General features: G+C 29.1%; 1 protein-coding gene and 1 long non-coding RNA gene across 5 annotated transcripts; one reads left to right on the plus strand and one right to left on the minus strand.

The window, feature by feature from the left end:
* Positions 1-7,533: 7,533 nt before the first annotated feature.
* LOC107456960 (suppressor of cytokine signaling 2) lies at positions 7,534-52,469 on the minus strand. 4 transcript variants are annotated; one of them, XM_043044823.3, is made up of 2 exons: positions 51,988-52,469; positions 7,534-8,827 (listed from the first exon to the last, which is right to left on the minus strand). In XM_043044823.3, the coding sequence occupies exon 2, from the start codon at positions 8,735-8,737 to the stop codon at positions 7,907-7,909; it is 831 nt and encodes a 276-aa protein (XP_042900757.1). In that variant the 5' UTR covers positions 8,738-8,827; positions 51,988-52,469; the 3' UTR covers positions 7,534-7,906. The 4 variants fall into 4 exon arrangements, with proteins under 4 accessions (XP_042900757.1, XP_015930448.1, XP_015930449.1 ...); XM_016074962.4 differs by lacking the exon at positions 51,988-52,469 and adding an exon at positions 24,663-24,802; XM_016074963.4 differs by lacking the exon at positions 51,988-52,469 and adding an exon at positions 11,599-11,756.
* Positions 11,918-59,888, plus strand: LOC147806489 (uncharacterized). The gene is made up of 3 exons (XR_015435921.1): positions 11,918-12,575; positions 27,268-27,483; positions 58,419-59,888. It is a non-coding gene; the product is annotated as an uncharacterized LOC147806489 (long non-coding RNA).
* Positions 59,889-60,948: the final 1,060 nt, after the last annotated feature.

Raw genomic sequence — 60,948 nt, forward strand, 5'->3', positions numbered from 1 at the left:
ACTGTTTCTTAGAAATCTTCCAATGATAAAGCATTATTTAATAACAGGGAAATGGTTTGAAATAAAGGGAAAAAATACGTAAGCTGCGTTCTAAGATTTAGAGAAATAGCACTTGGTGACTTTTAAGGATATCCAAGGATGTTTTTTTTTTTTACTTCTCAAAAATGAAAAGCGATTAAATTCGATATAATTATGGTATGTATAAACAGTACATTTATGTGCTTTTTGTAAAAAAAATTGTTTTTAGCATTGTTTAAACATATGATATACCAATTTAAATAGTAATAAATATTTTTTCGACGTAAATAACGGAAAGCAAAGATACTTCTCAGTGATCTAAAAACACCTAAATGTATACTAAACCAGCGTTTCCCAAGTGGCGTTTCGCTATTGAAAAGTAACGGGGGCTCCGTGAGTTAAGACATTTTTTTTTAACCAATAATGATTGTTTGAAACCTGTTACAGATTTGTATCAAACAATAATCCATTGTTTTTTTTTTAATATTTAGGTTATTTTTATGAAATTATTTATGTAAAATTGCAAGAGGAAGTTTTAAAACATATATTTTTTCTTCCAATAACAATACATTGAAGAAATTGCTAAACGATATATATACACTGGTGGACAAAATTAAGACAACATCAGAATTGGACACAGCTTCAATGGGCTAATCTTCTCTTCACCGATGAGTCCAGATTCAGTCTACAACCTGATTCTGAACTGTTATTGATATGGAGGGAACCTGGAACCCGATACCATTCCAGTAACATTATCGAAAGGGACCATTATGCTGGTGGAGGACTCATGGTTTGGGCAGGGATCATGCAAGATACCCGAACAACGCTCCATGTGTTTGACAATGGTTCCGTGAATGCCCAGAGGTACAGGCAGGAGGTCCTAGAGCCCTATGTGCTTCTTTTCAGAGGCGCTGTTAGCCCTCAGTTCGTTTTTATGGACGTCAATGCGCAACCACATAGGGCTCTCATGGTTGATGAGTATCTGGAAAGCGAGGATAGTCAGCGAATGAATCGACCAGCCAAATCCCCTGACCTGAATCCTATTGAGCATGCTTAGGATGCTCTTGGGAGAGCTATTGCGATGCGCCAACCTCCCCCAGAACCATTCTGGAGTTAAAAATTGCTCTGGTGGAAGAATGAGAGGGTCTTCCACAAGTCCTCCTTAACTCCCTTATTAACAGCATGCATACTCGTTGTGCATGCTGTCTGTCTGTCAGGGGTGACCATACTAGAGGCAACACACACTGTACAAGCCTCACTTTTATCCTTAAGTTCAGACTACATTGGTTTTATTGGCAATAGGTCTTGCCAGTGAATGGCACTTTCACTTTTGTTTTGCATACTTTATTATCATGGAATAAGCTATATCCATACCTAATTTCATTTATTTATATTCAGTATTTTTTGAGATATTTGGGAAAATGTCTTCCATCTCTTAATTTTGTCCACCAGTGTACATTTACAAATTATTGCATCAGCATTTCACATGGAAATTAATTCAAAATTCAAGAATAAAATTTTTTTTATACCCTGTCTCACATTTTAGAACAGTTCTTTTTTCAAAAATTCAATTTCTACTTAAACGGCAAAAATACTCGGCTTAATTTATTCTGCAAAAACGCAGCCTCTCAGACATGCGAATTCAACTCCTTAACATAAAACCGAATTTTTAGATTTATTGACAAAACAATAAAAACATTTGATTTACATTAAAGGTTTCTGAATTAATTCCAAGTTTTTTTTCTTTTTTTTCCGTTTTCATATTTACACTTGCTAATGAACGTTTTTTGAGTCATAGTCAAGAAATAAAATAATTTTTGAAAGTCACAAGATCCACCAAAATAAGTTCGATCGTTTAGGGTTCCGTAGCTGAAAAAAAATCTAAAATAAGGTTCGCTTTATATCTACCATTGTAATTGGGCGACTACATTATATTTTACGTGTTTTAAAAAATACTGCCATGCAAAGTAAATATCCATCATTTGTTTATTTTAAAAAAGTTAATGAAATTGATTGATAATATATTTTTATATTTTCCATCCTCCCTCAAAAACCCCAAGTTCATTTGCCAAGAGACGTAAATTTTTCGAAATTTTCTATCTACGAAACTGAAGAAAGTGATGAACAGCTGTGAAAATATTTAATATGTCTTTTATCAAGTCATCTTTATTCAAACTTCAATCAGATTAATGACATCTAAAATAAAATGGTTATTACAAAATTGTAGTATGACATTTTAATTACTTAGTAAGCAAGTCTAAGCACTTCATGCATCATTTAGACTGAGTAATTTTGTGTCGATCGTATTATAGTTTTTATTTTTGTCGTGTTGTCTTGATTTTAACGATGAAATCTTACAATCTAAATTCCGTCTACTTCGCAAACAGCCAATGCACTCAAACCTCTGTGCCTGCTTACAATCATTTCCAAGCAGAAATTACTAGCGATATTATCGCCAAAGAGAATTTATTGCCAATTAAAATAGCGACCACACTCCGATTGATTAGAATACTAAAAAATTGATTGGTGCTCTGTACTGAATGCAAATTTAAATCGTTTTCTGTCAGCGATGACGATATTATCGTCAATGGGAACGTGATCATCAATCAAAACTCCGATTGTTTTCCGCATACCAAATTAACATGATTTTTCGGAGCTCTGTCGCACAGGAAAATAAAAAAAAAATTGTTCACATAGAAGCAGAATGATGAAGAAATATCTGGGCTTTAGACCGGACGAATAACTTTAATTATTAAAAAGTCATTAAACTCTTTTAAAAATCGCTAATTTGGCGACGTTTTTCCACCTTGATGGAAATTATGAAATTATCAAAATCACTGCATTATTCTCAGTTTTCGGAAATTTTTATGAGCTCAGATAATGCAGCATTGAAAGAAGATTTTAAATATTAAAAAAAAAAAAAATACCACAAACACTTTTCATTTCCATAAAACTGTGGCTTTTCTCCATATTGATTTGCGCCATTTTTGTCCATGTTGACCATTGCAGCCATTTTCAGAACAAGCATAGACAGCATGAAGCTTCAGATAGGCTGAACTTGTCCTAACGGCCATGAGTAATTGTTGAAAACTCACAGCAATTACGAAAATTGCATATTATTCGCAAAAAAGCATCATTTCATATGACGACGAAGACTTCGAAAAACAGCCTTAACTCAAATATTAGTAATAATAAGTTATGTGCTGTATGACAATGCAAGTTTCAATAGCCTCCCGATTGCGTGTTTTTACTCAAAGTGTTATACACTGAAGATCGTGTCCACACTCCTAACTTTCGAAACGGTCCAGCTTAAGTTATAAAATTGGTGACTAGGTATAGTAAAGTTACTATCCCATGCCTAATAGGACACCCTTACAACACCTTATGGTAAACAAAATTACGGATTTAGCATTCCTACCTCAGAAACGGTTGAAATCAGAAAGAAAAAGTGAATTACACTGTTGTAGAATATCATGGATTTATTACAAATTGACAACTTTAAACATATTAATATTAAAATATTAATTGACATTGACATGCTAAAAAAATTAATGCGATAATTAAAATGAATAGAATTCAAACTACCTACATTTATGTATTATTGTTTAGTTTTAGTTCAAATAAACACACGAAAAGATAAATATAAATAATTTTATTTTGGCTATTTTGAAAGTTTGTCTTCAAAAGCCAAACAGACATTAAGGTCAACTGTACACCAACAATGAACAATTGCATGCATCTCGTTGGTCAGACTTAAAAATAAATACCACAGCTCTGTGCATAATATTGCCCAGTACACCACAATAATGCTGTAATGTGGCGCACGACTTTTTCTTTTTTTACACAACATATATTTACAACGAATCACATACTTTACATCACTTTTTAATTAAGCCAAAAAAGTAATAACATGAATTGATATAAGTTTGCATGAATCAATTTATTACAGCAAAGAATGATCATACCACCGCCTTTCATATGTATTTTTAGAATCCTTATCAAAAATGAACTGAACATTGTAAGGAATGTACACGATTAACTAACAGATAATAAATAAATTACGCTTGTTCCATTAATTACTGCTTGTTAGAAAAATAAAGGAAGCAAAAACATTAAAAATTTTGAGAACAATTTTGTTTTTGAAATTTTTTACGATGAAAATTCATTATATTCTTAAATTCGGAATATCATCGTCAAATATCTGTCTATATTATAAACATAATTCTAAAAATATACATAACAAGGGCGGTGTTTGGAGAACATCAAGTGTAGTATAGTCAAATGAAGTGTTTAAAATTTAATCATTAACATCGATAAGAATAATTGATATTTTAACGTCTTTTGTACGATGTGTTATTGATTTGCGTTAAAAAGCAAATAAGGATATTTAGAAATGGGAAGACACTTAATAGAATGTTGATGTATGAGTTAAATAAGCAAACAAAATAACAACGGTCAACCAGATTAATATTTTTACAGAATTAAATTACCTTTATTTAAAATGATAAAGAGTATTTTAACTATCTGTTTAAAATTGGCTGAGTTCAAGTTAAATAAAAGAATATTGATATGTTACACGGATGTAGCTTTTTAATTAAGTTAGCCACCTAGAGTAAATTTCGAAATCTTGCGAAGCATCAATCCGGAAACAATATTAAGGACATTTGATGAAAAAATATCATGACTTGTTACTCCATTGCTTACAACCCCTTCATATTAAAATAAATTTCCAGTATTAAAAAAATGTCTGCATTTTAAGACAACCATAAATGCTTAAATTATGACAAAATTAAGTATAAATTTAAACAGACAATATTTTCTCCTTTCATGTAAAACTAGTTTTCAATTTGAAAAAAAATTCTAATAGTTGACAAAAGTAATATATTAATTAAGATTGAGGACATTTTAGGATTTCTTAGAAATTTCATTAAAAATATTAAGAAGAAAAAAATTGTATCGTTTGTATTTTGATGTGAAATGTACGAACGATAAAATTGGTAATTTCGAAACGAAATATAATTAATATTACGTTTAATATTAAACCAGAAAAATAATCCTAAAAACACTCTACAGACAATGCACCATAAAAAATTACATTGCTATTTATTGTTATTTTTCCACTGCACATACGAATTCTAAAAGAAAAATTCTAACGAAATGACTTCTAAAATAGCATTTCTTTGGAATGGCAACACGAAACTGGGAAAAAACGTGATCTGAAGTACACACATAAAGAAGCTGAGAAAGAGAGTTCTAAGAAATCGAAGTTGACCTTATTCTATCAGAGTGCTGACCTACTCGCTCTCATTGTTAGAAACAAAAGATCGTTTTCTTAGAAGTCTTTTCAGCAAAAGAAATTCAGCAGACCATTCCAAATGCAAAAAATTGGTCGGTAGTCTCATCTCAGTTTTTATTATTCCGGTACTATAAAATTCTAGGTATGGTAGCATTGTTCGAATCAGACCAATTCTTTTTTTGATGATGCATTAAATGTGAACGTAACATATTCATAGCCGGATTTGAAACACAAAACGTTCTTTGAATATATTTTATTTATTTGGAACAGAGTTTTTTTTTTCTTTAATCTTAGGCGCAACTGGTTCTTTTACTTTTAAGGCTATACAAAAACTTGATACGGTTGTTGTCTACAAAAAAAAATTCTGCAACACAAGTTTAAAATAATAAAGATTATTCAGTTTTAGAATCATTTTAGTTTCCAAACATTGCTATTTTATATTAATTATATATGAATGCAAACGATGCTGAACTTGTAAAACAGTGTGGATAAATAATATTTGCAATTCATAAAACGTTATGATATGTTATGTAGAGCTGTTTTTTAATTTAAAGTGAAAAGAATAACATTTATAAAAGAACGATTTTAAAAAATAGCATTTTTTTAAAAAACGATTTTAAAAATATAAAGAATGGCATGTCCAGTTTTGAATTTTAGTGAAATATAGTGTTCTAAGACTCTATTAGGGTTAGTTCAGTAAGATTTAGAATATAACTTTTTATGCGTGACGCAGACAATTTTGACATTTTTTTAAAACCTGAAATTTGATAGACTTTAAGATATTTCCCAACTTTAATGTTAACTTTAATAAAATATTCTCTTTAATAACACTTCACATTGTAACAACACTGAAAGCTTTCTATAACGAGTCTGATTTAACGAAAAATTATAAATCGAGAAATAATATTTATTTCGTATTTTACAATATTTATTAATTGTGGCATAATAGATGAAAGAGCAAAAATAATTTAAGCTTTCTTAAAACTTCGTTATGCAAGGATTTCATCATTTATCCAAATAAGTTATAGTTACTATTGTATGTAAAACAAATGGTAATAATCTTTTAAAAAGAAAAATGTTTGTTAATAATTAAAGAAATTATGGCAAAATTTCTGCCGATATAAATATAATAAATACTGGTAAAAATCCAAACTACTAGCTAACTAGCGAGTGTAATAATTACTCAACCAAACTTGTGAACCATTAGAAATTAAACTGAAGTACTGTTTTAAATAGTAAGAAAAGATTCAAGATGTTAATCAATCACTTTGAAGTTATGAATTTCATATCTCCTCGACTCAAGCATATGAAGACCAAATTTAGTTGTACTGTTGGTTAATTTGGTTGCACATAGTGTTATAAAATATAATTTTAGTAATTTTACAAACAAAATTGAATACAGGTTAGGGAAAACATTTAAGCTCTGTTTTTAACAAAACAGTTTAAATTAATAGCAATACAATGGACCCAGAGTAGGGTTATTAAACAATACAAGAGGAAATTTACTGTTCAAAAGTGTGTTATAGTGTCCAAAACCTATAACAGTGAAAATAGCTAAAACACTATAACTATACTGTAAATTAAAACAATTATTTTGACTTTTTATACTAATGCTTAAATTTGAATGTTTAATAAAGAAAAAACAATTAGAGTAAAATTAAAAGTTCAATGTCATATATTAACTCACAATTAATTATATTTTTAAGATTATATAATTACAATTAAATAGCTGAATTCATCAAATCTAAATCAAATATTTATAAAACTTTGAATTTAAATTTTGATTTTCCTTTTTTTTTTGAATGACTAAAACTAGATTTGTCATGAATTTTTAAAATTATATTATATGAGATTCCATTTTAATTTAAGCTATTGATATTTTATTTTCTGTTACAGTTTTTTGAAACTATTAAGCATTGTTCGCAGCAATTATCTTGAATAGTTTAAGACAGAAGGAATAAAATCAATTAGTTTTAATTCATTCTTTAATTTAGAATAATGCAGATATGAAACAATGAACCTACCCGCATTTCATAGCAGTTTAAATAATCATATTTTAACTAATAATTTTTTGCTGACATCTCCAAAAAAAAAGATAAAAAGATATTTTTTACCAAACTTAGTTATGGATGACCAGGAAATAAGGACAATTTACGGATAGATTTTGGACAGTTAATGGCACTTTTGGAAATTTGACAGTCAATCATGAACACTTGAAGTTTTCAAACAAAAATTTTTATTTCTCAATAGGCCACTTAATGAATCATGGGAAGCAGAATATTTACGAACGATTTATAATCGAAAGTTGTACAATCATTCAGTAGTCACTGTACAAAATTACACTGTAAAATCAAATGGCATTTATTAAAATTCGTTTTTTTTTGCACTTGCGTAATAAAAAAGTGTATAAAAATTAGGAGGAAAAATTAGTATAGTTGAAAAACAAAAAATATTTTAGACTTTTTCCGATGTTATTTAACACAACTATACAGAACAGTTTCTTTGAAAATATTATCGGGATAAATTGCGTGCACATTTATTTTCTCTCATATTACATGAAAATTATTAAATTAAACTAAATTTCTTATGATGTCATTGGCTGTAAGGATATTCTTTTAAATAGTTCTTTAACATTGTGGGTAGCATATCACATGCACTATTTTTAACATTTGTCCGAAGAGATCCCTCTTTTTGCAATTTCACTAAATTGACCCTACACATATGCTGTAAGCTGCGCACGTTCTTGTACAAAGGCTTGTATATTTGTACGGGAACGTCTCTGCTGTTTTCTTCGTCCATATCTAGCCACACTGGTGACAAGTTTTTAGTGGTAGGTTTTTGTGGCAAGTTCTGCGTCAAATGAACGTAATGGTCTATAAGGTCTGTGACACTGTCAAACCGTGGCATTTTGTCGGATAGATCATCGGACGAGTCCAATCTGAAGCAACCGTTTTCATATTCTATCCGACAGCTTGTTGGTCCTCGTCTGGTCTGAACAGACAAGGCGTAAAGATAGTTGCAATGTTCGGAATCGCGCACCAGGAACGTCCCGACTTTGGTCTTTTTCAGAATATGTGAAGCGTCCACCCAGCTTAGATTGCCGTAGTAATATCCGCTAAGTCTCAGTTTGGTCTCGTTGTTGATGAGCTTCTTAAGGTCTTCTTCAGGCTCGATGGCGTGATTCATCGCAGACTTGAGGGTCTGTTTGGTCTTTTTGCAACGAGAGGAGGAGGAGCCTTTGGGAGAGACCAGATCCCAGTTGATGTCTTTGACGGAGACGAAAGGCCCACCGATCAAAGAAGACTCGATGACCGGCAGATCTACCAGAAAAAGGTTGAGGACTTCCTCTTGCTCTAGGGCTGGACAAGAAGCGGCGGGACTGCTGAAGGCGGAATCTAGAACTGACAGACTAGTAGTCAACATGGCGGTAGTTCAAGATAAATCAACTGTCGGTGACTAGGAGACAGGAGTCGATAGAAGAGGCTCCTAAGTAGTCCTTCATCCACAAACTATCTGAAATGGAAAGATGGATTTAGATAAGTTTATAAAAGAACACGCAATTGCAAAATAATATATTGTGGAGTGATAATAATAGACTCAAATAAAATCTGATATTCTAATTCGTATTTTATGTATCTTCGCATTTACAGAGTGCTCTCGCAACCACTGCTTTTAACATATATATAAATCGCTAAAACCTGTTTGATTATTTGGAGAAATAGAAGTTGAAAGGCGGTTATTAGAAATGCCGTAACCAGCTTGATGGCCCAATAAAAACAGCGGTTCATTGAGCCATGAAACTGGTTGTAGCGTTTTTATTCCAACCTTCTTTGATAGTGATTCGTCTAAAAACGCTTGTTTTTCTTACTAATATTCCGCCCTCAGTTTATAACTTATTTTTTTGACTGGTTTTAAAATGTAAATTAAGAACGGTGATTCTTAGAAGCCCCTTTTAATTCAAACCTTAAGAGTCGGTAACCGATTCCTTTTCATTTTATAGCAACTTTTTGAAAACTTGTAGCTTAGATTAAATCATACATTTTTAAATAAATTAATATTAGAAATACTCTAAGCTATAAGTTAATTCAATAATAAATATATACTGATACAACATACTAATACTACAACCTTCCGGGCCGCGAAATCATATAGTTCCGACCGACCACAACCGATTCGCCATATATATAAAAAAAAATTCTTTTCCCCAAATAACTGCGAATAGAAGGATTATAACTATTTCCTTTACAAATAAAATTTTTTGAATGAAATAAAAACTATTCATTCAACCAACTAAACTAATCATTTACTTTAAATTAAACAAATTGAAATATTCAATAATTGTGTAAACAAAAGTACTCTGTAATTCCATGTGATTTTTTTCATTATACTATATTATAGAAACGTTCTAAATTTATTAATTTAAAAATTCATCTCTACAAAATGCAATAATTCACACTAAAAAAATGTGCTATTTTTAATTATCTTTTTTGTTCCAGCAAGACATCTATATATATATTTCTCTTACACGGCTATAAAAAAAAGCCTCATTACAACTCCCCGAATGGCAACGCTAGAAAATCAACCAATGATTGCAGCTGAAAATGTCACATGCCAAATCTAGAATAGGTGGCTCAACATATAGCGCTTCTAAAAACGGAAACTGAATATTATGTGATGTGCTTATGCGCATCGTATTTTTTGTTAAATAATTTATTTATTATATATCAGTTTATAGATGGTAACGAGAAGAGTTTTGTGGTTGCTATGATGACTAATTAGAATGTAAATTGTTTTTTTGAGTGAGTGTGAGATTTGTTTTTTGGAACTTCGATGCTGAAATTTTATTGTTTAGTTAATAAATCTTCCTTTTATATTAAACGTGATAGTAGTTTCCTTAATTATTTTATTCGAAGTCCTTGGAGTTTTATTTGAGGTCAGTTTATTTTGTATTTTTTGACAAGAGAGAGCATTCTCACCAAATGAGATTTCTTCCGAAATTCAATGTTTTGTTTATGCAGGTTTTTCCATTGCAATTCACTTATTTCAATTTTAATAGACTTAATTATAGCCAAAATTTTAATCTTTTTAAAGAGATATCAGTTTTAGAAATTTTATCTTAAGATTTTATACTATAGCACATTTCTAATAGGTTTAACGAATTACATGTCATTTATTTGTATTCAAATTTATTTTAATGACTTAGTATTTACAAAAAAGATGAATTTTTTTTTAAAAAAAAAAGTTGTTATATGGATTTGAATGATTGTTTTGAATTCTTAGAATTTTGTGCATTTGCAATGTACCTCTAAGTTAGTAGCGAGCAAAGCGAGCTTGGTTTGCGAAGCAAACCATATAAGATTGCGTAGCAATTTTTGGGGGTTGGCGAGCGTTAGCGAGCAGGGGGCACAGCCCACTAGTTTTTATCTACTTTCTTATCTATATATTATAAAAATAAATCAGAATATGGTTCTGACCTCCAAAGAAAACATAGAAGAAAAATGTAATTATTAGAAATCTATTATTGCGTTTCACAGAATAAGAAAGCATATATTTATATATCTATGCAAACATATTCCTAAAAATGAATATTTTATTAATATTCTCTCTATGTAATGAAAACGATCAAAAAAAAAAAAAAAAAAAACGTAGTGTTGTGGTTCATATAAGCGAAAGTAAAGAAAAGCACATTAATAAAAACCACAACTATGATTCCCACAATTTTATTCAAAAAAAAATATTTATTAATTCCTATAAATTCAATTTAATTATGAAAATAAATGGAAAATTATTTTCAAAACACTATAAATCAAAAAATACTTCTTACAATCTAATTAGAATTTTATTTTATTATGGCGACTTTTTTTTTCCAATCAAACTTAAATCAGTTTTAAACAAAATTTCATAGTAGGCAATCTTTAAAAAAAGATTATCAATTTTATATAAAAAATTAATTGAGTTTAATTTTTTTATTATTGTGATTAAAGTTTTTTTAATGAACTACGCTTTTTACAATTACTATACTGCTAATAATTTTTTGTCATAACAACAAATCATTAATCTTCGACGAAATAGATGAGAAAAACAACTCAGGCATTTAAATACAAAAAATGACTGCTTTTAATTTATCAGTCAAAAATAAAATTCCTATGTATAACTACAAAATTTTTAAAACGGCTGCTTAGTAATTTATTTAAATTATAAATCAGAAATTAGCTCTACAGAGTTACAATATTCGATTACAAACAACAATAAATAGAGATATAAATATAGCATTTAAAACTTACATGCGAATTCAATTAGTAATGTCAAACGATTCAGAACTAGTCACTTAGGGCGCAATTGCAAGTCAATGAACAGAAGGAAATGAAACTTACTAATAAGATGTTATTATTGGTGCGCCGATATTCCTAATCGAAAGTCTCGTTTTTCCAGGGAAAAACGTAGATTATTTGGGAGGAACAATTACCAGAAACAGTAAATGCTTATCGGAGAAATTCGGGAAATAACTAAATGTTATCCCTATCAGTATATGATAACAATGGCGTTTTTATCTCAGACGTTTTTTTTCCAGAGTAATAAATATCAATAACGAGAAATGGGACAGGCTCAATTCTGTTTTGCGGTTTTGAATAAGTGACACAATATTTTCGAGTGGCGTACAGAAAACGATTGCATTAGAATGTTTTTAGTGTGAATAATTCCGTCATGTTTGCTAAAGCGATCACATGCAAAAAATAGTTCTCTAGTGGTATTCTCTCGAATTGGAATAACGCTAACATGACGTTGACTGCTTGACTTTGTATTTTTGTACATTTTTTATAAGAACTGAAGAAAAAAAAAGCTTTTGAATATACCGTCTATTCCTGTGATTTGGATTAGATTCAACAACAAATGTTTAAAATTGAAAATAAGAAAACGATTTTGAAAAGTCATAATCAAATATTTTCCTGTAATAAAGTGTGTTTTTACTGTGATTTAAAACTATTAACTTCTAATACCGAGTCTGCAAGAATTTTATTTTCGTACTTCAGTGGTCAAATTTCAATCGATTCTTCGAACAGTTTTTCGAAAGCTCTGTCGACATAGGAAAGAAAGATTTTTTGCGAATAATGTGCAACATATTTACATAACTGTTGTAAGTTCGAAACAGTTATTCATAACTGAGCTCAAGCTATGCCTTAGCCAGCGCCCTCTATGCTAATTCTGAAAATGGCGCAAAATAGGGAGAAAAGCCACACTGTTGTGCAATTGAAAAATCAATGTAAGTGACCAAAAAACTCTAAATTGAAATTTTTATAAATTTCGCATTTTTATATGGTAAGTTACATACTAGAAAAAAATATTCAAAAATAAATTTTGATGCATCAGTTTTTTGAATTTCTATTTTAGCGTTCATAGCGTTAGCAAATATCATCAGCCAATACTAAAACATAAATTTCTATCCAAGTTTGTTACGTACATTAATTACATGCTTCTTAATGTTTTAATTTCCATTTGTTTCTTAAATTTATATTCGCATTTAATTATTTGTATTACTTTTCTCTAGAGAAACAAATCAATTAATTTTTATTAAATTTGAAAAAAATTAATTGATATTAAACAACGAATGCAAATATTTCTATTATTTCTCTCTTTCTCAATTAACGTAACGGTTAACTTTTTATTTCAATGAAATTGCAAAACTACTGTATCATGTTACAGATAGTTATTTTTCGATTACATTAATAAAAAAAATTGGCTGTTTAAAAGATACTTATGCTCTGGAAAAAAAATAATCAAAATAAATATTATTAAAAGTTTTGCTCGATAATGAATTTTTTATTACACTTGGTGCCATTTCATTACCTTGATTAAGATAAGGTATATTTAAAATTCGACATGAAATAAGTACAAATTATTCTTAGAGTACTAGGGATTTTGGTATTTATTATAAATAAATTAAGGGTCTCCGACAGAATAAGGATATCAGTTCTGTTCATATGAAAGCTGTTTTTTTTTTAAAAATTTATTTATTTAATAATTAATGAAAATTAAATCTGCGTAAGTTGATCACATGAGATGTTTTGGTGATCAACTTATTTTTTGGACATATTTTTTAAATTTTTTCCTATTTCATGTTATTTTTATAAATTAGTCATTAAAATTCAAATAAATTGTGATGATTTTAACAAGACGTAAAATAATAGACCGTTCTCAACCATTGATCTGAGCTATAAAAAGTACGACACGTTAATTATGACACAGTTCTCTATTTATTGATCATTTTATTTTTAATTTTTAGAGCCTGTTTGCAAATAAATTAAATTACTTACCCCGGCGACAAAGACGAGAGAATGAATGATACACTATTTCAATCATTTACGTCAAGCCAAATAATATGGATTTTAGAAAAAAGAGAAGTAAGATGCAAGACCAGATAGTCTTCATCCAAGGAGTTTTATGTGTCAGTGGCACGGATTAGATTTATGGATTTCCAGTCTGCTAACTCAACTTTTACGAAAGCATCGTTCGTAGTTTTTCTTAGTATCCCCCAAATGATTCAAACATATGAACAATGCTGGCGGTTATTTTGTGATAGGTGAATACGACCACCCTTTATTCTTCTTCGGCAATATAAAAAGTGCCTTTCTTTTTCTACCAGGAATTCGACTACGATCAGGTTGAAAAGATCTATCAAATTTCAAAAAAAGGTTCTTGAATAAAATGCATAATTTGAGTAGAACTCGCCATATTATGTATTTAATTATACTATTTAAAATGTATAAAGCAATAAAATTGGGACATTAATATTTTTTTGGATGGATTGTATAATACCGTTCAATTATTTATTTTTGGACTTATCAAAACTAACTCCTATATTTAAAATGGAAAAAAATAGATTTAAATAATATTAATGTAATATTATCGATATTATTGTTATTGATATAGTTTCAATAAGAAGAAAGATGCTTTTCAAAAATTTAAAAACGGTCAAATGTATAATACTAAACTACCTGTCAAAAAATGTCGATTCTAGAAATGTATTGGTATTATTTTGTTAAAATAGTAATAAAGCCTGGGCGCTTCAATACTCAAATTCTGATAGTGTTAGAGCTTTGTATTTTACATGTTTCGAATGCTATTGCGGCAGTTTTATTGTCAGAACGATTATAGTTTTAAATCTTATCCCGGTTAGCCAATACTTTCTAGAATCAGCACGGGTTACCATAAACCAGAAATATGATCATTTAGTAGTCCAAACGTAATGACATCTTTCGCATTTACCACTTCCGCGCAGCCTAGTAGCCCGAAAGTAGTGACAACTTTCTTATAATTCATCCACCGCGCAGTTTATGTCCGTTACGTCGGACTGCTAGATTGATCTGAGGCCTTCTTTCTTCTGGGAGGTGTTGGGTTGGTGTCGTAGTTGTTTCATCCTCGGGTCCAGGTTTTCATTTTCCCTCCCCATCGACTCAAACCCTCTTATGATTCTACTGCTTAGCTCGTAAACTAGCTTGGCGCGATTATCGCCTCTTTTACACCAAATGTTTATTGTCGATGAAGCTTATAGAGTAAAATATATAGCGAGGAATAGCGTGGCGCTCTTCCTCACATTTGGGAGGTGCGCTTGTAACCTTTTCAGTAATTTCTTGGGGGGGGGGGGGGGGGGGAAGATTACAAGATCATGTACTTTGTTTGAGACTGAAAGGGGAACTAACAGTATTATGCTTTCAACAATCAAGAAGTTAGAGACATGCTTCTTTAAATTTTATTTTTAAAAATAATACTCTTTAAAAATAAAAGTTCGTTTTTTAATAGGAATTTCTTGTTTTTAATAACATAAGCATTCTTATTGATGGAATTTTTAATTTTAATAACATTATTTTTAAGTTTCAGAAAATTCTTATTTTCAAAAATCTAAATTTTTTAAAACTATTATTTATTTTATTATTGGTTGAAGGAAATTATTATTATAATTTTTTTAAATATTTCTTTTTTATTTAAAGAAGATCAAATTTTTATTATTATTTATAAAAAAATTCTTATTTTGTTGAATATTATTTATTTTTAAAAAACATTCTTTGTTTTAAAAATATTTAATTGTTTTTTAAAAACGTTATTTCTATTTAAAAACATTATTTTCTATATTTAAATTTTTCTTAAAAGAATTTTTTTATTTTAAAATATAATTTATTTTTTAAAACTATTACTTGCTTGGAAATTATAATTACATGGTACATTTATCAGTAAAAAATTTTATTTTTCAAATCTTATTTTACTCTTCCTGTTAGCGATTTTTCAAGTAAATTTTATTCAAACATTTATTATAGATTACCTCTTCTAATATTAATTAATATTTTATATTAATATTTTTGAAATATTAATATATATATCTTAATATTTTTAAAAACTAATATCTTTTTTTATATCGAAACATAGCTAAATTAAGTTAATAAATTTAAAAAAAATTGTGGTTAAATATTTAAACTTTTAATCAAATTAGACTTCGAGTTTTCTACACATGGTATGTCAAAAACTGTGCCGTGAATACCTCTTGATCTAAGGGTTATAGAAACATGGTTAAAATTGAAAATATTTTTCAAATTAAGTTAGTATCGTATAATAGTTATGATTGCGTGACTTGTTTTAGTAAGTTTTTAAAAAGTAACTTTTTCAAACCTAGTTTTAATGCTTAAACCTAAAATTAGAAAAATGCTCTTCACTTTTAAAATGCTTTTACTCTGTAAAAAAAGAGGGAAAAAAAACTTATAAATTTACCCCCCAAAAAAAATTAAAAAAATCTTTCTCTACTTTCTCACATAGAAATAGGAGAAAGAAGTCGTCTGCATAACATCTTAGAAACCACAATGAAAACTTTCTTACTAACATGGTCGCAAACTTAACTGAACTGCAAATTAATGAAAATTAAATTGAACTTCACTAAACTGAATATTTCAATCTTATGATAAGAGCCATGATGGCTCGTGAAAAGAGCGTTCGCCTTCAAATTAGATGAACAGGTTTCAAATCCCAGGGATGGCTGGTTGATATGGATTCCGCATCCGGTTTGCACCAACCACTGTGCAATATCCTCAGCGGAATAAATATCCTAAGCGGTAGACGGATCAAGGGTTAGTGTCCCTTTGCCGTCAGGCTAACCATGATATGTTTTTGTGGTTTTCCTCTCCATGTAACACAAATACGGGTTAGTTCCATCAAAAAGTCCTCCACGAAGACACATTTCTCCCAACACTTGGTTCAGGAGTTCCCATTTCTTCTGGATTGAGTTCAAAATGACAAGGATACAGAGTTGAAGTGGGACTAAACATATAAAAAGTTTAAAATTGAAATACCTTAGAATGAAAGATTTTTCAAATGCAAGCTCCTCTTAAATGGATTGCATTATAAAATTTATTCTTATTCGGTTGAAATTATCCAAAAAACTATTTGCATTGAAAAATGTATAAATGAAATGCATGCATAGAAATAAAATAGTCGAAATTAATATTTAATTATTTTTACAAAGTTTATCTCGAAGTTGATGGTTGACAGTTAGCAATTTTTCATAGATTTGAAAGAAATAATGAAAATTTTACTTATTTTACACTCTTTTTTTTACTTATTTTACTTTCTTTTTTTGTTGAAATATTTAAATAAAACTTTCACTTAATAATATGAAGCATAATTATGAAAATTGCTCAAGGAAAATAAGAAAAAATTGAAACACTGAAATCTCAATTAAGTAATATGTAATTTTTGTAAAGTGTATTTTACAGATACTTTGAAATGTGAAAATATTTAAGTTATTTCAGTTAAAATTCTAGTTCGGTTAAATTAAATATTACTTTAAAAAAAATATCGAACAATTTAATATTATATTCTAAATTTTTAATCTTATTTAATAATCACTTAATCCTTTTTTCTTAACTATAAACGAATGGATTTTTAGTAGTAAATAAAAATAAATATTATTTCTTCATTTTGACATTTTTTTTTATAATTGATCCCCTAATTAGTCGAATTTGACATCTAAAAAATACTATTTATTAATATACTGAAAGAAAAAACTATTTAAAAAACTGCTCAAAAAAAAATAAAAATCTATTTACATATTTATTTCGCCAATCTTCCTTTTTCTAAACTAAAAAAATTTTACTACTCATGAAGTGAAATTATGAAAGTTGCACCTACTAATTTTATTAGAAATTGCGAAGTTTATTAAGAATTAATTGACATATTACGACATATTTTGATTCTCACAAAATGTTAGTCAATGAATAAGAATTAATCTAAAATAATACAGCATAAAGTAAAATTAATATTTGACCCATGCACTTCATACGCTTTTATCATGCACTTTTAAATATACAAGTGCTTTGCTAAAATTTTGAAATCTTGAAAATTCCAACTCAAAAATTTTTTTCCCAATTGAAATTCGAAATAAAATATTCTTAGATCAAAAAATTATGACAAGCAGGCAAGCCTTTATTAACATGTAATATTAATATATAGTATAAATAAGGATGTATAATAAGTATTTGGATAATGAGTTAAAGCTGAAAAAAATGAAGTTAAGATTAAGGTACGAGTAAGAATTAGCTTAGATAAAGCCATATTAGACAGACCTCTTTAAAAAGAAATTTTTTTTTATATGTTTCAGTCTTAGTCTGTAATACAAGTTTGATTGTTAATATATATATAGAATTCAATCGATTTGATTTAAATCAAGTAATTATATTTCATTTAGGTTCAGATTTAAATAGTTTAAGATAATTTAAGATTCAGATAAATTCAGATTAAAATAATTTAAAAATTTTACCACTGAAACCCTTGTTAAAAATTATAATATTGAAGAAATCTTAACTGTTAAAAAAAAAAAAAAAAAAAGAGAAATAAATTAATAATAATTTAATAGCTGCTTAAATTTGTCTCAATATTTGCTTAAATATTTAAAATTATTCCCATATGACTGTAAAATTGGAAGAACTTTGTCTGTAATACAAGGCTGATTGCTAATATATAGAATTCGATCAATATACCACTGAATCCCTTGCTAAAAAATTTTAATATTAAAGAGATCTTGATTATTCAAAAAATTTTTCAATGACTATTTAAATTTTTTAAAATGGTTTTAATATTTGCTTGAATATTTAAAATAATTCCCATATCTCTGCAAAATATATCAAAAAAGCGAAGTTAATTATCTATTAAAGTAACTGATGTAAAAAAAATTTTAATTGACTGAATGCTTCAAATGATTTCATCAATGACAATTAAATAAATTAATAAATTTCTCCAACTTCAAAATGAATATTAATCCAAACCTTCGTTAAAAAAAAAAGTTTATATGCTATGTTTTAGTTACAGAAAATAACATTCTTTGGGAGAAATTGACCAAGTTTTGATGTCCTAAAAAATGTTGTGCCATAATTTTTTTCGAAAATGAAGTTTTCTTATGATTTCTAGAAATTTTTTAATAAGTAAGATTCCTTAGTTGTAGAATTTTTTAAGTACAATGTTCCTCTTAAAAGCTATTAAAAGAGAATAAATTTTCCAAATTATTAATATCGAGTTGCTCAAATATATACTAAATTTAATGCAATAAGTACTAAGCCATTCATGAAAAAGTATGATTTAATTTAATTTTAAGACTAAATCCATTGGGTGTGTCGATTGAGAATATTTCTTCGTAATTTCTTAGAATTATTGCATTTAATAATGAACATATAAAGCAGGAAAAAATATTTTGTATGAAACAAATTGCTTTACTTCTATAGATAATTCCACACTTCCAACCAAAGCTCCCATTTCGGGATGGACAAACTGGGAGTCATTATCAAGTGCTTGTAATAATTTTTTTGAATTAGCTGGTATTATGGAAAGCTTTCTACCAAGCATTTTCTGCAATTAATGTTTTTAGCATTGAGTTAAAAAAAGCGATGGAAAAAAAACCATATTTTCATATTTCTTATTTTTATTATAAAAATCGAATACAAATAATTGAACTTCTAGGGTTCATTCTCATAAAAAATTAATTTGAAGTCATTATAGCTTATATTTAGCGTTACAACTCTAGAAATTAAATAAATCTATAACAGGGACACGGGGGAAATAAAATATTTGTTCCAACAGCGGAAGTTCTGACGCCTTATGGGTTAATTAGTTAAGATAATTGATCGTTATTAGAAATGGGATCATAGGTGACCTATTATTATTTTTAATTCGGTCCAGAGTTAAAAAGTTTCAAATTAATTTATATATATAAATTAAGTTGATACTCATTTATACATTTTTGGGACAGGCGTTGTCCCTTCTGCCACAACTCTCTTTTTTAAGTTTTCTTCAAATGCCTTCTTGGCAATTTGAAGGCAATTTAAAGCCCCTCAGTGGACTCGTGATTGTGTTGCCCGACACGCGTTTTTAAAACATCATTTTCTAACGTTACACTCTCCGGCATCTCCAATAGCTTAATTGGTCTTTTCCATTTTTGGACAAAATATTTCATAATCTAATATGAGGTTTTTACCCCCTCTTGATGTTGGCAAGAAATATATAATGTCATATATTTAGCCAAGAAAAATAAAGGGCTATAGTGGATAAGTTTTGCGATTATGTGAGAAAGAAAGGGATCTACACCTTTTCTTTAGATTAATAGTTTTGCTAAATAATCTGCTGAGAATTCGTACGTTTGTGGAATGAGTATTTATAAACATCGATTTCTACTTATGATATCGATATTACTAGCTAGGAGTGCGATTTCCCATTGTTTCGCAGTTTCGATTTCTCGAGCACGCGCAGTCAACTCTTTCAGGAGAAGAGGGGTATATTTTTACGTTATGTTGCGATTCCCCACATTGGCGAAATTTGTATCTAGTCCTTGGCATGACAATGACTACAAACATACACTAACCCCTATGCCCTACCCAGCCACTCCCTTTCCGCGATTGGAAGGGGGGTGTCAAACACGATGCGAGGATGAAAACTACATGTAACCGTTGGGTTAGCCTGATGGGAATGAAACCTGTAGGTCTAACTCTGGACATACTTTATGCAGGACTACTGAGCCTATTTTAGTTGGTTTTGCTCACAAAGAGTCAAAGAAAAAATTTGGATTCTGATCAAAAGCAAGGGTTGCAATAAACATTTCAATACTTTTAAAATGAAAATTAAATTTTGATCAAGACTAATTTTTCTTCTTACTTTATTGTAGACAAATATAAAAGGCACTAGAGAAATGTAACAAAATAGAAAAACTTAATTTTCAAAACTCGAATTGTTTTTACAGTAATTTCCCAGTCAACATCACGAATATCATTATTAACCAATTAAACAGAATATCTCCGCGTAGTATATCTTGCATCATCAGATCTTGACTGGTAAAAAGTAAGAGTTTTACCCAAAAATCCATTCCCTTAAGTACTTCAAAGATAGTTTGTTTTTGACATGTGCCAAAAACAAGTTGTACTTACACGTCTTGTTCTCCTTCGCACTAAAATTTCTAAGAACTTCTTTATTTTTAAAGCAGATAAAAAAAGATAATACCCCTGGTGATTAAGTAATGTGTGATAAATTTACTTAGAAAATAAATGATGTAAAGCGGTTATATAAAAATATACATTATTGGGGTTCACTGAATCCAAAATATAAAATCAATAACACGACACGGCGCCAAGAGTGATATAAATACGCCAAAAGCTACTGAATTGAAGAATTACCAGAAACGGTCAATGAAAGGCAACAAAAAATAGAATGGAGTGGAAAAAAAATATTTACTCTGCCTGGCTTTTTTTTCCCTGGTCGACGCGCAAGAGTGCTGTAGCATTAGAGAGTTGGTTTTTAATACTTTCTGAGAATCGTGCTGATAGAATTCCGATATTTCTATAACGCCCTAGGATGTTCTCTCTGTGTTGGGCGAGTTCTGGAAACTCGGTGTTCGTAAAGGGTCAGGTTGTTGAGTTTTCGCAGAAATCTCTATTCGTTATTTAACCATTCGGATACATTCTTAGCGGGAATAAATAGGTATTCTTGTAACTTTAATGGAATGGGTATTTTTATCTTCCATTAGGTTTAGCATTTCGGGGAAAATCAAAAGCACACTAATTAAATTCACAAGATTTAAATAAATATGAATTATTGGTAGTAGATGTAACAATAAAGATGATAAAAAATAATTATGAAATAAGAAATATCCAGAAAGCGCATATTCTCTTTTTTAAACATGTTTCAAAAATATTTTACTCATTAAACTACCAACAGGGGGTTGTACAAACATTACGTAACCATATATTTCGTAATTTGGGACTCCACCTTATCTACAAAAATAAACAAATCCCGAACTCCTTCTCGTGTTTACTATGAGTCGCTATTCCTTTTGTTCTTTTATTTAACTTGGGTTTTTAGTGCAGTACTCTAATTGTAAAATTAAATTAAAATAAATAATATAAATTTTCATAAAAAAAAAATGTGTTTCACTTAATTTTATAAAATTTTGAAAATACTCCTTGGGAATCTTTTTTTTTTTGTTTTGTTCTGTGTTTGAAACTTTCCTAGAATATTTTTTTTTTCAACTTTTATTTCAAGTTTAAAAATTTTCCATATATTTTGAAATTATATTGTGTTTCTTTTCCTTTTATATTAATGTCTCACACTCCACCCCCTTTATCAGCAAAAAACAATCCTATCTCAATTACTGTTTAATGCTTACGTTACATATATGAACAGCCCCTAGCAAGAAAAATAAATTTTAAATATCGATTAGTGTTAGTCATTCTCAAAATAAAAACTAATATATTGTCTAGTATTATATTTACTTATTTTCCTTTGGTCAATTATTTAGTCATGCTTACATATTAAATTAAAAATTGTCATTTTCAATAAATGGATTCTATAAACAAATACAACACGAAATCAAGATACTACAACAGGATACGAGATTAATCTATAAATTATAGATAGTGACAGTAAGACAATAATTAAGGAGTCTAGAGTTTTTCATAACAAAATGTTAAATTTTTTGAAGGAAAAAAAATTTGTTACAGCATGTTTAATTCTGAAAAAATAGACAAGTATAAGATGATACGAAAAATCTTTCAATGTTTCAACATAAATAATTAAACCCACTCACTTACAGCAGAAAATAACACACTCATTTTCTATATTGGAACCATACGCAAACTCAAGTTTTTTTTAAAAGTTATTTATTCAAAGATTTGTCCTTAAATCCATTATCCTCAAATTAAAATTTTTCATCGTGCGCACAAGATTTTTCGAAGTCTAATAAAACTATTAAATTTAAACTTGGTAATTGGTTTGAGCAGAGTTGACAAAGTTTAGGACAGAATGGAGTAATCCACGGTTTAAACCAGGGTTTAATCGGTCTTGTTCAAAACCCCTTTGTCTTAAACTGTCTAAAACCCTTCTGCTCAAATTATGTCATAGTTTAAAAAAAGCATTGTGAAAAATAAAATGTTAATTTTTGAACAAGAAACAAAATGAAGACAATTTTTTGTTGTATTAAAAAAAATTATTATTATTTTTAATATTGCATTCTTTATCCTTGTGCAAAAACATAATTTATCAGTATTAAAAGCATATACATCATATTTAAAGGATAAGGTATTCACTTTTGTTGCTCAATGAATTGTGGATAGTCGAAAGTTAAAAATCTTTTCCTGTTATATTATTTTCTTTCAATAAGTTTAAGCAAATTGTATAAAAAGTATCAAATATTTATATTAAATTATGTGGTTACACGTATAGAATTTTTACCTTTGGACACATTAAGACCGTTTTAATCAGTTTAGAACTATTTGAGACAGTTTAGGACGTCCAAAACCCCAACCCTGGGTTTGAGTATAGAATGTTGTTTAAATTCATTTTAACACTTGAATATTGGTAAATATTTTGAATCTATAGAAATTGCTATATTTCTTTCTTTTTTTTAAAAATCTTATATAATCTTCCAATATAATTAATAGAAAATTAAAACTAAGCTACCGTGACGTCGAATGTATTTACACCAAGTTTGGTGCAGATAGGTTCAAAATTGCGATCAAACACGCACATAGATGCAAACATTCTGTTTATTTATATAGATTTATAATTTTTCAATGCGTAACGCAAAGCAAATACCGCAATAAAACAAATAAATACTAATTTAATTAATCTTTAACAGAATTGTATAGTAGAAAAATTCAGAATAAAAACATAGATTAAAAACACGAGGGCAATTAGGCATAAAGAAAACAAATAGCTTTAAAATATCAAAGTAGCGTAAACAAATCAGTGAGATTAGAAAGATAATCCAAAAATCCATATTGAAAAGAGAAGAAAAAAAATGAAGAATTTAAATAAAAATACTTTAAATTCGCAATTCACTATAAAATTTAATAAGTAAAAATTTTAAAACAATCTACGGCGACTGTTACAGGTACCGTGAGAGAAGATACTAATATTATATTAATTAATAACATATTTAATAAAATCAATATTGCATATAATTCAAAGCAAGAAAAGTTTAACATTAACAAGATGTTAAAATAAATTAAGAGCACGTGAGCAATTATACGATAAAGAAAACATTTAACTTTACACATCAAAACAGTGCGATGACACATAAATTTGTTTTATTGGTACGACAATCACTATAAAATGCGATAAAAGCGAAGTGATCTTGATAAACAAAACATTCCTCATACATTGGAGTGAGATTATGTACCGGTATCAGAGGTAAGTTCGACTGAAAACCCAAGCTCAGTCTTGTACTTAGTAACAACATCAAAGAAATAAAAAAATTGAGAAATTGAAAGGTAAAGTACAAAACAAATATGTGACATTAAAAAGCATAATAAGTAACTTAATAATTTATTGCAACGAAGCTGTTGGTAACATAGCAAACGATACAAAAAGAATGATTATAAGATAGATTCATTCTATTCAAATTTAATGATATAAAATAAATATAGCTGAAAACAGATAATTTAAGATAAAAGAAATAAAGAACAAAAGAATGGAACATTAATTGACACTATGTGAACATAAATCAAGAACACGTGGGCAATAATTACACAAGTTAATAATTTATAGATCCTTAGACCCTAGCAGACGATGTTAGCGGTATTGCAAGATTGATTGAAAATTCATGATTACTCTTTGCAATTAGCATAATAGCCAAAATAAAAAGTTTCGGACAGATATAGAAATAAATATTAAAAAATAGAAGCTAAAGGTACCGTAAACGAATATTATTTCGATTAAAATATAAGATAATATCAATAGTACTCAATACTTAATTTTATGATAAATAAAATAATTGCAATACAACATTAATTTTCAATTTTGGAACATAAATTCAAGTTCTAAAACTTACCATGCGTTCGAGAGAGAGGTATCGTCTGCAGACACGTGGGGAAACGGAATGAGAATATAGTAAACCCGACTCGTCATGCTCACAGCTGACTGCGGACATACCCACGTGACCCCCTTGGGAATGAGAACCAGTCTAGGCAAGGGAGATGGGGGTTCTTTTTGTTCAATTTTCGGAAATTACCTCACTTTAGAATACCTGATTTACTTTGTTATGGTTGAGGTAGGCATTGAGAATGTTTCTTCGAAATTTAGGGTGGTCGCATTTTCAAGAAACTTTTTCTGTGAGAAACTTGTTTCGATGGTTAGTTTTAAATTTTTTGCGATACAGATACACCAAAAATATGTATGTATATAAATTTATACAGATTTAATACTGGTGGTTTAATAATAATTTTTAGAATTTATAAGAATTATAGAATTAATAAGATTTAATAATAATTTATACAGATTATGGGTGGGCATAGGAGGAAAAAAAAAAGAATCGTAAAATTTAAAGCCATACCATATTTTATTTAAATAAAGAAAACACGCTAAATTCTTCATCGACGTTCAGCTATAAATGTTAAGTAATGATTTATATATAAATGTAAATCTAGAAATTTGATTCGATTTTGTCATACCTTAAAAAAAATAAAATAAAGAAATAAAACAGATTTAAAGGCTGAAATATGTATAAGAAAATTGACAACCATATATATATAGTTGACATTTTTTAATAGCACGGAATTAATAATCTTAATCAGGGGTCTGTCCAGACATTTTGCGAAAGGTCCGTTTTTCGTGAAATTGTGAAAAAATTACTCACGTTCTTTCAACCAGGGTCCGCTTTTATGAATTTGTGCAAATAGGGTCCGTTATTGCAAAAAAAAAAACTTTTTCAAGGCGTTTTTAAATTGTAAAGACATACAAGATTATGCTCAACACTGTAAAATTATAATTAAAAAAATTAAATTTTTAAAAATAAACAACAATTGCTGCTTTTAAATTAGCTATGCAACATACAAATATTTGGTATTTAGCCTATACTGCTGAACGCAGAATATTAATTCCGAACGAATAATGGAAGAATCGTCTGCCGAAGACAATACTTAATTTGTTTACCTCTATCTTTCTTGTTTTCTGCCCTGGAAAGGGTTTATTCGATTAACAAAATAATAATGTAGATAAACAAATTTGTGAAGGGTCCGATTAAAAGAAAAATCATTTTGTGAAGGGTCCGTTTTAAAGTTAAAATATTTTGTGAAGGGTCCGTTAACGGTCCCAAATTTCTTCTAAACAGACCCCTGTTAATTTTTATTATCTTTATGTTGAGCATAAAACAAAAAATAAAATCAAGGAAAACTGTTGAATTAACTGAAGCAGAAGTATCATAATTTTTTTTAAATTCATATTATTGCTCACTTAATTTATAGTAAGATAAAACAATAAATTTCTTATCGACAGTCAACTGATTTGAGTGTCACAGCAATTCCAAAGAGATTTAAGCAATTGGAAATAGAGAACATTTGACGTTAACTTTTGACTATTTGCTAATTCACTAATAACCGTCATTTCTCTGAACCACCCCTTCTCTAATTCATTTGTTCTCTTCCCTTCTTCCTTCATTCACTCTCTATATCAAGATTCATTCATAATAAGGGTTGTTATAATGATATGTACCTAAAAATAATTACGGTAAAATAACTCATTATTAAGCGTTATTTTTCAATCGAAACAGGATAATTTTTTGACATACACATCTTTTTAGAAATATAGATTTTAAGTTGTAAAAAACTTGGTTAAATGAAGTTTTCATTCATTATTAGAGGACACAGGGGTGTCAACACCAGCGATTCCCAACTTTTTTTTCAGCAATGGAACTCAAAATAATTAACTTTCCTTCGGCGGAACCACGTAAACAAAGACAATTGCAAACGTATCGACCAATAAAAAGACATTATTTTAGAAACACTTAATAAAAGGAAAGAGGAATAAACTTGAGTTAGTTTTTATGTTCGACAGTTAAATTCAAAGTCACCGAGCTAAATCTAGTCTTGATATAAAAAAAAAAATTTGGTATAATTTATGTTCGTAACTAAAAATGAATAAAATTAGCAGCAATATGTTTCCCCCCCCCTTTTTTTTTTGCCAATGAGATCTAAAAAGAGCTGTTGTAAACGTTGAAAATCGTCATTAGGAAAACATATTTTTTTTATTACCAAATTTCGTTATTTTTATTATATGAAAAGCGCGATGGGAAATAATAATGAAAATTTTTATAAATGCATGATTTTTTCATAATTTATTCAATGTATTGTAATTAGAAAAATTATATTTATTAAAAAAATTAACCAATACTTTTTCATCAATATTGAAAACAATAATGAAAATTTTTATAAATGTAAGACTTTTGTTCATAATTCATTCAATGTTTTGCAATTAGAAAAATTTTATTTATTAAAAAAATTAACCATTTCCTTTTCATCAATGTTTTTCTTTAAAGAAGTTCATAAAAGGAATCAAAATTTGAAATAAGCAATGGATTATTGTGATTGGATCCAACTGTAATTAAAAGTTCCTAGTTAAAACATACATCCTAACTCTCGCAACCCCTTTAACTTTTCCAGGAAACCCAATTTGGTAATAGCTGCTCTTCACTACTGCTTCCGCGCCACTTTTTAGAGGTTTTCAATGAAAACATCTTTTCACTACTAGAACGCCTACAGACCTGGCCTATGTTGTGCAGTAAGTTCAACCTAATTAGGAAAGCGAAAGCCTCCTTGCTCTTCCGGTGAAATCTTATTCTTAATTGGATGTACACAAAAGGAAGCATTCTGAGAAAGGTATACTTAATCTATTAGCTATTTCAGAGAGCGTAGGTCGCTTGTTTAGTTTTCTGGATACCATACATGTTTTTATTTCCGCCTTAGTACAGCGAAAAAGATATCACTGCACATATTGAATAAACAATTTTTTTTTTAGAATTAAGAAGAAAAAAGACTTACTGATATTTTTGTTTGAAAGGTACGGATTTAATAAAATCATATGAAGTTTTTTAATTATTAAAAAGCGCTGTTCTTTGAGTCGTTCGTTAAATTTACTGAATAAGATACAAATAAGCATGTTTCGATTTCGGGTTAGGCACTGTGGAAAAGATTTCACTGCAGGCATCAACAAAACAACTATATTTTACCAATTGAAGAGAGTTTGAAAGAAACTGATTTAAATTCCGATAACGTTATTTGGCAACTTAAAAAGTACCACAAGCAAAACCTGAAGTCGTTTGTTATATTTTTTGAATAAGATACAAATGAACACATTTTAATTTATGCTTAGACACTGTTAAAAAGATATAGACAGGTATCAAACAAAAACATGATTTTTTCTCCAATTAAAACAATTTTAAATAAACACAAGCAGTACCTTGGAAAGTTTTTCAAGTTTTCCGAATACGATACAAATGGACACGTTTAAATTTCCATCTAAACACACCGAAAAGATATCACTACACATACCAAATAAACGATTTAAAAAAATAATAATAATCTACTTTTTGTTTGAAAAAAAGGAATTGAAAGAAACAGATTTGAAATTCTTATACGTTATTTAGTGGCTTAAGGTACCTGACAATTTAAAATATCATTGTTTTTTTATGCAAAATAAAACTAAAAACTTTTCTTTTTCTAAAATCGCTTGAGTTTTCTGCGTCAAATCGAATATAAGTTATGATGATTTAAAAAATCATTTATTTCGGTTTAAAAGATAGTTTTCTTTTCTTTTTTTAACCATTTTTTCAAAACTAATTCTTTTATTATTTTCTTTCATTTTAAATGCAACATCTCAAAATAGTTTTGTTCGAATTACTTGAAATTTTGCATAAATGTTTACTAGGAATCAACAACGGGCTAGTTTGTTTAACTATTATCTTACATTTCGCAGCTACAATTGAAATTAATTGCCTTTTTTTGCCAAATAAAAATCGATATTTGATATAAAATACCTAAATATTGATATTATGTCTAAATGCGAAGGTTACTTCCGAAGTTGAATTTTTATAATTATAATAAAGAAAGAAAAATGCAAAATAAATTAATAAATAAACAACTAAATTTTAACAAAGCTATGTGATTTTAAAAAGAGATATATTTCGTTCATTTTTTTAGTTTTCCTTTCATATTTTCCAAAAAAAAAATTTTTTTTTGCATTTACACCACGTTGTATAATAGACACGTAAATCCAAATTTCAAAATTTTTCCTCCGAAGGAATTTGTGTACCTTAAGAAATCACATAAATAGCTAGAAGAAAAACAAAGAAATCGTGATGTTAGTCTATCCAATTTATCTAACATTTTTCAATCAGTGAAGCAAACAGAATTCAATAAACGCTATATTAAGCAAAGGGCTTTTCAATGTTATCAGTCACTCCGACTTTTACAAAGATAGAAGATTTCCCAATTCAGTGGATTTTGAAAATGATAAATTCCACAAACATTACAGGTCTTGCCTTTAACCACAAGAGAATGATTATTGCCCCGAAGAAAAACAATGCCCATTAGCATAGTTACGAGTTTAGAATTTTTTATAATGATCTCGTGATATAATGAGATATTGCTTGTTTTTAAACTATTCATAAATATGCATACAGCTTCATTGTCTTTCAAAATACTGCATTGAAATGCTTTTCAATTTACAAGATAATCATAAAAATAAATTAATAAATAAAAACTTGGTCTAAAAAAAATTTGTGACTCAGTTTTTTAAATTAGTCATTTATATTAATAAATAATGAAAATAATTTATAACTAAGACTTAGGTTCTAAGACTTAACCTTAAATATGCTTAGTAAATAGTTTAGACAATACTTTGTGTTAAGAAATCGAACAAAAAAAAAACGTAATTAAACCTCTTTAAATGTGAATTTTGTTATTTCAAACTACTTTTTGGTGTAAAAAATTTTACTCCTAAAAATTCCTCATTCTATTTCAATATTAAAATAAATTATTATTTATTTATTTTATTTATTATTACTTATTTTTTGCACGGAATTAATTCTATATACCTTAGATGTAATAAGTATACTTTAGATGAAAATCGCCAATATCAACGGATGATTCATAAACTTTCGCCACACTGTAGCAAACCAGAACTCAACAACCACTCATTTAATATCTCAACTAGCAACCTAATCGCATTAGAAAAATAAGAAAGTCCCAGAGAAAGAAAAAAAAAATCGGATGATATTGACATAAATCTGGAATATATCACTATTCAAATTCAAACATGAGGGAAACATTTAAGAACATTTATTATGTACTAATGAATTCGCACTTTTACCACCTTTTGGCTTCTGGGAAAAAGCTAATCTTCTACAATCTTTTCTCTTTTAAGAAAGTGAGATTGATGGACTATCACTCTATGTGTGCCTAACCTTTCAAAAGGTCAGCATGACGCTCCACCCCCCTTGAGAAAATGGGCAGTGAAGTTCCAGGGAGAGTGCACAGAATAGTGTCTTCCTGGAAATCAGTTCAGTTCCCGCAAAACAGTGTCGTCAGTGCTTGGGGGACATGGTTTTTGCTTTTGTTCCTCTCATACTATAGGAAGTAGAACAACAGCATCCCACATTCCTGGAAGGTCAGAAACCCTGGAAGTCCTTGGATTTTTTTTCTTCTTTCTTTTCCTTTCCCTTAACATATCCGAAAAACATGTTCTTACAGGAATCCATGTCTACAAAAATTCCAAGTCGAACTTATCGTTTGCTTCATGGTATTTCGAGAGTATCGAGATAGACATTTTGATGTTCACTAACTTGTACTAATGAAAAAGATTAAGTGCGCCCAGAAGATGTTACATAAGAGAGGGAGAGCTGAAAAAGCAGAAGTATTTAAAATCTTTAGCGGTAGTGCGGCAAAGTTGTCTACAGAATTATCATCCTAAGGAAAGAAGACTGCAATATCTATTGCCACCGCAACCGGACAAAAGTTTCATAAACTAAAAATAATAATAATAAATCATAGATTTTATTGTTCGGTTTGCGGTAGCGTAAAAAGAGTTAAATTTTTTCGGCAAAGCCGCAGTGGCTCAGGGAATACAGCTTCGCCTCCCATTGAGGTGACCCAGATTTGAATCTCTGCGTTGGCTGCTCTGCGTTGACGAACTCTGCTCCAAGCTCACACAGACCACAATGCTGACATAAAATATTCTCAGTGGTAGACGGATCATGGGTTAGAAACTCCTTGCCGCCGGGCTAAGTGGGAGGTTTTGTGGTTTTCCTCTCCATGTAACGCAAATGCGGGTTAGTTTCATCAAAAAATTTTTTCCACGTAAACTAGTTTGCCCCCATTCTTGATCCAGGAGTTCAGTTATCTTCCGGATTGGGTTCAAAATTACAAAGCTATGGTGTTGAACATTGATAGTCATAATCTCAGAATTGGGTTGACTGTTTAACGCCGGAACGTTGGTTGCTTAAGCAAGAATACTTGTAAATTGTAGAACTAAATCCGCCTAAACTACAAAAAAATTTTGAATTATTGGATCGAAGGGTCGGAAGACATCAATTCCGAAGATATAATTCTGTCACCTTAACTTTGTTTTTGTCGTAACTTGTCTTATTAGGAAACGGTAACATTTGAGGACTATCGCAAGCAAGCCGATCATATAATTGGTCGATATGTTATAATTTATTTTAAAGAAATTTTTTTTGGATTAATCAGTAAAAAGTTGGTATTAATTAATCATATTTATCAGCCAAAGAACTAACGTGTAAACATTTAATAAATTAAAAAATGCGATTACAATAATGTTATTAGCAATCTTAAATACTGGTATGCCACTATCAATATTTATTGTTAAAGTAGCATTTTTTTTTATTATTTATTTATTTATTTTAATATTTTTACAAAAACTAATTCAGATAAAGATCACAACAGCCGCTCCGGCATCTGGCAGGGGAATGTCAAGTGGAATACTTGAAAGCTAAAGACAAGCAAAAATATATCTTAGTTTTACTTAAAAAAAAGCAAAATTCCATTAGTTTTTCTTACCGAACTGAAGTTAATATTCCCTAGTACACAGGATTTTCTACAAGGAAAAAAAAAAAAAGACGCGGTTTACAGTGACGGAACTAAATTAAATGAGTAAAAACCCTAGAGAAAGTTTCTCCTTACCGATTCGTTAATATTAATTGCGGGTAAATCTTGAAGATTGGATGTTCCACGGAGTGGATTTTTGGTACCTATGGTAAACCTGGCTTTATGTATTTCACAATTAAAAAATTTTCTGTGAATTAATCATTTTTTGGGGGAAATTACTTTTTATAAATTTTTTTCTTTGGGGTTTCTTTAAAATTAATTCATTTCAAACGACACGCTGTCACTTCAAGAGACAGCGTATTGGAAAAAAATAATTAAATAAATAAAATGAAATGCAAAAAAAGTTACAATTGTTATATGGTTACGAAGATGTCTGAAATAAAAATTTATTAACAAAATACAGGTAAAAAAATATTGCTTTTTGGTATTTTAAAATCATTAATTTTCTGCATATTTGAAAGTGTTTAATGAATTGGCAACCTGCATACGGCCCAAAGCTTTTTTATTCAGTTTTTCTCTCTTGCAGTTCCACAATTTTTGAAATGTCACTATGTATTAATGTTCTTTTTTTTTTATTATTATTTAAGGAAAACGGTAAATTTTTAATCTGCTCCAATTTACTTCGTATTTTTTTAAGAAAAATTTTTTTGGTAATAAATTTTGACTAAAAGTTTAAAAGGATTTCGGTATGTCAAATAAAAAAAAGTATCGATCTCTTAGACTATGAATAGCAGACTGAATATAAATAGGAGTTTTTGTTAAATAAAATGCACAAGTAACGTTATGAACGTAACGCCCATAGTTAAGCGAAAAAGTTGAATGAAAACAAAATTGTTCCCGGAACAGCTTGAAATACAATTACGACGATGTTTTTTCATGGCAAACGGCCAACAGTTGTAGTACGGAGAGAGGTGCAAAAATCTTGTTTGTTTCATTAGACTTCCGATGCCAGATGAAAAAATATAAAAATAAAAAATAGTTTTCTCGGACAATTCTGGGTAGTACACTTATTTTGCTTCCCTTATTCTTCTCAAGGCAGAACTATTTATAAGATTGGAATCATTGCATAAGGTTTCTCAGAAATGAAGAATTGGAGGATATATTACGTAGATTTCCAGATTCATTGAAAAGAGGCGGGAAAAAAATGGGTGTTGTCGCCAAATTAGAATTTTATTTTTTTCCCGCTGACGAATCGGCCTCACTAATATAAATGAGGAACGCATCGTTTTATTTATAGCAATGTGATTCCATTATTTTATTTTTATGCAAGTGGGGAGATTAATATTTAAAGAAAAGTTAAATATAAAAAGCAAAATGAAAAATGAGAAAATCTTTATAACTTCTGATCTAATGATGGGATTTATACGCAGTTAAATGCATTCTCAATGGTTTAAGAGAACTTAAATATGCTAATTAATTTCTTCAGACGATATTCTGTATAATAAAATTAGACATAAAAACGTACTTTCTCTTAGAAAAGAAAGAAACTTACTTTTGACGAATTCTGATTTTTTACCTACGAAATATATGGGATAGTTGTAATCTGGAAAATATGGTCACACTACTTTAGGCATAACAGCGATAGAAAGTTTGCATACAAAAATAAAACTCGATAATTCACAGATAATAACTATCAAAAACTTTTTCACAACTAATTTTTTATGATATAATTTAATAGTAATCGAAAAAAAATATACGTTGATAGGTGTACTTCTTATTGCATTAATAATTTCGTTTTATTATATGCTAAAATTCAAAATTTAAAAACTGATCAATTAGATTTAGAATAATAAAATTTTAAAAAAGTTGTATTTTTGAGTTTCCCAATAATTTAACATACGTAGTTCAAATTTGTGTTTTATAAAATTAGTACAGGGCTAGTACAATGAAAGGAAACAAAACCAGAACCTCAAATAACTTTTGACATAATTATCGGATTTTAATATGTTATGAGGAAATCACAGTTTGAGAAAAAGATAAATAATGGAGCATTATCAAAGACGGAGATTGCTGAGATAATAATAATACTAATAACAAACAAATTTTATATTTTACTAATTAATAAAATAATAACTATAAAATATCAACAATCTTTATAATATATTTATTTTAAACTATGAAAATGCTTGATTAATTTTTTGGAAACATCTCTCATAAAATATTTCTGACAATGGAAAAATATTCTGATTAGGAAAGTTGATGAATTGCAGGTAATTAAATTGCATGTTTGGAACTTTGTTTGGGAATTCATAAATGAATTTGGAACATTCATAAATGAATGAAAAGTCTATAATAATTGCCAAGTCTACAAAAACTGTTTGAGGAAACAGTAAAAGATTCTTTCATATTCACACACTATTCAAAAAAATTGCACGTGGAACCAATATTAATTACATTACAACACGTTTAAAAAATCGCATACAGAATATATAATGTGAAACATGTTACATCGTAGTATTAATTTATAAGGTCGTTTGCAGAGTCGAACGAATAGCAAGTCAATACTGCAGTGACAAATAAAAGAAGAGTTAACTTTAACTGGATGAGAAATTTGAGATCTAGACAAGTTCGTAAACCAAACTAATGCTATATTTATAAATTCAGACGATAATTCAAAATAAAGTTTCTGATAAAATATGAAAAACAAACCTAAAATATTAATTTTACTAAAACACAATGTATCAAGTGCGTAAATAAACAAACTAAACAATAGTGAAGAAAAGTGATTTTTTGTATTAAATTTACACGATATAAAAATCTGGAAAAATCAAACTGTTTGAAAAAATACGAAGAAAATAAAACTTAAAACTTTTCTCATAAAATACTATGTAACTACTGCAAGAATAAAATAAACAGAACAAGTATACTCATAAAAGAGCTCATATTTATTTTATTTACTTATTTATTTTTTCATGAAAGATGCAGAAATAAACCTGGCAAAATGGCTCAGATTATTCCACGAAATGACGTTTAAAAAGTATCACTCGTTCTTTCAGTTGAAGATCGTTAAAGCATAACGGGTAAAAACAATATCCCTCGGCTGGCTGTTTCAACAAAAATTAAATTTATTTTTATTTTCTTAGAAATATCCACAACATGATACAATACACCTTAATAATCTTTCGCCTTATCCAGAAAAAAATGTATATTTTCAGTCAAAAACGTCTTCAGTCATAAACGCAGCAGAACAAATCAGGACAGAGGAATTCGTAGAAATAACAGATAGAATGAAAAGTTTTTCTCCTTTTTCCCACCCTGTGTGCCACAAGGGGCTTCTTTCTTAGAACAAGAATATGTTCCATATTTTGTGGGTACTGAACTCCCCCCCCCCCTTTCTGCTTCTAGAGGGGCTGTACATATATGACTAAATCTAAAGAGATTCTACATTTACGGATGAATTATAATTTAGTCATTTACATTTTTATGTAAAAAAAGAAAAAATACATAGAAAAGGGATATTTTTTGCATACAGTGCAATGATTTTCATTTACTTATTCATGTTTTTAGTTTAAGTTTTTCTTTTATTTGTCACATTTCAAGATTTCACAGAAATTTAAATTCAAAGTAGACATTTAAAGTACCTGATATATTTTATATTTAAACGAGTTCTACATAGGAGCGATTTCTGAAAGGCTTGTGATTTACATATTTCGAATTTTATTAAATGCAATTTTTTTTTAAAGTTTTCTTTGCAAACACATTTTTATTCTAAATTCTATTGTACTTTGAAGTTTTGTAAAAAATTGATTAATATTCAATTTAGCTTAATATAATTTCCAATACTATCTACGAGATGAATTACTTTTGCAAACTAAAACAATCAACAACGAATTATTTAGATTAGTTTTCTCATTATAAATGCCTTGTAAGAATGTTTTAAAAAGTTTATTATCAGGCAAAGAAAGTCAATTGCTATTTAACTTTACATTATTTATAATAACCTGTATTTGCATTGTAATTGTTCACGGTCTCCTTCTGCAACATATGAATATGAAAAGACTATTTGTTTTCTTATTGTTCTATATCTCCCATTACTTTCTATTAACGGAAATATAAATACATATTTTTTTCATTCCTAAGAATAGTTCTGACTCGTACTATGGTTTGGATTGATTATCTATCATAGCTATATACGCCAGAAGAATTTTACAGCAGGGTGCCGAAGCAAGATTTTTCAACAAAAAATAAGCACCTTTTAAGACTATTCTTAGGCACCTTTTAAGACATATTTTTTTCATTCCTAAGAATAGTTCTGACTCGTACTATGGTTTGGATTGATTATCTATCATAGCTATATACGCCAGAAGAATTTTACAGCAGGGTGCCGAAGCAAGATTTTTCAACAAAAAATAAGCACCTTTTAAGTACTTTTTAAGCACTTAAAAAATATTTTTAATCACTTTCCAAAAAAAAATATATATATATATATATATCACAAATAGGATCTGTGCGGTAGTAAAAATTATTTTTTCTATAGTTTAAAGTTTCTATTTTTAAGAAGATAAATTCAATAAAATTCAAAAACATTTTCACAAACTTAATCATGATAAAGTAACTAGTTTCTGATAATTATTGGAGAGAAAATTAATTGTGAAGCTCATGCATTTTTTGTAATTTAAAACGACAATCGACACGGCAAAAATAATAATACTAATAATAATATCTTTCGAAAGTCAAACAGAACATAAATTGATCATTAAAGGGGCTCGTTTTAAGGATGTGAAGATGAGAAAGGTTCATTGCACGATTATACCTGAAATTTTGGGAAAACCTTCCAAAATTAAGTGAAAACGATTATATAGGTATAGCCCCCTAGGTTCCGAGAAAAAAAACCTGAAGGAAATTCAGTGAAAAAAAAGAGAGATTTTTTCCTAGAACGTTTTAATTGCATGCCTGTTTCTAGTGATAATCTGAAACCAGTCTACTGTTCACCTAGGGATGGGGGGAGGGGGCGCCCTTTGAACTTAATGTGAATGAGGGGGGAGGGAGTCACCATCTGCTGCTTACCTTGATCTGTAGGTATAAAGATGACAGCTGCTCCTGAGTAGGGCATTCATCTGTTGGTTGTGGGGGTTGTGCCTTTCTTGGAATCTCATTTTCTGCAGTTAGACCACAAAGGTGCGGTCAGATAAGAAGTTATGTTGATAAAATTGTATATTGTGTAAGATTCTGCGGTGATCGGAAATGGTAGAGTGTAAAATTATAGTTTCTGTAATGTTTATAAAAGGATTACAGGAATTGAAATGGTGAAAAAGAATTATTAAGCTATTGGATTTGAATTATGTCACGTTGTTAGAAGTAATTTTTTGCTTCGTTTCACATAAAAAGAAAAATATTATAGAATTACTAACTGACGTAAAAATTAGGGATAATTTTTTTAAAAAAGTATTGCCATAGAGATTTCGATACTGACATCGCTTGATTACCTGTCCATTGGAAATCCATCAATGATCAATCAGTTACAGATGCAATAATTAAGAATGCGTTATTCTGGGGATATTGCTGACAGAAATTGATAGAGAGATAGTGGAAGGCTGATCTAGTTCAGTCTTTGACTTAGACACGCCTTTGACATAAGGGAATTATAGCTTCGTGTTTTATATTCAGAAAACATTAATATTTCAATATATATATATATATATATATATATTTTTTTTTTTTCAATTTACTCTAATACTATATCTTTACATACTTTCGTTATCCAAATGAAATTCACGAAAAAATCGTAATCGAAATTTATTGCCATATTGCGATATCCTCGTTTTATCTTAACACTTTTTTTAAAATATCGTATTGGCGATGTTGAAAAAAAAGAAAAGAAATATCGATAGTTTTGAATATATCGCCATGTTCCACTTGTGAGGTCATGAAAAGGAAGGCGTGTTCATCGCATGCTCTTCGTAGTTCGGATGCATGAATGAATGGATTAGTCACCATCAAAGTTGAATCAAACAGGAACTTAACTTCAACTGCAGATAAGGTCAGAGAATGAGATAGAATGAAAATACGCTTTGTTAAATCTGGTTAAAAAGTGAGTTTAAAATAAAAAAATTCGAAGCTTACATTCTTTGCATTGTGGGATATGTACCCTTTTTGCGTTGGGTAACCCATTAATGATGTCACACTTTTTTTTATATATATATATTTGTGGCCCTTCTCCCTTTTGTCACCATGTCATACATTATCGTAACCTCCATTGCCGCATGTCATAAATCATGCACCCAATTTTATTTTTGTACTTAAATTATCTATAGTATTACATTAATGATTCGAAGTACTTATTTTAATATAAAAAGTAATAAATAAAAAAACAAATAAGATAAAAACATTTAATCTAATCTGCGGTTTAATATGTTTTTATTTTAACCAAAATGTGATATCACGCCTCACAATTTCTCGAAAACAGGATATTTCACAAAAAATCGTGAATACCTTTTGCATATATCATAAATACCATTCTGTGTTAAAAATTGGTTTTGTATTAATTTTAATTCAAGCAGTAATACCAGTTTAAACTATAATGCAATACATTTTAAATAGTTTGGCAATGAGGGGATTTTTTGAGATAATGACAGTCCGTGACAAGTGGGGACAAGAAACGTGACATTACATTTTATGGCTAAGATTAAACTTTCAAAATCAACAGATTAAAGAAATATTTTATATCAGTTTTTTCATCTTATGTTCATTTTAAAAAGACAAAAATTCGATTTTCTCCTGATGATTTTGCTCTCTGTTTGATTTATTTTGTATAGAAAAACTCCCATGCAGATTAGGGTTAAAATTAAACTGCCGTTAGAAGTTTAAATTTAATAAGAGGAAGTTTTGCGGGATATTTCCATTTTAGACGCCGGCCAGCTTCATAAATTTTGAGTACCTGTCAAAATGTCCAGCGATACTCGATGAACGAGAATATTTGTTCATGTAAATTAATACGATAAAAAAAATTTCTTTTTTAATTCAATCTGCTAAAAATATTTTGTGCCAATACAGTATACATAAGATTTATTACAGCATAATAAATCCAATTTCAAAATGCTACTGTTTCCAATATGTATATTATGTAGCCATGTATTAATGTAACTTTTATACTAATATTTTACTATTGTACATTGTTTTTTTTTTTTTTCCTTCAATTAAAAAAAACGTAAAATATGTAAGATTATAATCCCACTACTGCTATACTTATATTTTTACTATTGATGCTCTCTATTGTTATTAAAATACAATAAAAATTTTTAAAAAAAGAAACATTTAGAATTCTTTATTTCGGAACTCTGAATGTTTCTGTGTGTAAAGTACAATAGAATGCATTCTATTAAGTTTAATATTGACATTGCAATGATTTTTATTCAAACTGTTAACAGTTTTTTTTCTTCTTAAACCCTTTAATTTTGTGGCGGTGGCAACAATGAGAGAGAGTTTTTGAAAAACAAATCGCACGCTACGGCTTCTCTGTACAGTGTCCATATCTATTTTACGTTTTATATTATATGTTCAATAAATAATATAATGTGCATGTCGATTTTATAATATGTATTCAATGAAAAATGTATTTCTCGTATTGTTAGAGTGTGGTATCAACAACCAAACCATGTAAATACAAATAATTTCAAATAATTTATTTTATTTTTAAGATTGCAAATAGTAGGAATTTATAAAATGTGTCTACTTTTCCAGATACAAGAAATAATAAGAGTAATCTAGAATAAATGCAGAAAAATATGAAAACTTTTTAATGCAGAAAAAAAGGAAGAAAAAAAAGAACTTTTAAGAAAGAACTCGTATCTTCTTCAGTTACATCTCTGTTTATTTTGGTTTTTTTTTTTCCACCCCCACTCTGACCACATCATTCAATGGTTGAGTGAATTTGCTGGTGACGACTACCCTCCCCCACTCTATCTCCATTCCCAAATATTCATCGTTACTTCCTAGAACAAATTCTACTCATAAAATGGAAGTATAAATAATATATCGTTTGCTTTATAGGTCGTATTGTGGGAGTATTTGTTCGAATTTCGGTCTTTGTGGATGTGGGTGTACTGAAGCACAATTAAATGTCAAATGGCTCCTTTCTTTTTTATTATTTTTAAAGTCAGAATAATAAGTGACAAAGGAAAAGAAAAACATTTCTTCTTAAAATATAGTTTTGATTTAAAAGGTATCAAAAAAGAAAAAGCTATTTCCTTTTACAGGCATGACGATTTTTTTTTGTTAACGTATTTTTAATATACACGTGATCTTATATGAAAAAACTGAAATAGGGCGATGATTTTTCATTATATATTAAGAATTCAATACGTTTTTCCAGAATTTAATTTTCCCCTAAAAGTCGACGATCGAAAATATTCCTAAGTCAAGTAATATCATTAAGCCTTGCGTTGTACTTTTTCAGTGGTGCACGAAGAATCATTTTGTTCTTGAATAAAATAAAAAAATGTAATATCATTAAATTAATAAGAAAAGAAAGCACAGCTAAAAATGCGTTTTGGGGGAAATTGACATAGCTTGAAAGGCGTTATTGAGAAAATGGACACAACTTAAAATGCGTTTTTGAGAAAATGGAAGCAGCTTGAAATGCGTTTTTGAAATACGAGATTTTGTATTAGTTAGTGCAAAATAATGTGCTGTTTTACCATCAGTAAATAAACTTTTCAATTATTTATTTGAATACAAGTATTTTTATAATTTCTTAAATATCAATTAATGTATTTAAATCATTAAGAAAGACAAAAAAAAAAAAACACTTCTTTAGAACTTTACATTAAATCTTTAAGAAATTATGTAGCTTTAATAATAAAAATAAACAAATAAAGTAAATAAGAGTTGTTTACGACAACATCATTCAAATTCAATATTAAGCTTGAGCACTGGGGCACAGGAACAACAAATCGAATGAAAAATAAATAAAAATAGTGATATATATGATCAGTCTAGCAAACTACTTTTCCGTCAAAAGGGTAAAGATGGAGGAGAAAAGTTTAGAGATTTTTTTTAGCATCATAAAAATCGGTTATCATAAATTTAAATAATAAAAATTTTCAAAAAGATCCAAGAATATATAGTCCGATCCAAAATCTAACCCCATAATTTCACTGCTTTACACGCTTAGGGAAAATCAATTGAATTTTTTAGTTATTAAGTGCTATTTTTCCCTATACGACTTTATTTTTCCGCCTTCTTTTACAAGAATTGTGCTGTCAAATTTCAATCAATCATAAACATGGAGAAATTATAATAAAAATTTTACCTAAAATCCAAGATGAAGAAGGGGTGAAGACGGGGAGAGACAATTCTAAGTATGCTTTTTATTCTAAAATAGCTTTTATTTCTAAATATGTAGAGTCCTCTTTTAAGGCTGCTTTTCGAAACCACCAACGTCACAGTAAATGACCTCAGCTCTGTAATATCTGAGCTCATAAAAATTTGCAAAACTTGTGAATTATTCATTGATTTTGATTATTTGCATCTTAAAATCTCTCCACGATGGCTCAGGGGATAAAGCGTTCGCCTTCCAATGAGGCGAACCGGGTTCGAATCGCAGTCGATACGAATTCCGCATCCGGCTTGCACCGACCACTGCGCTGACGTGAAATATCCTCAGTGGTAGACGGACCATTGGTTAGAGTCCCTTCGCCGTCAGGCTAACCGTGGGAGGTTCTCGTGGTCTTCCTCTCCATGTAACGCAAATGCGGGTTAGCTCCATCAAAAAGGCCTCCACGAAAGTAAATTTCTCCCAATACTCGATCCAGGAGTTCCCTTGTTTTCTGGATTGGGTTCAAGATTACAAGAATACGGAGTTGAACATTAGTAGTCGTAAACCCATAAAATTGGGTTGGATGTTCAAACGACGGTTATAAAATAAAATAAAATAAAATAGGCGCTTTTTAAAATATAAATAACTTATAAAATATTTAAATTATTTGACCATTCTAAAGCCAAGACAATTCTTCACGGCAAGATGGTGTATATAGTTTAAAATTATAACTTATCCAGAAGTGAAAGCCACTTGAAATGTGACATACACTGTCTCTCTGCCCATCCCCCTTAAATTAAGAAATTTGCTACCAAGGAAAAAAATAGTAATGGAATAAAAAAGTCGATAATATTTGCGTTCTACATCTTCGAATAGCGAATATTCAAGAAAATAATCTTACTCCCCCATCCAGTATCTAAAGAAGAGCTATTCGGATAAAATAAAATATCAATGACTATATTAAGAGGGGGACTATTTTTATATATCTATACGCATCAAAAATGGAACGATCAATTCAATCAATAAAAAAGGCTACTTTTGGGAACAAGTCAAATATAGCCAGGCCATTTCGTCATTAAAAGCATATAAATATTTAACGTGATTTTTTTTCTTCTTCTTTCTCCAATAGAATTCTCCGAATTCAGGTCATTTCCGCAATTTAGAAGTTTTTCAACCGTTGCCATAGGTTCAGTACCTGATCAATTAGAAATAGTTAGGTTAGAGAAAAAGTTTTCCCATGGGAAAAACAGGTTCTTAAAAAAGAAGGATTAGGTAAATACTCGTAAAATAATTAAGGTTAAATTTTTTTATTAGCCATGAATTTAATAAAGCATTTTAAATGTATTTTTTTTTTTAAAAAAAAGGGAGATATTGATGAATATTTCAAGAGGCCTCTACCTCACCATCTTGGATATTACGTTAAATTTTTAATTTGTGTTTTCTCGATATTGTTTTGCACTAAACAAACTTTTGATGATATAGTATTAATATACAGCGTAATGCTTTCCAATAAAAGTAGAAAATAAAGAGGTCGCTTTATTAAATTAGGCGAAAGAGTGCTTAATAATTCTAAGAACCTCTATAAATGTTTCCTCAAAACATTGAAGCAATAAAATGATACGAGTTGTGGTTATGGGTAAGGAATTTATTACTGCACTTTTCTAAATTTTTAGATTTTTTTTTTTTAAATCTAAAAACTGAGGAACAAGTACCAATCTTACTCTTAACTTCACTACTCAATTAGCCACGATTCTAAGATTGATTATTTTTCTGGTTAGATATAAGATTTTCCAGATTCAAGCTATTAAAATTACTATATTTTCTAACAAAATTTTCAATCCTTCAATAAATAAATTAATTAATTAAAAATAAAGGAGAAAAAATAATTCCAGACCTTTTTTGGCCGATAGGAACTCTGCACCAGAAAGTAAAATAAACAAAATAAAATAAAAATAAATAAATACATGCGAAGTATTGTTTCAAATCATAATTAGCACTAAGAATGCCACCACCTACTAAGATTATATGGAAAAGAAAATAAGGAATAATATCTGTAAAACAAGATGTACAGTATTTAATAAAAAATAATAAATATTAACTACAATTTATAATTGTTATGGAATTATCTTTGGATAAACGATCTTTATAATTGTGTGTAAAATTGTTTCCTTTCACTTAAAAAGTTCTCGAGATAGGCTGAAATACGCAGAAAGTAAAATTAACATTAAGGGGTCCAAACTTTAGATCGTACTCCTGAAATAACTATGGAGACCATACTTCACAGATTGCGGCTAACCCTTATAATTTGGAGGTCAGAAATCCTAATCCGTTGAAGAAAAAAAGGGGGGTATGTTCATTCAGGGAAAGTACTTTAATAAGCCTGATTTCGGGAGTTAAAATATCGTCTGCATTAATTAATTAGCACACCTCGAAACATTAAGAATGAGTCCTAGATTGTGAAGATCCGATCATTAGATCAAAAGTTATTCAGGGTGGTCCGTTTTTTTTTTTTTTAATTTTATTTATTATTATTATTTGTTTATTTGGCGCACTGTACGTATACAGAAACTTCATTATAAACTTCATTTAACCCTAATATCTATTCATCAAGCAAAATTCTTAAAGTTCTAAAATAGTCACGCAGACTTACCTGCGAGAATTTTAATTTAACGTCACTTAAAATTAGAATTTTAAAACAGTTTAAGTAAATAATTATTCACAACTCAAGTGCGAGAGAAACATCCGGGTCATTAATTACCACGAGCATCTAGATTACGTGACATGACGTGACGCCATTTCCAAAAGCGACTAGCAATTAAATTCTTAAGTTAGAATAAAATTACCAAGTTTAATAATAGGGACTCTCCCCAGGTAGCAGGAATGCATTTTGTAAAAGAAAATAACTAATCAAAGAGATATTATGAGAAATTCGAAATTACTTTCGTAAGAATTGGGAGAAGAAAAAAAAGACAACCACATGATGTTTGAAGGTTTTTCTTAGAATGAGTTTTAATGATTTGAGTAGTAAGAATAGCAGTATAAAAAGACGAAAATAGTGTCATTGAAAGAAATTCGAAGAACGTTGCGAACAATCTTGTTCGTTTGCAGGGAAAAATGGAGCTTCTTTTTATTTATGGAAACGCATAGCATTACTTTTTCTCTAGAAACAGCTTGTGTTTATTTTTGAATTTATTTTTATTCTTTCTGAGGATAGACACACACTAGAAAACATAGTGCTTCGTGTTATCCATCTTAAACTGTCACAGACAGAAAAAGGAACATTTTTTTTCTTCTTTTAAATTTGAAGCAGAATAAATATCAAGGAAAACTAACAAGATGATTTTAACATCAACATAAATTTATGATCAAAAAATAAATTAACATTTTAAAATCAAAATTAAGTTTCAAGATACTGTTCCAAATAAACATCATCCCGAGAATTAAATAATGCTTGCAGACTTTGTGCTAAATATTATAAGAACGTTTTGTATCAAAGGATGTCGTACCAAAGGTACGCAGGATGTCGCATTGTTCTTAAAATGAAACTGCAACCACTAATAAAATCTTGCTCGAAGGTATTGTACCTTAATGTATTGATGTACGAACAAGGCACTGCAATTAAATATAATATTTTTAGAAGTAATGTAATGAATAACGAATTATGTTTGTTAAATTAAGATCTATAATGCATTTACGAATAAAACTCAATGCGCGCTATAATGAACTTATGAATAAACGCTTTTTTCAATTACTGCATTTATAATAAGCATAACACTGTTTGCAAGTGCTGATTATATAAGACGTTTTTTAATCTTTTCCTTCAATAAATACATTTATTAACAATTTATTGTTGTTTGAAAGTAAAAACAGACCGATTTAACTTACAAGAGTAATAAAACAAGCTGTATTTTGCACTGAAGAATTCAGCACTGACTGCAGCAAACATAAATCAAACGTTGTAAACCCATGTATTGCAACAATACATATCAAAGAATTTTTTACATTTAAGCAGACAAATTTTTTCGAAATCATTAAAATAATAAACAGATTCTTAGTAAATAAAATTTGAAGAACAGAAAGGCTTTGAAATAAATGGAATGATTACTTAATTTTTTATAGTTCCATAAACATAATCCCTCTTGAAATAAATGATTTTTGCGGCACTCTTTTATCTGTAAATTTACGCAATCATAATTATTTAAAGCTGAAATTTAAGAGGAAAAATGCAATAAATGTCTCAATTAATATTTATGCGTTAGAAATTACAAATAGCAAAATGGCAACAAACAATTAACTGAATTTAATTCCTTTCCTTCGAATACACAACATAGGTTTAAAAAGATGTTGGACATTTGAAAGTTTAGGAATATAATTAATTGCAACAAATAATTAACTGCATTCAATTCCTTTTGTGAGGATACATATTATTAAAATACATAAGAAATTACTAGATTTAGGAGTTAATTTAATGTTTCGGAGGATAAGAAGGTGAATATTAATTTCCTTAAACCCATCACATGGAAAAACTGTTCATCAACGATCAAGGGAAGAAAAAAAAAATCAATGACTTAAAAGATATTACTAATCAGCACAGATTTTCATTGGTCAATTTATGAGTCTTGATTAATTATTTATTTGGTTAAAAAAAGTATACAAAGCGAATTGAATGCAAAATTACAATACGATAAATTTTTAATGTTCAAAATTAAGATGAAATATGCTATTTTTTAGCAATAAAATCAGACGAAAACACGAAAAACGAAAGAAGAAAAAAAAAACATATTCTTTACACTAAATATTGGTCCCACTAATAATTATTTTTTAGCGGTTTAAATCAAATTTTAGTTGTATCCGGCAAATGAACCAACGAGTCATGTATCAATATTGAACAGATTTAATGTGTGCGAATTTTTTGTCTCTAAATTACAGTTAGGGTTAGTTCTAGGATGCTTTAAAACGGCGATATTCTACATTGAGCTGTCCTATTTACAAAATCTACATTTGACCAGCTTTTTTATTTTAAATTTTTAGCAAAAATGTGTTGCTTTCTTTCTCTCTCTTTAAAGAATTTATTCCTCCGCTTTTTTTCTAGTAGTTCTAGGACCATCACAAATAAAGAAACCATTTTAATTAAAAAATGAAAAAAATAAATCAAGGGGAAAAAAACAGTATTATTTACAGAAAATATGTTTACCCTTTTTTATTTTTTCAGTTCTGCCTTGAACTTTAAAAAAAAATCCACAATCTCCCAAGATAAAATTTTTCTTCCAAAGAAAAAATGGGTGATAAAACGTGATATGCCATTCGAAAAAAACAAACAAACAAAAACAATGAATATCGGGTCAGTTGCACAGTCACGGTGCCTGGAGAGTCGAATTTCCATTTAAGTTCATTCAACTTAGAATGAAGCAGTTTAAAAGTTGCTGAAAAGTGTGGAAAGCAACATATTAGACCAGCGCAAGAACTTAAGTCTTTCTCAAGGTTTTTTTCGAAACCAATCTTAGTTTCGTTGAAGAGAAGAATAAAGAAATTTCCCTCACTTAGGAAATAATCTGCCATAATATCCTAAATGATTCTTAGATAAAATTTCATTTCATAGCTGTGTGTCCACATTTTTGTAAGTTACGACAGCGTCTTTTTAATCATAAATATTTAAAAAAGAATTGTTTTTTCTTAATTATTAAATACGAGTGTTTATGCATGGTTTCTATGGTTACATACCAATTGATCAAATTAAACTTTTTACAAAAAACGCCAACTTAGATTTTTCCACCAAGAGGAAAATTATCGAAATCAATAAATAGTTCCCTTTGCAATTTTTTAATAACTCAGATAATGCAGCGTTGGAGTAACTTTTCAAATGTTAAAAAATTAGATCACAAACGCTTTTCACCATTACAACTTAAGCATTTTATGTCATTTTCTTATTTAGCACAGACGGCGCTGGCAAAAGATTGGTTAAACTTGCCATGAATAACTGTTTCACGAATCTCACAGCACGAAAATAGCATTTTATTCGCATAAAAACGTTTTTTAATGTGATAAAAGCCTTCGAAGACTTCTAGGAACACATATTAAAACGGTAAAAGTAAAAAATAAAATGCACAGTATGCAATTACTCGAAGGCGTTGCATTAAAAAATTAAATAGAGAAATTGTAAACATCTGAAATGTAAAAATCATTTTTTTACATTTCAGATTTCTCCTCCCTTTTTCCGCATTGCAGTAAATCAAGCAAACATTCTAAACATATCAGTGTATTGAACGATATAGTGAAAAAAAAAATATTCGTCAGAAAAAGTATATAAATATCGCCAGAAATTGTTGTTTGCGCATCTGCGAATACGGCGGATTGACGACTTTCTAGGAATAGAAGACAACTCCAGCAATTCGCAAAAACCTCATCTGAAGTTATTTCCTCGTATTTGATATGAAAAAAAAATTATTGCTTTCCGCCAAAAGAAGTGACGAAAGCGAGATTAATTCTAGCCATGCGTTTAAGTTATCTTAGATTCTTTAAAAAGAGTCGAGATTTTAAATTTCATTTGAAAATATCGAGGAAAAAAAAAAGGAATTTAATCTTTAAACAAATCATATATATTTTCAGGGAATTTCACATTTTCCTTTTCATTCAGATTTTTTGAAAGTTAATCATTTTTATAAAGGTTTTATTCGAAGCACTTTCGCCAAGAGATATAATAATTTCTAATTTTAAATTTTATAAGCCATCATAACGCAAAAAATTGTTAAGACTTCAGAGCCATAAAATAGTTTAAAATCGTTCTTCGCCCAAAATTAAAGTATAATTCTTGGCGGACTATTTCTTTATTATAAGTCGACCTAACCACTTCCCGTTTTAAATTTGGACATTAGTGTTCGCGAAAAATACATTCAAAGTAGTGAAACAATAGCGAACTATTGTTAACTATATCTACGCACTAGGAAAAAACTATTATCCTGTTTAACAGGTAAAACATCTTCATCGTTAACATAGTAACCTGTTAAACAGGTAAAACTATTATCCTGTTTAGAGCTAATTATACGTAGTTAGGATTCAGTGATTTTAACAGTTTAAATTAAATGACTTAAATATATCATCATCAATGGCTCAACAGCCCTGTATGGGCCTTCTCAAGAAGTTTTTTCCAGGCTAACCTTTTTTTTGCTAGTGTTTCCCAATTTTCAGTTTTTAAGACCAAAAAGTCTTTCTCTAGGCCAGGGATGGCGAACTAATGGCACGCGTGCCATTTATGGCACTCGACACAATATTTTGGGCACTCCACCGATCACAATTGTTGTTGCACTGTGAAGCACATGTAACAATTAAATTAAAATTCACAAAAAATAAACAATATTAACAAAAATAAACTAAAAATTAATGCTAAAAAAACAATTAATAACCATAAAAAACAAGCTAACAATAAATAACTAGCGAAAAAAAAATTAACAGTCCTGCTTAAACTAACATCTTACAACCTAATATAAGTTATTTGTCATCTAATCTGCATCAACAGAAGTCACACTAATGTTACTTGAAAGTTGAATTACGCGTATAACTGAGATATTGCAAAATGTTTTTTTTTTTCAATGTAAATAAAGAGTTTTGAGTTGATAATATTTACTATTATTATTTTCTCAATAATCACGAAGTCAAAATTATTTGACGGCACGTCTATGACCTCATTAACCAAATTTTTTTAGAGAAAATGGCGCGTTGGTGTATAAAGGTTCGCCACCCCTGCTCTAGGCCATCTATCCATCTCAAATTCGGCCTGCCTCTTTTTCGTGTGCCAACTGGTCTGGCATTGAAAACTCTTTTTGTGGTACGATCTTCGTCCATTCTGATAACGTGGCCTGCCCATTTTATTCTTTGTCGGACTTAAATATGTATACACATATATTTTACATATAAGCCCAAAAAAGAAAGAGAGATAAAATGCAAAATCTTTCAATAAGTAGGGAATCATTTAAAGATCCATGTAACGGTTCATTTTTATCTCTTCTCAATTAGTGATTTATGAATTGATGTTCGATTTTTATCTGTAAAAAAAAACGGCGATAAAATTGTGAAATGTAATATCTATCAATGAATGCCACTATAAAACAAATAACTGTAACACGAAACGAACCCGTCTATCATCAACTTTAAGCTTCTGAGTCTGGCAATGAACTCGTTTAATCTAGAATGACGTCAATTCTAAATGTCACACTTATTATGAAGATAGTGATTTCACACTATTACAACTAATTCCAGCAAAAACTCTACAACAACTTAAAAAAAAATTTAAAATGTATTTGAAATTAAAAGAAACGAAAAAGGAAGAACGAAAAAAAAAAGCTATCAGTGATTTAATATCTATAAATTTAGTTCATATTGAGATAATTGATGCAAGATCCAAATAAAATTCGGCGATGGGGTAAATTTTAGGAGAAATTTTAATCATTTAACATGCCATACAAATTATTCAGGAATTTTCAAATTATTCTGGAAATACAAAGCTCTTGTGTCTGACATTTAATCCAAACTGACGTCCATCCTAAATGTCACAGCTTGTTTTGAAGATTGAAGGATTGTTTTTTCTACATAATATCAAATTTATTTGAAATTAAAAAAAAACATTGTTTCGGCGCAAATGATCATAAATTAAGTTTAGGTCACATGGAGAAAAATTGGTGTAAATACAAATAGGACGTTCCGTAAAAAACATCTTTTACATGTATTTTTAGAATCTTTATCATAAATTAAGATTAAAATTTACACAAAATAGGGATTATTTAAGAGAAACATAGGTTCATTAATGACACAAGATGGCCACCTGATCCGTTAACAGTAGCGGATCACAAATTATTTTACCGTGTAAACGGGCCCTTCACAAAACATTTTAACTAAAAATAGATCGTTTATAATATTTTTTATTTTAAAATTGGCTCTTCACAAATTTTTTCGTTTTAAAAACAGAGTCGATAACAGGTTAAATTTCTTTTACAACCACAACTCCTTAAAAGATACGGTATTCCGTGTTTTTTCACATAGTTTCACTTATTCTTAAAAACAGACAGGACCTTGGCAGAAATTAACCGATTCTTCGGTAGTTATATTCAGAAAATTATAAGTTGATTTTTCAAAAATTCACAAAAACACGATCTTTTTACAAAAGTCTAAAATGAAGAATGACCTCTGCTGATTTGAACATGGAGTCGCATTAATTTTCATAGAATTTCTTATTTGTACGAATGTTCCAATTCGATCTTTTAAACAAATTTTGATAATTTCGAAGTCCTATCAAAAGTAAATTAGAAAACTTAAATACTAAGCTTTTTATTATCTTTTTTTCTGCCAAATAATAATTTTGAAATTGAATATTTTATAAATAATCTAAACTTAAAACAATTCAAATTAGCAGTTATCTCAGTATTTGTTTAAGCCACTCCAAATTACGTGTGTTTAAATAAAGTCTATAGGTAAAGGTCATTGGCCAATATAACCAATGTGGCTTATCATTACATTGCCCAAAGATTTAATAATTTAGTTTAAAATTTCCTTTACAATTTCCATTGGGATGAAATGAAAATCCCAAAAATGCAATAAACATAATATGAAGAACTTTTCATTTCTTATAATATTCATGAAAATAAAATGACATAATAAAATTATTAATTTAAGATAAAGTATTGTATTTATATATTTAAAAACAGACTTGCTGCATGCCTACACTGATGGTATTAGGACGGCGCATTGACGCCAATAGGCGTAAACAAAATTCTACAAGAGTGAAAAATAAAATTGAAAACCTTGAAATTTTTACTCCAACACTTTCTCATAGATCAAATATTGTAATAATATTGATAGGAGCAGTGGCAGCTCAGGGTATAATGCGTGCGCGTTCCAATGCGATAAACCAGGTTCGAATCCCAGCCATGGCTTGTCGATATGAATTCCGCACCCGGCTCGCACTGACATAAAATATCCTCAGTGGTTGATGAATCATGGGTTAGAGCCCCCAGGCTAACTGCGGGATGTCTTCGTGGTTTTCCTCTCCATGTAACGCAAATGCGGGTTAGTTCCCTCAAAAAGTCCTCCACTAAGGCAAATTTCCTCCATTACTTGATCCAAGGTTCCCTTGTCTTCTAGATTGAGTTCAAAATTACAAGGCTACGGAGTTGAACATTAGTAATCGTAAACCCAAAAAAATTAGATCTGCTGTTCAAGGACGGTTATAAAATAAAAATAATATGGGAAAGTTTGTTTTCAATGGTAAAAAGAAACTTCCTGTATTCCAAAAAAAGAAAACCATCAGAACAAGTAACGAAAATTTGGCAATAGTTTATCAAAATTTATCTAATTATTTACCATAAAGAAACATAAATACATACCAAAGAAAAGGAGAGCTTTAAATATATATTGCAGCAGAATTATAGTAGCTGGTATAAAATTTATTATTATAAGTAAAAGAAAATATTTTTTATTCTAGTTTTTTTCATAAGACCCAGTATACTAAACAAATGCTAGGTGCATTTTTTTTAACTGTTAGTTATTAACAACAGAAAATTCATTTTTTTTTTATTATTATACTTTCATACAATATAACAAATGTATCTTGTATCATTTTTGTTCCTTTTTAAGTGAAAAAATATATTTTCGACACAAAAGATTTTAAAATGTAATTTCTAATTACATAAAATACTGTTATTACTTAAAATAACAGTATTTTATGTAATTAGAAAGTATTAGAAATTTATTATTTAAATTTGTTTACATGAGTTTCGAATCAACAAATAAAATGTTCTATGGCAAATTTATTCATATATTTTCATGTAATCTGAGTCCAATCCCCCCTTTTCTTTATTAAACCGGTAATTTCAGCATCATGTATAAAAATTTTAAAAAAAACTTGGGAAACAAAAATAATTTAAAAGCATTTTCACACAACTACGTTGAGCTGAAAACATATAACATTAATAGAAAAAACGAATAAGATATTGTGCCAAATAAATTCAACTTACCCATTAAAGGAATAAAAAGCTGGTGTAATCCAAATTCCACATCGCAAATATGTGAAACAAAAAGAGAAGAAAAAAAAAATATTTTTTTTTCAATAAAGAATTCTCACTGTCACAAACGACGATCTAGCAGACGATTTTTTAGATATTGCCAATAATGAAATTCTGAAATAAAACTAAAGAAGTTTTTATCACAGTCCAATCCGAAAGCGCCTTCAAGTCTGAAAACTAGCTTGTCTCGCCACTGCCGCTAAAGTAACAAAAGTGAGGAACATTTAATGCTGTACATACGTAATATAAAAACTACACTACGGTTGCTTTCATCACTTCCAATGATTCTACTCGCTGAGATTTTACTCAGAAAAGCCGGTTGTCTTATTTCTCAGAAACCCTCCGCAGCTAGTTTTCATTTACGACAAGTTCCACTATCAGCATGCGTCTCGTTCGTTTTGTCCGTTCGGTTAGGCGCACTCGAAAAGGCATATGGGTTTACCACAACAGTAAAGTTGGAGAAGCAGACGAAAAAGATTGTTGAAGGTTGCTATCGCGGAAAATTTATCTCAGTTTTGGCGCTTCTTTAATTTTTCTCTAAAAACATTTTTTCCTCTCATTTTTTCCTCTCATTTTTTCCCTATATAAAAAGAAAGATAGATGGCGGCTAAAATGAACCGCGAGTGTGTCGAAAAGGTGCACACGTAACCCCTGGAAATCCTAAGGGTTAAAAATAATTTTTTTTCAAAACTTAATTTTAAAAAAATTATTTGAAATAATTACAATTATTCATTTTAGTTTAGATAATGATGTGCAATTGTTATTAACCTAGTCTTAAATTAGTGAAATAGCTGTATTTTTAAATTCAACGTTATGATTAATTAATATATATACCCCCAAAAAAAATTTATTTTTAATTTTTATAAATAATAATAAAACTTTATAGATCTCCTTTTATAGTGCTTAAAATAAAATAACTTTAATAAAAGCATAATTATAATACGATTTTTTCATTTTTATTTTTAGAATTTTAAGGTTAAAAATTAAAATTTGACGCAAAAAACATTCGGTTTATTTATTAAATAAATTGCTGAATTTCTTTTTGTTTTTCAAAAATTTCCGACGCGTGCATGCAAGTAGATAAACAAATAAAATTAAATCGAATTCTTCGATTTTTATTGCAGATTTGGATTATGTATAAAAAAAAAAATTAATCCCATTGAAAACAGGTATGCCGGTTAACAGACGGCTCTGTAGCTGCAATGAAATAGGGATAAAAATTGCTTAAAATAAAGATTTTTCGAAAAATAATGTCACTGGAAAATATAAGAAAAGTTGCGTCGAACTAAAGATACTACACTGACACTAAACTCGACTGAATAAAGTATGTAGAAAAGTGCAGATTTCATACTCTGCAAGGAAAAAAAGCGGTTTTATTTTTATTTATTTATTATTAACTGTAATGGTTAAAAAAGAAGAGGCAATGGTCGGGATTCTGGGAAGATAACAGTCTAATCGTTAGAATGATGGGAAAGTAAAGTTTTTATGTACTACCATGATAGGAAAGAACAAATTTTTTATATTCAATGGCAGGGAAGTACAGATTTTATATGCTACAACTATATAAAAGAAAAAAAATTTTTTGTAATAAAATGGTAGAGCTCATTTTTTTTAAATTTACATCGATGACCTCAATCTTCATTTTCCCCTTTCTATTTTATACGTTTCACTTCAGACGATATTTTTCATACTTAATTTAATGTAGAATTTAAAAATGAGTTTTTTAAATAACTCTGTTTTTAAGTCTAAAGTTTCTACTAAATATTGGAGAAGAATTACTTAAACTTTAAAAAAAAATTAAAGCATTAGAGCAAAAACTTTTTTTACAATCAAATAAGAACGTCTTTCCTTTTTATATTTCTAAATAAAAACAACAGTCAATCACAGAAATATAAAATTCCTTTTCGAATGTCTTTTTTGAATATAATACATTCAAAGGAATTTAAATATAAATGATTTTAATTTCCCTGTACTGAAAACTTTGTCTTTAAAGTTATTAAAATATAAGCAAACGATTTTTAACGCAAACTTAAAAACAGTTCACTAATCGTTGTTTTTAACGTAAAAATCTCAATAATAAATATATGAAATTCAAGTTGCATTTATTTTATTTAAAGAAATCCAGAAATTTTAAAAGACATCATTAAAAAAAAGTATTTTCCTAATGTTTTTTAATATTTTTTATTTTGATATTTTATTTGTAACCGTAATTTTTTGTTCCAATTATAAATTAAATTTCTTGCACAGCAAACGACAATTTTCATTGGAGATTTCATTTTGGATAAAAGCCTAATCAGGAACAGACTTTTTCCGTGTTCAATAACCGACCTCGAATAGAACCCTTTAGAATATTTTATTAAACAGATGAATTAATGAGTCTCATTTTGCAAAAGCATTTTTTCATAATGGTAAAATTATTTACTTCTTAATAATAGAAAAAGAGTTCCAAGAATGATCATCAGTTTCTTTAGTTGCTTGATTTTGTTATGAATCGAACGAAGGACTAGAAAATGGTTCGATGACCTCAATCTTCATTTTCCCCTTTCTATTTTAGATCATGAATAAACCTCTTACGTGAAAGTTTTATAGCCTATAATTATAGACATTTATTTAAATTACACAATTATGTTTTCACTTTAAGGCTGGTGTAGACAAAATTCTCAAAATATTTGAAAGAGTATCGTTTGATATAGTCAAACAAAACTTTATTTTCATATGTAAGAATTTCAGGAGTTGTTATTTTAACTGGTGATTCGAAAATTCACTGAGGATTCGTCGAATATATGTAAAATATTTCTCTTAAGCATTCATCAAAGATTTCTGTTTAATCGTAAATAAAGAGGCCATTATTTTTATTCAGGAATGAAATTTATTGGAAATTCATTTAAAATCGTTTTCATATTTCAACAAATCTTTCCCTCCCATTCATCGAAACAGTCATATTAAGTTCATTAAATAAAATAATAATAATAATAAATAATAATAATAATAAATAATAATAATTATAAATAAAGTGAATTGTAATTACTAATATCATTAAGGGGCCTCATCCAGTAGGGGAAAAATGAGCGCTACACCCCACTTTTAGGGTTGATGACTTCTCTTATTATAGAATGAGCACTACATCCCACTTCCTCAGTATGGATGAGAGTTCAATCCTACTGATAAGCTCTTTGTAGGGATGACGTAGCAGGGCTTGGACAAAACAAATGTTTCTTAAAAATTTTGGGTATTTATTTCATCACAACTATGTGTATGTTTAAAAATTTTGAAGCTAACTTCTTAACCTGAAGCAAGTTTCGCAAAGTTCGCAAGTTTCGTAAAAATTCGCCTAGTGTCCTCCATTATGTTAACCATGTATATGCTCTTAACCTCGCATGGTCTAGCTAGATTAAACAAACGCTTCTTAAAAACTTTTTAGTATTTATTTCTTCACATATATGGGTATTTTTGAAAAATTTGACTCTTACTTTGTAATCTGAAACAAGTTTCAAATGAAGTTTTCATTGGGAAAAGTTACAAAAAATTTGCAAATTGTCCTCCTTCATTTTTATATGTATGCTCTTAACGTAGCATTGTTTGTACTAAAAATTTCTTCTTAAAACTTTTGAGTTCATATTTTTTGACATATGTCGATATTCTTGAAAGAATCGAAGCTCATTTTTTAATCTTAATCAAGTTTCAAATGAGTTCCTCATTGCAAAAAATTATAAAAAATTCTCGAATTGTTATCTTTATTGTCAATTATACATATGCTCTTAACACATTATTGTTTGGAGCAAACAGATTCTTCTTAAAATTTTTGAAATATTTATTTCTTGACACATATGGGCATTTTTGAAAAAAAAAATGACGCTCACTTTATAATTTGAAACATGTTTCGAATAAATTTCTTGTTGCAAAAAATTTTTAAAAATTTCACCAAGTGTCCTTCAATGTGTTAACTATAAATATGCTCTTAATGTAGTATTGATTGGAGTAAACAAATCCTTTTTAAAAAATTTGAGTACTTATTTCTTGACACCTATGGGTATTTTTGAAATAACTTACGCTCATATTGTAATCTGAAAAAGTTTCAAATGTTTTTCTAATTCAAAAAAAATTTAAAAAATTCGCAAAAAAAAAAAAAAATGACGCTGACGTTGTAATCTGAAAAAAGTTTTAAATGATTTTCTCATTGCAAAAAATTCTCAAAGTGTCCTCAATTCTTTTAATCATATATACGCTCGTAACGTGGCCTGGTTTGGACTAAACAAATGCTTCTTAAAAATTATGGGTATTTATTTCTTCACGTCTAGGGTATTTTTTAAGCACAAGACACTTTCTTGACCATGACACCATTTAAACCATGCCACGTTAAAAGCATATCTATGGTTAACATAATGGAGGACAATTTGCTAATTTTTTATTATTTTTTGCATTGAGAAAATCATTTGAAACTTTTTTCAAACAACAAAATAAGAGTCAAATTTTTCCAAAATCTATTAGAAGAAACAAATATTCAAAATTTTTAAGAAGTATTTGTTTACTCAAGTAAAGATCATATATGTATAATTAAAGTAATGAAATAGAATTAGCGAATTTTTATTTTATTTAACAAAGCCGTAAAAAGTATTTGTGGAACTCAGGTGAACGGCTTATGATGAAAGCGAACAAATTTGGAATTATATAAAATCTGTATCTTTAAATTATATAAATTTTCAAGCTAATAGGAGCCAGGCAAAGTGACCCATCTCGATTTGCGTGGATAGATTGTCTCGAAAAAGACATCGACATTCTGAGAACCAAAAAATGCTAACAAGTTTTTAATCATTTTTATTTACTTGTATTGCTATAATTTTGTCGAAAAATCAGCTTTTTGTTAGGGAAATCTCCGATATTCCCTAACAAAATGATTTCATTCTCCCATTTTAATCTTTCGAGAAATGCTGCCAAGGAGAGTGAATATTCAAAATCAATTTATCTGTAAAAATTAAATAAAAAATGATTACAAGCATATTTAAAATTTCCATGTACTGCCTCGTCGACAGTTGAGTTCGTCAATGGATAACTATTTTTAGCGATGGATTAAAACTTCAATGAGATTTTTTTCCCTCAAAAATGTAAAGTAATAAAATTATGCGTTCAATCACTATAAATGGATAATTTAAAGCTGTGCATTTCTTTTCTTTCCTCCTTTTTCTTTTAGATTTTATAAAATTTACTGATGAAAATCGATTTTGATGATGTATCTTAACGTAAATTACACACAGAAAAAAAAATCTAATATTTAAAAACGGACAAATGTATATTACTGATCACACTTTTGAAAATTATTGATGCTGGAACCGTATTGCTATCATTTTATCAGAAAAGAAAAGAGAACATAAAATAACGCACCCTTTATATCTCAAATTATGGTTGATTGACGCGGCCTTTTATTTTGCATGCTTTGTTTCGAAAGATATTGCCTAGGCGAGGAAATATGCAACATCAGTTTATCAATGAAATAAAAAGATTAAAAGCATATTTAGAATTTCTCCTCTCCGTATTCATTCCTTTGACGGTTGATTAAACACCTCTTAATAAGAAAAAAGGCCATTGCACGGAATCACTTTAGCAGTCCGACGTAATGAACATAAACTGCATAGTGAGGTAAAAAAATACGAAAAATTTAACAACCTTCGAACTATTAAACTGCGCAGTACAAAGTTGAACTTACAGTAAATTTTTTATTTAAATTCTTTAATTTTTATTTAGATTCTCTAAAAGAGAGCAAAAGATGTAAAATACATCAGTCTTAAAATGCATATTTATTCATTGTGAGAACCGCATCGCAAGATGAATGAATAAAATAGTAATTTTATTCGATAAATTTCAGCTTCAAACTATTTTATTCACCCCTTAAATAAATTTTAAAAAAAACTTAATTAATTTTTTCTTCCAATGAAATCGAATAAATTGGATTGATATAGCTTCTTAATGACTCATGCATTCGATGATCATCAAAATCGAATCAATTTTATAGATCAATGAGAGGTATGTTTTTCTACTGCCACTTCAAGTTTAAAACGGCTGTTGTACAAACTTGTTTAGTTTTAAAAATATCAAGTAAAGAAGTTAGCGATAAATCACTGACGTAGACGAAAGATCCAATCACGATGCTTAGAATCTCGCTTCACATTGAATGGAAGTAAGGATTGTTTTTAGGCCCACTGGCACCCACGTACCTCAACATGCCACTGGCACAGGGTTTCTTCCATTAAATCCAAAATAATTCCCAATAGTCATTGTTTTTAATACTGCTAAAACAATTACGAAATTCTATAATTTCTTTGATTCTATAATTTTTCTTTGATTACACCAGAGATTAATATTTTTACTTATTTTTTCTTTTTTTTCAGGAGCATCGTATCTCCGGTTTGCCAGATAGCAGATTGAGAAGTCCAGTGTTTCGCTTAGTCCAGTGTTTCCCAAAGTGTGGTACGCGTACCCCCAGGGGTACGGGAACAGTTTAGTGGGGGTACGCGTTCTTATGCGAAATATCTAGCAACAAACGAAAATTTCAAAATTTTATTTAAAAACAAAGCTAACCATGAAAATTTAAGATTACGTATTTTTGTATTGGCTATTTTTTGCAGAGTTAACAGTTAATAATGAGTGGTGTCAACAGCCAGTTGTGATTTTTAACTTTTGTGCAATTTTTTTATAGTAAAAAATACATTCATTTTTTTATGAGTGGTACACAGCGTTACGAAAAATTGAGAAAGGGTACGCAAAAGTCATAACTTTAAGAAACACTGGCTTAGTCCTTCAACTCTGATCCTCCTCCCTATAGGAGCAAACTTATCCGTATCTTTTTCAGATCGAGAAAAGTAGGGATGCATGTTGACATTTTTCATGTGAAAAATAGAGCAGACAGAATTTATTTCCGGGAACGGAATTGGAAAATCGAAAATAAAATATTACCTTTCTTAGTAATAAAAAAATATTTAAAAGTATTTCGACGCTTCAACTTAGCCTCAATTTGTATTTATATTATTCGATTCATTCGTTTTTGTTCAGTAACTGAAATTATTTATTTATTTTGCCCGAATGGAGCTACAAATTTCACACATTTAAGATTCAAAAAAACTTTCAGCTTAGAAAATATCAGGCAATGATCTTTATACTTATAAAACAAAGTGAATATCGAGCAATGGCAAATTACTTAATAAAACTAATGTAAGAAATACCAGACAATACCTAAATGTAAAGCATACCGGACAAGGCACTCCCTACCCCCAAGAAATTAAATATACTATGAGAGATGGGACAACGGTTTATTTTCTACCTTAATAAATCTACAACGAAAGGCCGCAATCCAATTCTTATAGGGATGTAGCTTGGAATTGAAGGGTTGCTCGCTTGTTGTTTTTAGTTTTACGCTTTAGACAGTCACACTCGTCTGAACATCACTGGAGCCGGATTTCTCTTATTAAATCAACAATCATTCATAATTAATAATCATTGTTTTTTAATACCACGCAAAATAAAAACAAGGATGACGAATTAATTACGGAATTTATCATAAGCAGAAGATTGCTAGGCGCAATTGTTAAACCACTATACTTTTTTTTCCGCGATTACCAATATAAATTACAGATTTCTCAAGATTTCTACGGATATTTATGAAATATATAAATGCATACAGTAAATAATGAAAAGTCGTTCGTGACGAATCATCACCACATCCTTGAAAGTTTTCTATCCCGCAGTCAACTGGTGACCTAAATGCCTAGTAAATAGCTTTTGAATGTCTGTTTCGTAAACTTCAATTGTCCTCCACTCGCATATAAAATTTCCCATTCATAGAAAGAAGAAGAAAAAAAAAATGAATTTCTTTCAATGCGTGTTGAAAATTCGTCGTATATTTGTCATGCTGCATAAAGCATCATTCTTCATTCAAGTTGTGGCAGATATGGAAGTGTTTTCCTTTTTGATTTCTTGTTGTGGTATTTACGCGAAGAAAAAAAATAAATCCAACTGAATATAAGTTATTTTTGAGTTTGACAGCTCTCCATTTTGCCACATACAGCACGAAACATTGACAAAATTGTTAGTCACTATTTTCCAATTAACCAACAAGTTCGTGATGTAACGAATAATGCATTTGTTCATCATTTAGTTATTGTTTACGAAGTATTTATTAATGATATTTTTTATTTATACATAAAGAGATAATGGTGCGTAATCTTGTTACTTTATATATATATTTTTTATATAATAATTACTCCTCGTGTATTTTGTGTGCCAAGTTGCACAAAGCATCATTCTTCATTTAAGTAGTGACAAATATAGATTAGCTACGGTATTTGTGTGTGGGAAAAAAAAACTGAAGAAAAAGACATTTCTGTCTTAGATGGAGTTTCATTATTTGCCCGAATGTAGTGCAAAATATTTTCACAATATTCCAAATAGCCAACAATTTTGAGACATAAGGAAAAATGTATCGATAAATCAGTTATTTCCATTTACAAATTATTAATTGAAGATTTTTTAATTTATGCATAAAGAGATAATGGTGCGAAACCTTGTTAGTTTTTTTTTTTTTTTTTTTTTAAATAATGATTACCCTTTTTTTTTAAAAAAATTCGCCGTATACATTAGTGTTACATAAAGTATCATTCTTCATTTCATTAGCTTCTTTTCTTTTCTTTATATTTTGCTTTTTTTTTTCCATTAGATTCTTTTCTTTTTTATTTACTTGTTATAGTATTTATGTGGGGCGAGACTGAAAATAAAGCTTTTTTTGTGTTAGGTGATAGCACTTCATTATTTTACCAAATGTAGCAAAAATATTTTCCGAACAGCCAATAAATTCGAGGAGGCCAGGATAGCCTGGTCGGTAGGGCGCTGGGCCCATGTTCAAGCGTTCGTGGGTTCGATCCCCGC

The sequence above is a fragment of the Parasteatoda tepidariorum genome, chromosome 8 (genome assembly GCF_982258835.1).
Source record: "Parasteatoda tepidariorum strain Cologne lab strain chromosome 8, Ptep-v5.0, whole genome shotgun sequence".
NCBI classification, from domain to species: Eukaryota; Metazoa; Arthropoda; class Arachnida; order Araneae; family Theridiidae; genus Parasteatoda; species Parasteatoda tepidariorum.

What these genes read in the sequence shown, in the direction of transcription:
- LOC107456960 (XM_043044823.3), bottom strand. Translation starts at nt 8,737, where the DNA reads ATGTTGACTACTAGTCTGTCAGTTCTAGATTCCGCCTTCAGCAGTCCC.